Source organism: Sinohyriopsis cumingii, unplaced genomic scaffold, assembly GCF_028554795.1.
Source record: "Sinohyriopsis cumingii isolate HCF-2022 unplaced genomic scaffold, ASM2855479v2 utg000160l, whole genome shotgun sequence".
In the NCBI taxonomy this organism is placed as follows: Eukaryota; Metazoa; Mollusca; class Bivalvia; order Unionida; family Unionidae; genus Sinohyriopsis; species Sinohyriopsis cumingii.
Window position 1 is genome coordinate 11360001 of NW_028315873.1, and position 51665 is coordinate 11411665.

Sequence of the window (51665 nt, forward strand, 5' to 3'; positions counted from 1 at the left end):
GTTATGAATTACATGGATTTATATCACGTCATTTGTTATGAATTACATGGATTTATATCACGTCATTTGTTTTGAATTACATGGATTTATACCACGTAATTTGTTTTGATTTACATGCATATATTCTATATTATTTGTTGTTGATTATGATGGTATATGAACACTATCTTACTGTAAATTACATTGATATACACCACATATGTTGTATTGAACTACATGGATATATACAACTTGTTTGTTTTGAATCAAATGGGACCTGTTAACATTGAAAGACATTGCATGATTTGTCTACCATATGATTTGTATCTAGCATGTGTTATTGTATTTACCATGTGTTCATTTGCCTACCATGTGTTCGGTTATCTACCACGTGTTTATTTGTCTACCATGTGTTCATTTATATACAAAGTTTATATTTATCTACCTTGTGTTCATTGATATACCATGCGTTCATTTGTCTACTATGTGTTCATTTGTCTGCCATGTGTTTAATTATCTAAAATATGTTCTTGTCTACCGTGTGTTCATTTATCTACCATGTGTTCATTTGTCTACCATGGTTCATCTTTTTACAATGTTTTTATTTATCTACCGTGTGTTTGTTTATCTACCATGTGTTCATTTGTCTACCACGTGTTCATTCATCTACCATGTATTTATTTGTCTACCATGTATTCATTGGTTTAACATGCTATCATTTATCTACAATGTTTTTTTCTACCTTGTGTTCATTTATTTACAATGTTTTTATTTATCTACCTTGTGTTTATTTATCTACCATATGTTGAATTATCTACCGTGTGTTCATTTATCTACATTGTGGTAATTTTTCTACGATGTGTTCTTTTGTCTACCATGTGTTCATTTGTCTACCATGTGTTCATTTTCTACCATGTGTTCATTTGTCTACCATGTGTTCATTTGTCTACCATGTGTTCATTTGTCTACCATGTGTTCATTTTCTACCATGTGTTCATTTTTCTACCATCCATTCATTTGTCTACATTGTGTACATGTATATATTATCTGTTCATTTAGCCTACATGCGTTTATTTAATTACAATGTTTTTTAATCTACCTTATGCTCATTTATCTACCATGTGCTCATGTATCTGCCATGTTTTCATTTGTCTCCATGCGTTCATTTGTCTAAATGCGTTGATGTCAATTTCCTGATGAAAACAACTGTTGTACGGTAACAGCGATTCACATTTCATTGACTATAATTTGAAGGCTTCCTGTATCTTATTACCATATAGTCTTCATAGCAACTGTATAGGAATTAGCATTTCTGGAACATTTCTCCACCTCACCCACTCTCTCTTATTTCCTCAACTCTTCCAACTTCATATGGCTTTGCTGGTGAAAGGCTTGGGCTGGTCTAATGCCGCACAAATGCAAAAATTTCGTAATAGCGAAAACCCGATATCCGAAATGAAATATCAAAATGTGTGTATCTGTTTTAAAAATAATGAATGCAGCACATTGAAAAAGCGTCATTAAGCATTACATTGCAAACAAAACTATTTCATAGCTCCGAATACAAAATCTTCCAATGTGTGTAAGGGTAACATGCAATGCAAATGTTACAGAGGATAAGGTTGCAAATATGGACTTCATGAAGATAAATACAGAACAATATACAAGATGCAAACATACAAATAAATACCCAAATAAAATATGACTTCATTTGTAAGATTCATTTATATTTGACTTTCCTCAGATTTGATAAAGATATAAATTTGGACAATGCATTTTTACAACTCTTTGTCTTTTATGTCATCATCATTTGAAATTATCGGGAGAAAGCGATGTTAATTTGCATCTATTTTCTATTCATATCTGTACAAAAGTGGCAGAAAAGTAAAAGAATAGTATTAGTTTTTAAGTACATGCAACATATCATTTGACCCTGACCTAATTCTATGTTGAAACGATGAGAAACCGCTTACACATTTAATCAGTGCACAACCACAACGAGGTTTCTTTCTAAATCAAGACATTAGCAGCAGAGGGGGCGAACAGACCACTGTGGGGAATGGTCACCCTTTTTTTCACAAAAAAAAAGATTAATATATATTGACCAAAAAATGAGGTCCCAGCCCCCTCTGCTGCTATCAATTAAAAATTATTATATTAATAAATGCCACCAACCAAGGAATCACATACTACTAGATTAGCTCGAGAAAGATTAGAAGCAATAAAGAAATTTCTTCCTGTTAGAGATTCATTCAGAAAAAACCTACAAGCACAACAACAATCACAAGTTGAGTACGAAGAAGGCACTAAAATGTTATTTAAACCCATCACTACAGCTACTGAAAAAGCTGCAGCGGCTGCTGAAAAATCTATATGGGGAGATATTGAGGAGGATGATAAGGAGAGGAAAAAAGTTATTTTCCCAGTATTAAAACAAACCGCTGAGCAAACTGAAAAGATAGCGGCGAGAACCAAGAAAACAAAAAAGATTTTACAAGATCTTCCAACTGAAATAGCTGCAGCTCAACTTCAACCCGTCGGCGAAGAAATACTTGAAGGTATTGACAAAATTCATGCTGAAATAGGTGATATGAAAGATCGTGTACCAGAAACGGAGCAAAGGGCCAGGGTTGACATGATCAAAATATTTAACTACAGTAGTGTTGATCAGATAAGAGGAGCTAAAAACTTAAGTGAACTAGCTAGTTTTGCTGTGGGAAGTTATGGTAAACGAGATAGCGTTTTAAAATCCGAGTATGCCAGTGATCCGGTGAGCCGTGAGAGTTGGTACAAATGGATATATCGTCTACATTATGGAGTTGATCGAGTTAAAAGTAATGATACTAAATATACTAAATTTATTATCACAATTAATAAGTATGCTACACTAATGCGACAACGACAATTTTCACCGTGGCGACGATCTACTCAGCCACAATCTTCACCGTGGCGACGATCTACTCAGCCACAATCTCCACCACAGCAGCAAACTACTCAACCGCAATCTCCAGAAGAAGATCCTGACGATGATCCTCCCGGCGCTACTGGAAGAGGTTTGGGAAGTGGTCTTATTGCCTGTCCTAACAGTGTTCTTTCTGACGTAGAACGACTAGAAATACTGATTGGAGGAAAACGTGCAGGAAACAATTCTTCAGAAATAACCAATGAAATATCTGATATTTGTCAAAGATTATTTCAAGGCGGTATTATGGATCGCAGTATTTATCGTTCTCTAATTGATGAAATTGCCGATGATTATCATAGCGACTAAACAATTAATTAATTAGTATATAACAATGATTATACACACTGTTCAACGTAGACCGATCATGGTCAGGGTAGTAAACTCACGACTGCCAAATTACAAAATAATTTACGGAGATGGACTTGGTGATGTTGTTCAGGGTTTATTTAGAAGGATGGCTCCAAAAGCAATACCGATTGCAAAACAAAATGGGATGAAGGCTATTGAGGCTGTTCGTGATAAAATTCCTGGTGCTATTGGTAATCTTGCCAGTAAAGCGTTCTCGACTGCCAAGGACAGACTAGCTCGATTAGTACGAAAAAAACAGCAGCAACCAATAAAACTGGCCAGCACTGAAGTTATGGCAGGAAATGTCAGTAAAATAATTAATCAAGAGGCAAATCAAAAACTAGCGGAATTATCTGAAGAAGCAGAAAGAAATATAACAGCAAACTTAATAGCAGGAAGCGGTCTTTAGATCGCCATTTGGAAAATTGATAATTATAATAAAATGTTCAAGCGAATATCTGACCCAGCATTTGACATGGATGCACCGGTCCTCAAAGATGAATCAGTACGTGATTATCAATTTTATTCCTATGACGCAAGACAACCAAATCAGCGTGGGAGAATCTTTACAGGTTCAGGATACAAGTAGATATTTCTTGCCCGCTTAGGCGTTTATTGAAGTAGAAGGTGAACTTGTAAAGGCGGATGATACTAACTACGGTGCCAATTTGCGAGTTGGTTTTGTTAATAATGGGATTATGGCACTGTTTAGTAGCGCCACATACATAATTGATGTAAGAAATATTGAATCAATTCAGAATGATGTTGACGTTGCTATAACAATAATTGGTCTAGCGAGATATTCTGATGATTACACAAGATCAGCTGGTCCAACAATGATGTTTGCCAAGGATATTACAGACAAAGCTGATCATATCAGGTATGGTAAAATACTAATGCTTCAGAATACTGCAGCCGATCCACAACCGGTTGTACCCAATGATACAATATATGCGGGTAGGCCAGCTGCTGCTTTTGATATTGTGCGTGGTGATAATACTAGTTTCAACTTAGGATTTTCTGCACGTCAATCATTATTGTCAGTTGATAATAGGAATTTTCCATGTACAATTCCATTGTCTCACATCTTTGGATTTTGCAGAAATGTTAGAAGGGTCATCTTTGGAGCTAAACACACAGTTGTTCTATTTAGAAAAGGTGATGATAATGATACAATCTGGAGAGGCCTTGGCGCTAATGATGCTGGTAAAGTAAATATAACGAAGCTTTCATTGTGGATGCCAGTAATGATTCCATCCATTACTGAAGAACAAAAATTACTCTCCTTTATGGATCAAGGCGGTAAATCATTGCTATCATGGTTAACAGTAACCACAGATACTGCTCAGGGTAATGCTAATGGTTTATTTACATGGAATATAGCATCACAGCAAGGTGTTTCTGCGCCACGACACATTTTTATTGCGCTGCAAAATAATAATCGGATGAATAGCCAGATACATTCACATATGATATTTGATAAACTTGGAGTTACTGAAGTGTCGTTTCGAATAAATGGGCATCAGGAACCATCAGAAGATATTTTAATAAATTTTGAACAAAAACATGTGTCGCGCGCATATCATCGTTTGATGTAATTTATGGGACGTGATCAAAATGTGGATACTGGGCTGCAAATATCACAGTTAGATTTTACAACGTTATATCCGATTTATTATTTTTCGCTGGAGCATCTTGATTTATCCAACCAATCCGTCGTTGACATACACTTTCGAGCTCATGTTACTGGCCTGCCAGGTGGTGCCGCCTACAGAGCAATCGCGGTCATACTCAGTGACAAAGCGATGTTACTTGAAGGTGGTAGTGGACGAATGAGAGTCGTTGATGCACCAGTCGAAAATCTTTAATCACGTTATTAAACACAAGTATTATCATAAAATGCTATATCATCACGTTAGTGTCAGTCTGACTCCTGGTCGGATTAAAAACCTTCAATCAAATTCAGCAAAAAACTGCGGTATTAAATTATCACTAAAGCGAGATCAGATCACGGGTGGTCAAAATAGATTATCATTATCAGAATGTCAACTTAAGCATTTCAATGACGCTAAACAGGCGTCAAACTTAATCTCTCTGCGGGTGCGGTTAAAGATTCAATTAAAACATGCGGTATTTTTCCACTTCTCGCGGCTATTCTAGCATTAATTGCCACAGCGGCACCTGCCGTAGCAAAGGCAGCGGCGCTAGGTGCTGTTGGAACCGCTGCTGGAATGGCTCTAAAGAAAGCAACAGGGCGAGGATTAAAAAAAGAGGGACCGGATTAAGATTACCGGGATCTCGCTGGGGAACAGGTCTGAGGCTTCCAGGATCTCTTCGTTAATTCCAGCATCATATTTTGATTCACTTGATTCCGCCAAACAACTAAAAATAAAAAACTTCAGAGGTGTTTTTATGCGAGATCAATTACCAGTCCGACCAAACAGCGTTGAAACAGGTATTATTAATGTCGATGACATTCTGGACCTGGTACTCACTGGACCGTATACGCAATTGATCCAAGTGGAATTGTTTATTTTGATTCGTACGGGTTAGCTCCATCTTGTGAGTTTATCAAGTATGTCACACCACTTCACGCAGCGGTTTGGTATTCAACTCTACCAACACAAACAAGCACGGATCCGCCTATATGTGGCCGTGAAGTAATTAATGTACTCGACGCTATATCAAAGTCATCCAAACCGCCACATAAAGTCGTGCGTGATTATACAAGTAACCGCTTCGTTTTAAACAACAGGTCTCATTATAATGGTTGATATCTACGGAAGATCTTCTTCTACCAGTAAGAAAGAAAAAAATCCGACATTGATCTGTCGAAGTACGCGACTAAAGATGAACTCTCTGACATTATGAACCTGGCTGGAGTTGACCCAGATGAGGTTGTTCTTTTTCAGGACCGATACGCAAAACTAAAAACTAGCAATATCAAATGGAATGATATAATTCGACGAGTACTCGGTGCGGTCACGGATAACATTCCTGTGTTTACTGACGGTGGCAGAATCAGGGATTCAAGTATATCATTTAAAACCATCAGAGATGAAATTATAAAAAGCGTTGCTAATCGTGTAAGAAGCACCGGCGACACAATGACAGGTGAACTCAGCATGAATGGAAACAAGATAGTACTGTTAAGAGATCCAACATCCGATGGAGATGCAGCGACAAAAAATACGTTGACGTCAACTACAATACCGTTGACAGTAAATTATCCACGTTACGGGCCGAGTATGATGTGCACGTTGGCGCTTTTGGAAGATTTCGACGAAATTTTCAAAAAACCGATGAATCCATAGATAAATTCTTCGGCACTCCGCACGCCGTTGACATAAAACTCGTTGATATCAAAAGTAACCTAGACGCAAATAAAAAAAATTAGAAGATGTCGTGCGTGGAATTCCTGATATCGTTAACAAAATTAGTCTGATTAAAATTCCAGCAGGAATAACTCCCCGGCATATTACCAATATCGTATGCATGGTGTCATCTGGATTCGCAACATGGTCACAGCAAAATAAAACTATCAAATATACCGCAACGGTCACTGGCGTGTACAGGTTGTCTGTGTTTAGTGCTGCAAAATTCGAGATTTTTACAATGTACCCATGGCGTCATTCCACCAACAGGTTTTCTGGAGTTGTGTCTATAGTAATAAACAGCGGAAACGAAGAAGTATTTATCCTGGAAGCAGCTGATAAGAAATTAACCGTAGCATCTTTATGGTGGTGTCTAGAATTTGTAGCTGAAACACCTCAATTATTTACTGCATAAAATATAATGAACACTTTGGCGTGTACAGGTACAATCAAGCACGTGAATGGCAAACGAACTTAAAAAATCGATTCGAACAATATGCGATAAAAATAAAGAAATATCGACGACGACTAGTTATCGTTGACGTAATCGTTTATTCAGTATCCGCTGATGTTGTATCCACAGGCGTATTATTAACAACGATAACAATGATGGCGCCAGTAGCCGTAACAATCTCTATTTCAGCTACAACATCAATTGCAGGTGTGTTAAATATCATTACAAAAAAGATAAATACCTGCACGAATAAAAATTTATCCGATTACATAATAAAGTTGCACACGGCGACGGTAGCATACTCGAAGTTATCTTCGTTGTTATCGACGGGTCATAATGATGGAATTATATCTGATGGCGAGTTTACAGAAATGACTAACGTATACAACTATACTGATATTAAAGGTACAAGTATTAATAATGACATCACTGGATCTACTTCAGCAGATCGTGACAAACACAACTCCGCACAAGACCACGATGATCTCGGTGAGTTCAATTAATCCCGAGTTTAATGTTAATTTTCCAACTGCGATTCCAGTAAAAGAAATTGCACTAGCACAATTGCGAGTGTATTACAGTTGGCCAAATATCAGGCAGGTATCATTTAACTGAACACCGGCAAATACCTCGCTCGTATTCGCTAATAAAAGCAAGGATGATGGAACATTTGACTGGATTGTTGTTAGATTGCCTACTGGCAGTTATGAGATTGAAGAGATTAATGAAGAATTTCAACGCAGAATGAAATCAATAACAGTTAAAGAAGCAAAAATATCAATCGACGTTCATGAGCCGACGCTATCTTCTGCGATTGAAATGCATTCACCTGATTATGCCGTTGATATTTATCAATCATCGATAAGATCAGTACTAGGTTGGCCCGAAAACCCGCCAGAATATCATGGACCACCAGAACCACGTCGGGGTGATTTTATTACAGATGAAAAATCGTTTATAACAACTCCAAAATATCAAGGCAAATATCCGTGGATACAGACTTGTTTTGCCTCTTATTATACTATTACTGATGATGGTGAACGCTTTCCTCAAATAATAGATCGATTTTTTTATCACAATCTAAAAGCAGATCTTTCATTGATGATTACATTTATTCAGTCATATCTCGATCCTATTAAATTTGAAATTAAGCAACCAGTCAACAAACTAAGAAATTTCTTTTCTGATATCTACAGCGATGATATAAAACAGTAAATCGTTGAGACGATAAAACATCTAAATCAAGTTTTATCAGATCTTAGATACGCTACTAGAGCCATAATTTGGAATATTTATAAACACGGTGTTGGGGCTTATAATTATGATGATATCACCCCTAAACAGTTGTTTCTCAATCATTACAAAATAACTGAACAACAATTACCAACATTTGTAATACCAGAATTTAAAATCGATGAATCAAAAAAATCACTCAACGATCTTATCACGGAAAACTTTCCTAAATCATCGAATCATGGAGAAAAATAGCCCCGCCAGCAACTGTTTTCAGACATGACAATGATCCATACGGTGGCGGCAGACATGTGTCACCAGGAATTGTTAATATAACTTCGACGGTTGCAGTTAATCTCGTTTGTGATGTGATCGATGACACTATAGTATAGATCTTGGAAAATCAAACCAAGCTCAGCAAGGATACATTTTATACACGTTCACACCACAAGTACCCCCTGGGGATTTAATCGTGCAAGTACCAACCAATCATGTTTATCTACGGTGTCATAATAATACGTTAACATGAATAAATTTTAAACTAACTGACCACCTTGGACACTTAATTCACATTCGGGGAGAAGAATTGATAGTGAATCTAAATGTGAAATCTTAATGATTTTTTCAGAAATATTTTATTCAGAAATAATTATTATAACCTAAAATATTTTATTCAGAAATATTTTATTTATTCAGAAATTGATACTTAAAATCATGTAAATCAATCAGTTTGTTAATTCTGATGGGGTGATTGGTACTTAAAATCATGTAAATCAATCAGTTTGTTAATTCTGATGGGGTGGTTGGTACTCAAATCGATCAAATATTATATATTTCAGAATAAATATTATATATTTCAGAATAAATACTATATATTTCAGAATAAATAAAATATATATCAGAATGAATATATATTTCAGAATAAATATTATATATTTCAGAATAAACAAAAAATATTTCAGAATAAATATATATATCAGAATAAATAAAATATATCAGAGTAAATAAATTTTAACAAAAATAAACAATGATGAGCGGTTGTCATTCATGGGTTTGTTTGTAATGGGATCCTTTGTTTGAGACCTTTCTTATGGTCTTCTCGGCATCCCATAATTGTTTGTACCGATGTGACGTAGAGCTTATATATCCACGCTACTGTTTATTTTGGGGGCGTCCATAGACATATCTCCGGAGAATATTTCTATCCGAAACGAAATGATAGAGATATTCGGAAGATTGTCTATGCGCCATGTACACCCCCCCCCCCAGGAGAAAATCCCGGGGCTGCTAAAACGCAGTCACACTACGGTTTCGTAGTCTGAGATGTACATGGGCTGCTGGCGCCCCCACTTTTATATAAGAAAAACCATACTAATCGGTACCATTGACATATATGCCCGTCAGGAATTTCGAACCGCAGACCCCCAGAATGAGAGTCAGCTGCATTATTACTTGCGCCATTGCTTCTAATCTGATTATATATATATATATTGAAAGTTATCATATAGCTAACCATTAATGATGAAATCTCTATCTTTGCAAACTTAATATTAAATATAATCAATTTTTCTGATCTGCACATAAATAAAACGTATCAATCAGATTTAGAAAGTTAGTTATTTTTCGGGATAACATATGTACCGGAAGAACGTTCTGGCTAACTGCCAACTGTATACATTGTAGTGAACTGGGAAAAAGCTAGTTTCCCCATATACATTAAATACAACAGTCAGACACTGGGAAAAGCTGAAATAATATTATTAAAGGGAAAAGCTAGTTTCCTCATTTACATTAAATACAACATATGCACCGGAAGAAAGTTCTGGCTAACTGCCAACGCTGCAGACGGTCACTTGTTATTAACACGAGTGAACCAAACCGCCACACTGCAGACATCGGTAAATTATTGTTTGTGTTAAATACAGTCACTGATAGACAAATCAAAATTAAATAAGTGCGGTTTACATCCAAATAACTCTCATGTGCATTGAAATTAACATACGTGAATACATCGCAAATAGATCTATTACAGTAAACTTCTCGCTTACGATCGTAAACACGGTCAAAGGGAAGTAACTCAATCACATGAGATGCTCAACGGAGTTATTCCCCTTCTTCAGGTAAGTAGTATAATTCGAGGTAATTCAATTACAGGTATAATTTTACGATTTAAATATAAGATAATTACTTATATAAGCGAAGAAATAATCTACGCTGACTGGGCCGCAATAACACAAAAAGAAAAAGGATTTATCGTTGATTGTATTGCTGGCGAAATTAACAGATCCTCACTTCACCTGGAATACGCGAAATTAATACTGAATAAACTAACAGTGACAGAAAAATGGTTGTACCGGCAGAAGATTCTACGGTTATACCATCTACGAAAGATTGGGATTCGGAGGCTACTCATTCAACATTTACGCCAGAACCCGGTCATTACAATACATAAATTAGTTGCAATAATTTCAACTGCGCAATTTCTTCTTCCCGCCTATCACGGCGATCTCCATCATTGATATTGGAAGATAATTCTTTGATCATACTTTTTAGAAAAAGCGGATCTGGTTATATTTTCCACGACAGAATGTACTGAAAACCTTTCAATATCAAAATATTTTCCAGCTGAATATTTTCACCCGTCTCTAAATTTATAGATAAGATTGCTTTGGCAGTTTTATTATTATAACCGGTGTTTCCAAGTCTGCAATTCTGACTTTGCGTGACAACCCTCAGATTGGATAAATTGTTATTAATTTTGATTCCATTAATATGATCAATCACAAAACCATCTTTAATCACCCCAAAGAAACATTCGAATACGAAACGATGACAATAGCATTTTTTATTCCCAGCACCAAACTGGAGATAACCAGTATTATTATTAACAGTACCAACTGGTCTTTTCAGCCGACAGTTTCTGATAATACCATCACGATTTGATTCGTAATTCCCAATGACAGGATGCTTCACAAACTCGTTCATATTTTGCTCCAGTTATATATAAATCTATTTGTTCAATTCATAATTTGTCTGAAAACTTAGTTAGATAGTCCTCAACGGATTTTATAGATCTGTCACTGTCTTTATTTTTTTAATCATAATATCTTTTAAGTTCCCTGTATCGCTTACCACCACAGCGAGCACATAATTGTGTTTTTCCTCGCACTCCAGCACCACATCGCAGGCACCTTATTATGAGCGATCGTATCCTGTAACAGCAGTCATTTATGGAATGTATGTGATAAATTAAAAACCCAGCGTTGATAAACTGGCGCCAATGAAATTTTCAAAAATAAACTGTGACTGAGCGAGTAATAGAACATTTTACAAACGCGGCCCGTTGCAACGGCTTAACGGATAAAAGACGTGCAATAATAAACACATGGGGAGATACGATTAAAGATACCGGGGCGTCAATAAGCGATGTGGCCGAACTGGGGAAAAAACTAAAGTTCCCAATAACCGTAGCGACAATAACGGGAGAATCAGCATATAAATCAAAAGGTACTTCGATCGAAATTATTGATCATAACGCACACGCATGGACTAGCGCAGTAACAGTGTTTCCACGAAATCGAACTGTTAAAATTTACCCCGGAGGCATGTTTGATTTTATTAACGAAATAAGTAAAGACGATCCTGTGTCGGTATAGTTATTTCAGAGTTCATACGAGGAAGGAAAATTGGATCATTTTGTGCGACCAAATGGCGTTATTTATAGAGAAGGTTTTCTCCACGAAAAAATAACAAATCTTGCACTACGATATACTGATGATACTGACGAACTATTGAGCAACTGTTTTACTGTTCCGTCAGTTGCGGCTAATTTTGGCAGAAGGAAAAATTCGTGGAAACCAACTAGATTTGATTGTCTCGATGACATAGTATCCAGTTGTGTCAAATACGGACAGGTGGATTATGGAACACCAAGTATAATTATAAAGATGTTATTTCTGTTGATATGGTCGCGTGTTATCCCGGAAGTTTTCTCGGGTACGGAGATTGTTCTGTGTACTTTGAACGATTCGGTCATCCGACGCACGAGATGACACGAGTATCAATAAATGGACCATTACCGGATTTTGATCTGACTGGATTCGCTCGTATCGAGTCATTCGAGTTTGCTATGGGACTTCATCCAATTTGTTATGTTTGGTTTGGAAAACATTTTTCAGAAAAAATGTGGGCACCATTAGTACTGTTACGGTATATACTTGATTGTGCGATGTTACTATCGTTGACGATCGGCGAAGCAATTATATCATATCGGAAACAAACCGAAGTTTGGTTACCACAACAAAAACAGTATTCTGATGACGAAAACCCGGATAAAACAGATTACGAGAATAAAATTACGAAAGATCTTGGCAGAAAAATAATTGGCAAGTTCACTCAAGGAGGATCATACTATCATAAACGACATTGTGCAAGACTGATTATGGACTATGCTGAGTTAGATTTCATATTCTCTGATACAACGAAGAAAAACACGTTTATAAATCGAGAAATAGCTTTCTTGTCAAATGGAACTAAACTAGGCACAATCGTGAGCTACATTGACGGTGAGTCACCCCAGTATACTCATTTAAGATCATCGATGCTCGCATATGTTTCGATAAATCTATTATCGATGATGAATAAAGTTTGTACACTTGATGTTAGAGTTGCCACGGACTCGTTTTATATCAGTAAAAAACACTCAGGATTGTTAGAACAACTACATATCGATACTTATGCACAGTAGGGTTCGTGGAGAATAAAGAAAGAAAACATAATCGATTATTCCGATTCCGCTGATGTTACGATCAATGATTTTTATTATAGAAAATATCAAACACTGAAAAATTCTTCTGCACCACGATCCAATAACCAGAAATAAAACGGTTTATCTGAACGGACCGGGAAGGTCTGGTAAGACGACCCGAGCAATCGAATCATTTCAGAATTCAGATATGATCGTTTTAACTCCTACACATAGACTCGCGCGAGAGATTAAACAACGAGGGGTATAATCCTTTTCTTATCACAGCTTCTTTCGATGGAAGGATGACGCATGGACATCTTCGAGGATGGGTGAGAAATACATCCCTCGGATCATCATTTGGGATGAAATATGTACGGTGCCGTTAGAAACATTAAAAACGTTTCTTGATTGGCTATTAACAAGAAATACTGCTGTGATAATGTGTGGCGATCACGGTCAACCACCACCTTTTGTTGGACCATCTCCACATGATTGGCTGAAAGATTTTGTTGACCACGCTGAAGAAGTGACTGATGATCATAGAGCACTTGATCCAGAATTAAAGGAGTTTAAAAAATTAATCAGACGACAACCGAATAAAATTCAATGTGAAATAATGCGTAAAGTGATTTCAGAAACACCTATGAACGACTTTCTACAAACATGGCGACCAAATGATTTGATAGTTGCAAGTAGAAAGATAGTCAGAGACACACTTCAGCAGCGGTTGTTTCAGTTACATAAAGAAAATTTTCCAACGCTGCCAGTTCCGTTATGTTATCGACCAGCAGATACGCGGCGACAAAATATTGACGTTGATATACCAGGACAGACCGAGAAACAGAATTTAGTGTTGAATGATATTGTTGCAGTTGATATCAATGTTGTTGAAGATGAGCTAAAAACAAATAAATCTCCGTGGACGCTAGGATACGCGATGACGATTCATTCATCTCAGGGATTAACTATGATACAGTTGTTTGGATCGTCGATGATTGTATCGAGTGGTCAAACATAGTTTATCTCGCTGTATCTAGAGTCAGAAGAATATCTCAACTACGAAGGATTATCATGAACGAGTCAGTGATGAATGATGATGTTGACGGTGATATAATAAGAAAAAAATTAGCTGGTTATAAACAGTGTGATAAAAAAAATAAACGCGACTTTGATCTTGACGTTGAATTTATTAATATGCTGAAACAGCAGCAGAATAATCACTATGCATGTTGTAATTGTGTAATGTTATGGCGGTATCTGAAAAATGATCCAAGACAATTTACCGCAGATAGGAAAGATAACCATCTTGGCCATACACGAAAAAACACGATGTTGACCTGTCTTGAGTGTAATCGACGCAGGGGTGCTAGTTAAGTGATTTGGGTGGTAATTGAGTGTCCTCTGGAATTATTTGTAGTTGTTTTCGTACAAATCCACGCTGAGGAGCAGTTAAATCTAGTCTGTAGATTGCTGGTCTGCCAGTGGATCTTGTTACGGTGGATATCGTAATACTCCAAATAGGATCAGTCGCTCTCTTTTTACCACCTTCAAGTTCACCTCGTTCATATAAATATCTTACGGTCACATTACCTAATACTGGCTGTGTTGAAAAATCAGGTCGTTGTACAGGAATATTTTTTTTGATAATCGCATTAATAGGTTTCATGTTGGTCGTTCGAGTTATTTCATTATTTAATGCGGCTATCACACTCCGTAATCTTGCCACCCATTCGCGAGATCTTTTATCTTGAATGAATTCCTTCGCGTATTGATATCCAAATAACCGCTCAGCAAGTGTTCGATTAAATCGTTCAACAACTGCCTGATCACGGTGAATTGCAGTGTGTCCTCGTCTGATTTTGACATTATGTTGCTTTATCAACGATGATACTGGACCTTGAAATTCTTTGCCAGGATCAACTTGTAATAGATTTGGCCATCGTAATGGTCCTCGTTGATAAATTCGTTTAAACGCATCGGCTACTTCAGATGATGTTTTCGTTGATAACGGTTCTGCATCTTTGTATCTACTTGCAACATCAACTACAGTTAACGTGTACTTGTAAGTTTTTCTACGTACAGTATCATGCGGTAAAAACAGAATATCTGCTTAATGAACTTCATTAGGAACACTAACATCGAAATACGCGTGCTAAATTCGTTTCGGTGATGGTAGGTAAATTTGCCATATTGCTTGTTTGGATAACCACGCTTTAGCAGTAGATTGCTTGACTTTTGAAGCATCAGCGAGTTTACTAATTGCTGCTTTACCCCTCCAATATCCCTCTGGACTAGAATAAATTGATTCCATTTATAATTAATTACCAGCTCCTAATACGAGTTTACCTTTCATTGCAGATTTTACTAACCAATTAGTTAATGATTCTCTGATATTTCTATTTTTTACGGAATTCAACGCATGAATTAATTTCACATCTGCAATATTCCTGTCTTGTAGATCATTGCTTTTATAAGCTGCATCATGAGCGTGACAAGCTCGATCAATATCATTTATAGGATGCTCATCTGGTTTTGGTTGATCCTGATTGTCAAGCCTGATATCAAGTCGAGTACCAATAATTATATCCTGGTAGATGTTTTTCTCCAGGATATTTAGCCCATGGAGTTCCCGGGAACTTTGACATTAATTTAGCAATATCACCGCCATCTTTCAAGGGTAAAAACGAAAACTTTTTTCTGTTACATACTGCACATTTTCCACCGTATGCTATTCTCGCATTTTTTGTTGTAACCGTAGATAGATCATTAGTTGGAGTCTTAACTTTGCAGCGTAAACAATATAGATTCATATCATATATATATGGATATAATTGATTTCTCAGCGACACGAAAACAAGAGCCAGTTAAACACCATCCTGCGTTGCCAAATTCGATCAGAATGATAATAATAGGTCCATCTGGATCGGGTAAGACGCAATTATTACTTAATCTGATAATGAGATGGTTAAAGTGGGATAAATTGTATTTAGTGGCACCATCAGTTGATGATCAACGATGTTATGATGTGCTTAAATATTTCAGTGAAAACGCAAGATTGCTGGACGAAGATAAGGATGTTATAGAGTTTATAACCGATTTTGATGAAGCGCCGAGCGTTGATGTTTTGGATGGATTTATTAATAATTTAGTTGTATATGATGATGTGATGCTGGACAAACAATCAAACCCTGCCAGAATTTTTTCACGTGGCAGACATAAAAACACTGATGTGATTTATGTTACTCAGCGATATACACAAATACTAAAAGTGATCAGAGATAACTGTAATATTTTAATTATGTTTAATGGAGTTGATACGCACACGTTGCGAAATATTCATCAAACTTGGTGTAGCGGTGATATGGATATAATAAAATTCAGAAATTTCTTTTCACATGCACAATCAACCCAGTACGGGTTTATAACAATAAATTTACATGATCCTAGAACAAGATATCGTATTCGACTTGATAAAATATTTGGATAGGGGGTGATGATAAAATTAAATTGAATTAAAAAGATATCATTAATATAATGAATAACTGTTCGTGACTGCGTCAAGGAACCACTAACAAATGTGATAAATGATGCTGTGGAGAATAGTGCAAAAAGCACAATTATATTTTAAAGAAAAACCCTCATGCTGGTCCACGAAGTTGTGTTGGTTGTAACAACGACGTTAGAGGATTATATCAGATTTGTGCAAATTGCGGTGGAGATCGATATCGAAGTTTAATGATATATTATAAACACAGAAAGAACATAAATCCAAAAATAGAAAAACCACCATCACAAATGGAGTATTACTTGAAACACAGAACAAATAAAGATGAGACAGCTGAAGATCAAACAGATGAAGATAAACTTCAGGAAGATTCATAATGATTTAATTATAGCAGCAGAGGGGGCGGGGACCTCATTTTTTGGTCAATATATATTAATCTTTTTTTTGTAAAAAAAAGGGTGACCATTCCCCACAGTGGTCTGTTTGCCCCCTCTGCTGCGACATTGTTTAAATAATAAGTAAATTATATACACTGTATTATGATCTAACCTACTTTATATTCTCATCAAAGTTTTCCAGTTTTATTTACATCGACTACATGGATTGAAAGCTCTCTTTTTTGAGTCAATAATATTGCGGTGTCTGACAATATGTACATACATATGAAAAAACTTATGTAATGTAAGAGATCGAACTTATAATGCCTTCTTAGTTTCATTGCCAAATGATCATTATAAAAATCGTCTTTAAGCAGAGACTACATTTCTAAAGTCCGGCTATCTCTATTGGACATTTATCGAATCCCGTGTTCCAGCATAATGTTATGTGTGCTGTCTCAGTTGGTTTCGCCACAGGTCAACGGATAATTATGTCACGACGGCATTGTTTAAATCAATTTTTCAACATGGAAGATGTAACGCATTGGCTGAATAATACGGTAACGTGTTATTGCCATGTGTGCAAACAAACAAATATGTGAAGTGTTTCTCAAGTGCATTAGGTTAATAAAGTACAAACATCGAATAGATGTACATGTGATAGCTAGGCGTTTTGTGGAACATGTCATCGACTCTTGGAAAGCAGACGGTAACATGAAATAACACGTTCAACTTCAAAAGGCTAATATGTGTTTTAACGTTAATATCAAGAAAGATAATTGTGGACTTTGTTCGCATTGATACAAATATCCACACTATATAATTTACTTAGTTTAATTTATTAGTGGAAGATCATTCCAGCAAATCCAGTTTAGACATTTAAAACATTTGTGATTTTGAATTTCCATAGATTTCTATGTATTTGGCAGTTGATTTTTTGATCATTTTCTAACGATATTTGGACAAAAAAAACCCGAGTACTATTAAATGTATTCAGTATTTACACAGAATGTATGAAGATCTATAAAACTGACAAATTTCTGTCGAAACGCAGCTGGGAAAGACTGCATCAATCCGGCTTGTGAGTTATTGAAAATATCATTGTTTGAGACATATGCTTGCTTAATACAGGTAAATGTTAACTTATGTTTAACTGTATGTATGAGGTTCGAATGTTTAACTGTCTATATGATGTTTACCCTTTAACTGTACATATGATGTTCGCTGTTTACCTGTACATATGAGGTTTACTGTTTAACTGTACATTTGAGGTTCACTGTTTAACTGTACATTTGAGGTTCACTGTTTAACTGTACGTTTGAGGGTCACTGTTTAACTGCACCTATGAGGTTGACTGTTTAACTGTACAGTTGAGGTTCACTGGTTCACTGTACATATGAGGTTGACTGTTTAACTGTACATTCGAGATTGAATTTAATTGTACATCTGAGGTTTACTGTTTAACTGTACGCGAGGTTCAAATGTTTAACTGTACATATGATAACTGTATGTTTGTGTGTGTGATTATGATTTTTAACGTAGCTTTAACAATTGTTCAGTCATATCACTACGATGTCTGCAGTGTGGCAGTTTATAGTGATGTCTAACACTGGGGCATCATGCCGCAGACATGTAGCATGATGTCCCACCGAGTCGCATTATCCTGACTCCAGGCCGACCAGTCCTAACAATAACCTCTTAATAATGAGCGCCTAGCGAGGCAACTGTTAGTACCATTTTTGTAAGTCTTTTGTATGACTCGGCCGGGGCTTGAACCCACGATATCCAGCTCCCGAAGAGGACTCTCTAACACTAGGCCACCGGAGTGGTCAACTGTACATATCATAACTGTACATATGCGGATCACTGTTCAAATGTACATGTGAGGTTTGCTGTTTAGCTGTACTTATGAGTTTCAGTGAGATATATCTCTTTAACATATAAATATGTAACTAGAGGTTATTATTCCTCGCATCATAATAGTTTTTATCCCTAGAAGTGGGTCACTATTTTATTAAAAACTGGTGCTTGTAACCTACATATAAAACGCCACCGATGGTTTTGAAATAGATGGTGGGATTCGTATATTTACTGATTCAGTATCACACAGCCGAGTTACCGCAGTATTAGTAGCTAAACGTGCAAGCACTCTTACATTTAGGTAACAGTTATACCATAGGTTGGTTCCAATGACAGAACATTTCTTAATGTGTTTTTTCGTTTTTTCATGGCTTCTTTGCAAAATAGTGTGGAGATTGTCCGGGTAGGTTCGAGTCTCGGCTCTGCCAACATGGATATGTCAGAAAGTTTTATGTGGGTCATTAGCTCTTCCTGGAGTCTTCCTGAGTTGTTGCTCCTGTGGTGACAGCCATTGATACCGTTTCATGTGCTGATAAATGGTGTTTAACCCACAAAAGCAAACCCACAAAACCAAAAGCTATAAGTTTATTAAGATCAGAACAATACTTTACATGCCGGCAAGGAAATATTAACTATACTATCTCCCCTAACGTATACCAATACAGTAGCTGCAATAGGGACACCGCCCCATTACTACTTAGCGACACTTGTATTGATACAGTAGTATAACTATGAAAGTTCAGCTGGTGCTAACCATGAGACCCAGGCTGGTATATCCAGTAACAGTTTAACGCAATGTTTGTTAAGATAACCGACGGTCGCTCTGAATAATAGTGTGGGGCGGGAAATAAAAGAAATGAAATGAAAACGAGAAACGGAGAGGGAAGAGGAAAGGGGCGACATGTATATGTCGGTGGAAGCTGAGTCAGAAGGACTAAAGAAAATTATAAGAAATCTGCTCTGCCAACCCCAGCCAAAATCCATCCGTGTCGTTCAAAACTGCTATTACGTACTGTCAATGCTCGGTTACCGTTCTGAATCCTAAGTCAGAAGAAAGTAATTCACATAAACACCAACAGTGTTGAAAATATATTAATTAATGCTTTCTTTTTAAAGAAAGTGACTGTGTGATGGTGGCCCCGTATAGCTCTTATCCATCAGGTATGCGTGTGGTTTTTTATTTATTTATTTTAATTTTACATATATATATATATCTATATATATATATATATATATATATATATATATATATATATATTATTTTTATTGTTTTTATAACGTAGCTTGAATAATTTCAGTCTTATCATTACGATGTCTGCAGTGTGGCAGTTTATAGTGTATTGTTCACTGGGACGTCATGACACGGACATGTAGCATGATGTCCCACCAAGTCACATTATTCTGACACTATGCCAGCCAGTCCAAATACAACCTCTTAATGCTACGCACCAAGTGAAGGAACTCTTGGTGCCATTTTCTTAAGTCTTTGGTAGCACTCGATCAGGTTTCGACCTACAGCATCCGAAGCGAAAGTTCGAGCCACTTAGTGCACCGGAGCGGTCCCATCAGGGGTGATACAAGCATAACCAAACACTAATCTTCTGGTGGTGCTGCTGCTGCAGAAGATAAGATTGACGAATCAGGATACAGTAGTGATGGGTGTCAACATTAAAGGAGCCTCGTCACAAGTGAAGCGGAGGAAGAGTAGTATTGTCATCGGTCTGACTGACATTTGACTGACATTGTCAGCCACTTCCGATGATAACGATTCATCCTATATATCAGTCTTTTTTTCTCTTTGTACTTGAGAGAATTTAGTTTATTTTAAATTAAAAATATACCAGAGTATTTCTGAATATGTATGAAGATTATTGGACGTTAATAAAAAAAAATAAGTATGAGTGTAGTATGAAACAGCCGGTCACATTAAATATCAAGGTAGGCATGTATATAAAATAAGTACGAGTGTAATATGAAACAGCCGGTCACATTAAATATCAAGGTAGACCTGTATATAAAAATAAGTACGAGTGTAATATGAAACAGCCGGTCACATTAAATATCAAGGTAGACTTGTATATAACCATAAGTGTGAGTGTAGTATGATACAGCCTGTCACATTAAATAGCAATTTAGACCTGTATATAAAAAATAAGCATGAGTGTAGTATGCTGTTCTTGTTGTTGGTGTAGGGTTTAACGCCATTTTTCAGCACCAGATAGGCTCTACATGGCGGCCAGTATTAATGGTGGAGGAAGAGCCCGGGAAAACCCCGGAAAGAACTACCGACCCACGAGAAGCTAATGGCAACCTTTCTCACATTCCCACATTGGCTGAATCCGAGACTCGAACCCAAGCAGACAAAGATGAGATGGCAGTGATCCGTAACGGAGAGCGCTTTAGACCACTCGGCCACTCGGGGCCCCTGAGTGTAGTATGAAACAGCCGGTCACATCAAATATCAAAAGTTGACATTTATATGAAAATAAGTATGAGAGTAGTATGAAACAGCCGGGGAGATTAAATATCAAGGTAGAACTATATATAAAGATAAGCATGAATGTAGTTTGATGCAGTCGTTCACATTAAATATCAAGGTAGATCTGTATATTAGGTTAAGTATGAATGTAGTATGATACAGCCGGTCACATTAAATATCAAGTGTAGGCCTGTATATAAAAATAAGTATGAGTGTAGTATGATACAGCCGGTCACATTAAATAGCAAATGTAGACCTGTATATAAAAATAATTAATGACGTAGTATGAAATAACTGGTCACATTAAATACCAAGGGTAGACCTGTATATAAAAATAAGTATGAGAGTAGTATGAAACAGCCAGTCACATTAAATATCAAGGTACACTTGTATATAACCATAAGTGTGAGTGTAGTATGAAATAACTGGTCACATTAAATACCAAGGTAGACCTGTAGCGATGATATTGATAATGCATGAGACTTTTTCTCAATTTGCGTTAAGCTAGTTAAATTCACAAAAGATGACTTTATATCAGCAAAACACCATCTTCATCGTCGTAAATATCGTAATCATCAACACTGTAATTCAATAGTTGTATATCCCCGCACTTCCTTTAATTATGTTTATTTCCAAAGATTTTCACAACGTATTATACAGAATGGCAAGATTGATCAGTCCGGTTTACCGTTTTTAATATTTAGTCCACCCAGAAAATGGTTTAGTGGTATGCATGCAGTGCTCCTTCAGGACGTACAAGAGATACATTTTCAATTTTCAAGACCACGCACGCACTATTCATGCACATAACATCAATATTTATTTTGTCAGTGGACGTAATGAACATTCCATTGAAAGGTCGAACGGACAAGAAATTCCTAACTAGATTATTATTTGTATGAAATATATCCCCACTTCGTATTATAGATTGCAATAGGTTTAATACAGTCACTTAGCTCATATTTAATAATCAATAATCTTGAAGTTCAGAAAGTCTAACTTTTTCTGGGCCATCGTTATTTTCATCTTCGTTTAAGTGACCATTTAGCACATCAACTCTGGCTGTCCAACTTTATTCACTTTGGTGCTACATGAGAAATGAAAATGAGATTTGTTTCATCAGAGTGTTTCTTGCAATTCAGAAGGTCTGTCATTTTCAGGTGAATCTTTGTCATCTTCATTCATGGGACCATTTAACCTTGTTGTTGTTGTTGTTGTTATTGTTATAGGTTTGACACCATTTTTCAGCACAGGATAGGCTATACATGGCGGCCAGTATAAATGAAGAGGAAGATCCCGGGAAATCTCGGAAAGAACAACCGACCCACGAGAAGCTACTGTAACATACATCCGGGGATCCAGCCGTGTTGGTTTTGTGCAGCATTAGAGGTTTAACAAAATGTTAAAAAGCAGATTAAAAGTATGAGCTCCACAGAACACGATGCTACCGTAGACATCGAGAAGTTATACACTAATTTATACGACAAAAATTAATTATGAAACATTTTATCCTAGGAATTTTTTCTAGGCCTATATATCAGCCACATTAGCATCTTAACGATATAAATATCTATCTTGAACGGTGTAAAAAAACTGTCCGACAATACACTCTTACAATATCCATATTATCACACGATACGGCGGTATCCCATATTACAAGCAGGTTGATACAAATAATAATAATAATAATAATAATAATAATAATGATAAAATAATAATAATAAAGCATGGATAATTACTAATACTGGCCGCATAGTATAGCCTATCTTGTGCTGAAAAATGTCGTTAAACCCTATAACAATAACAACAACATCTATCAATTTTATATACCGACAACATTTAAAACATAAACACTTATTCCTGATCATGCGAGAATGTATCAGTTAATACATGTATATATACGGTAGGGAAACAAACCTATAACAATATCTGCTAACGTAGCTGTCACGTGCAAACAAGTAGATTTGACGAGCCTTGACCTAGAAGGAATGTATTTGCAAACGACGCGTGATTGCCGAAATTCAACAAACGGCTATAAATAACGAACATTAACGGAGAGCATTATTTCTGCCTCTTGAAAGGAAACGTAATATTTATCATGGCAAGTTCCAGAGAGGATTTTCATTCTGAGGAGAGACAAAACTGTCCTATTTGTCTGAGTGATTTCAAGATTCCAAGACAGTTACCGTGCATGCACTCTTTCTGCGAAAAATGTTTACAGGACTACATATCATCTCGAGATAAAACAGTAGAAAAACTAAAACAAATCGAGTGTCCGATTTGTAGACTAGCTGTTAGCCCTGGACAAAAAGGTAAATCTACTACAATAGTGGCATCTATGTTTTCCATTAACGTGATTTTGCAATCCATTCTAAGTGATGCAAAAGTGAAAGTAGACCGATCATGCGACAGTTGTCACTCTGCGGGCAAATTGAGGTCAGCTGAAGATTTTTGTGTGGAGTGCGAGGAGGCTATGTGTGAAAATTGCTCAGAAGTACATCGAAACCAGAAGATTTCTAGAAATCATGTAATATTTTCCACGGAAGAATTTACAAGCAATCCACAAATTGTAATGAAGTTTGCAAAAGGGTTCAGCTGTCCAGGACACGATGGGGAGGCGATTGATTTCTATTGCAAGGATCACAAGACTGCTTGTTGTAGTAAGTGTTGTATTGTTAGCCACAGAAACTGTGCTAATGTGTCTGAGTTAAAGATGGAATTACCAAGTCTATTGCAGGAAACGAACCCAGACAGTGTAATTGAACATATGAAGACAATAGAGACTCATCTTAAAAAAATTACTGAAGCCTATGACTCTAACATCAGTCTTCTTGAGTCTCATGTAAATGACTTGACCAGTCAAGTCAGAGACCTAAGAAAGAAAATAAATGACGTCTTTGATAAATTGGAGAGAAGAGTAAAGACGGAAGGGCATAGAATTTGCAAAGAAGAGATAATACTAAAACAGGAGGAGAACCACCGTTGTCAAAGTCTGATGAGTTCAATTAGAAATTCACATACACTCCTAGAAACAGTCAAGAAATATGGAACAGAAACGCAGGTGTTTCTTATGACAGAAAAAATGACTTCACAACTAACTTCATACTTGGATCAGATCCAAGAGAGGTACACGAAGACGGCGATCACTACAGTCCAGTTGGAAGTGGATCCCCAGTTTCAGTCAATACTATCAGCAGGCCCAGATAGTTTGGTTAAGATAATCAGCAGAAGAGATCTCGTCAAGCTGCCTGTTCCAGGCATCAAGGAGCCATCCAGAAACCGTCTGATTGAGATGGAAAGAGTTATTGAGACAAAAGATAAAGCTCCTTTACGACCTAACTATATGGGTGTGACGTATTTACACTCGGGTCATGTGATGCTAGCAGATTCTATCAACAAAGCAGTATGTCTGTTGGACTCCACGTACAACTCAATCACCAGTTGCAATATGAAAAGCGACGTATTCGACGTATGTGTTGTAGATGATAATGATGAGGTGGCCGTGCCTTTAGAATATCAGGAAAAAGTTCAGTTCCTGTCTTTCAGAGATGGGGAGATAAGACCGACAAAGAATATAGCTACGAGATATAGATGCAACGGTGTTGCTGCTGCCGGAAATGGGAAACTCATTATATCTGGTTACTGTAATTTTGAAGGTAAACACTACTGGAGCCTCATTAGCAGTGCGGGGAACGAGGAATCCTGTCATCAGTTTGAATGTCAGTGTAATGGCTCAAAGACCAGTGTCGCTCTGGATTCATCTTTCAGACGTGTCTACGTAACAGTGAGTCGAGCCCATTCCCTGTATTGTTTTGACATAAATGGCAGCCAGAAGTTCGTCTATCGTCATGACAGTCTTAAGAATCCCTGTGGTGTTGTTACTGACAGATATAATATGGTGTATGTCGTTGGATATGGTTCTAACAACATCCACCAGATAACACCAGATGGTGCTGTTCTTCAAATCATATCTAACGGAGTACCATCTGAACCTAAATGTATTTGCTTTAGTAGGGACGATGATGTGTTCCTAGTCACAAGTGAATCAGACAGTAGTAAACTTTACCAATATCGACTAAAGTAAGAAGTTCATTTTATATTGTTCTTCGCTGACATTGTGTTTGAGTGAATTGATGTCTTAAAATGTAATTTGTTACATTATTATTACTTAAATAGTTGTATTGCCTAGTATATTTTCAAATCAATGAAAATTATAAATATTCAATATTTTATAAGACTCCACATGCATTAGCTAATACGGGATGATGTTGTTTTTCAGGTCTTATCTAATTGTTTCGTAACTATGTTTCAAGTTACACAGCCTTCGACAAAGATAATGATGCTTGTTTAGGTACAAATCTCAAAGCTGGACACAAGCTGTATCTATTTCGTCACCAATGAAATATTGTTCTAATTATTAATGTTTCGTTAACGGTGATATAAAATGTCTATTTTGGCCATATGCTGTTGTTTTCACAACGATGTAAACTGACTATTTTGATCTAACAGATGAAATTTTGTGGTTTCACAGGTCTCAACATGTAAATAAATAACATGGTTCAATTCTGATATCTTTTTCACTGCTAGATATGTTAAATTGAACCACACGGCATCATATTTTCAATAATTGTTGTTGGAATGATACGTATACATGACCATTAAATTGCTGAACGAAAAGTTGAAATTACCGCCACTACTACTACTACTACACAAGCTGTGGCGGAGGCCTTATGTGTAAATATACCATATTTATAAACGGTTTTTCTATACTTGATGCATATGGCATGAAATATATCCCAGATAAACAAAGCCCTTGTGTAACAGACTTATCAGAACACTGGAGGTCAAAATGTGTCGATTTACAAACTCTCAATTCAGCTCCTTTCCTTTCTCAATATGGTTCTGAACCCTATCAAACGCCTTTTGGCCATTATCAGTATGACCCTGGATCATATCAAACGCCTGTTGTCCATTGTCGGTATGACCCTGGATCATATCAAACACCTGTTGGCCATTATCGGTATGACTCTGGATCATATCAAACAGCTTGTGGCATTTATCAGCATGACTCTGAGTTGTATAAAACGCCTTTTGGCCTTTTTTAAGCATGACATGTCCCTATCAAACGCCCCGTGGCCTTCGCTAATATAACCATGGATTTTATCCAACTTGTGGCATTTATCAGTATGACCCTGGATCATATCAAACGCCTGTTGGCCATTATCAGTATGACTCTGGATCATATCAAATGCCTGTTGGCCATTATCGGTATGACCCTGGATCATATCAAACAGCTGTGGCATTTATCAGTATGACTCTGAGTTTTATTAAACGCCTTTTGGCCTTTTTTAAGCATGACTTGTCTCTATCAAACGCCCCGTGGCCTTCACTAGTATAACCATGGATTTTATCAAATTTCCGTGTGGCCTTTATCAGTATGATCAAATGACAATGGATTGTATCAAAACTCATGTGGCCTTTATCAGTGTTACTGTGGATCATCTCAAACGCATTGAGGCCTTTATCAATATGACTGGATTGTATCAAATGTTTTGTGGCCTTTACCAGTATTACTCGAAATCATTGCCAACACGTTCAAACGCTTTCTGGCCTTTTCTAGTATGAACGTAGATCATATCAATCGCCTTCACCATTATTAATCTTTATTGTATCATACGTATTTTGGCCTCTGCAAGTAATGCTAATTATTAAATTATACGTCTTTTGACCTTTACGATTAAAGCTCATTATTAAATTATACGTGTTTTGACCTTTACAATTAATGCTCGTTATTAAATTATAAGCCTTGTGATTTTTGCCATTATTACTCTTGATTATATTAAACGTCTTGTGGTCTTTGCCAGTATTATTCTGGATCATATCAAACATTTTGGAACCTTTTATTCACTGTACTAATGTCTCTTTTGTGCATAACGTTCATCCCTTATGAGTATGCATGTATGAACTTACACAGTTGTATATATGCCTGTTTGTATGTGTGCATTTTTGTGTGCGAGATACGATGATAGATGTGTCATGTATATTTCCATTTTTAATTCTTAAATGTATATTATGCTCTTTCAATATATGCACCCAATGAAGAATAAAAATATTCATAAATTCTTTCCCTGACCTTAAGTCAGACCGTTGTTTCTTTGAATTGTGTATAATGTTATGAGTAAATACCTTAAGCAATAAATAACCCAGAATAATATAGCTATATATAGTCATCAAAATTGCAGTGTAACGGTTGCTTTGCACCACTATTCTCTGTACGTACCAGTCTCATGACCTACATAACATTTCAAATCTTATCTTTATATACATGGCTACCCGCTGCTGCTCGTCGTCCCGCCCCTAAAAGTGATATATGTTAACTGGTCTGTTTTGGTACAGTTTTGAACTCTTTTCACGAACACAGTTTGACAAAATCTTTCTTTACATGACTAGACAAAAACCAATTGAGAGAGGCAAGTTCATTTGTATTTAAATGTACATTATAATTTTGCAGTAATTTTAATTATTAGTATTATTATTATTATTAGTATTATTATTTTGTGTACACATGATTAAACAATATAAACTTGGACATTTTGAGAAAAACTATGCTAGTACGATTAAACAAAAACATTTTTGACGTACACATTACAGCTAATAGAATTATTTTGCATTCATGTGTATATGACCTGATTACCGTTTAAGGTGTAACATAATTTAAACACTTTCAATAATTTTGGACATACGTTATTCTGCATGCAATAGGGCTGTCGGGGATAAATGTGTTATAAACATCTATTTATTTATCTATCTATCTATCCCGAGAGTGACTGGCATTGAGTTGGTCAAATGCAGAAGAAAAAGAGATAAACCTTGGTTAATGGTTAAGTATGTAAATGCTATTAATCATGCTGAATGCGGAACAATTATTTGATATCTGTATGACCCTAAATAAATCCGGTAGTCAATACGAAACCTGGTTCTCAACAACATCAAGGGAGATTAATCCATCTGACTAAGCTAAACGTTCAGAACTAGCGATGTCTGAGGATAAATGCTCATCGTGAAAAGTGAGATATGAAAATTACATCAAAACAGAATTTTAAACGTCGAAAAGAAATAACTAGGATTTCATACGTTACCAAGATTTTCAAAGTAACACCGAATGAAGTTTACGAACAATAACCCATCATCGCCGGATATTAACAGTTAATTCTCATTTAGGTTATGTAACAGTAAGCAATGGCTAAAATATGTTACACGAAAACATGACTAATGACTTTCTAAAGTAAGGTTATTTGACATTGCTACAAATTCCGTTAGTGTTTTCATCTGACTGCGAGTTACAGAGGCTCTGAATACGCCCATTAATCGTATGAATCCACGTTCTTCATACGGTCGTATATTATACAGAGGCTGAAAGGTACGGGTCAGATTAAGGTTAGTCCTTGACAGCCCATCGTGTTTACAATGTATTGCATCAAGGAATACACATTCACGCAACCTGAAGTTTTATCGGAAAGGATCACATTATAACAAACACAGACACAATGAAGTGCATTCAAACACCTAAAACCTGGGTTTAACCTTTGACGCGTGTTGTAAATGAGAGACAGAGGGGTGGTGGTGCAGATTTGAAGATAAACTGCAAGAAATGGCGAAAATGCGAAGGGTATCCGATTATAAATCTCTTGTCTGCAAAGCATCGTTCTAACTTGTCTTTACCCAAATTTGAAATAGCGAACAAACGGTAGGTTCAAGGGATTAGTCACGAATTTCAAGCATTAACATATGACTACGCCTATGCAGGCGGATTACCGCCATAATTCTATGCTTGTATTTTCTATTTTTCCTTGATGCATTATTGTAAATGACTGCTTGTAAGTGCTACTTTCTTAATTCTATCCATGCATATTGTATTCTTCATTGGTGCAAACTATACATGGATGGAATTATGAATGTAGCACTTGCAAGCAACCATTTACAATAATGCAGAAGGAAAGTAGCATTTACAAACTGCCACATACAGTTTGCACCAATGAAGAATACAATATGCATGGATAGAATTAAGAAAGTAGCACTTGCAAGCAGTCATTTACAATAATGCATCAAGGAAAAATAGAAAATACAAGCATAGAATTATGGCGGTAATCCCCGTCCATATAAGATATTTATTTTTATTGACATTAACTGAAAGATGAATGAATCCGACACCGTACTTGTGCGCATAAAGTCCAATAATGGATTGAACAGAATAATCCAAGCTGAGTTAAACAACGGATATAAAGAATGATATCAATCTTATTTGGAACTAATCAGAACATGTAACTTCAGTTAGTAATAAGAAAAAGAAGCAACATATTGAGCCTAAAAGAAAATATGTCTGATGTATGGATCAATCACCATGGATGATCAACACAAATATGAACACTGATTCTTTAATTGAGGGTTGTCAGAGTATAGGATTTATTCACTAATATGAATAATGTTTGTTTCATCTGCAAGCAGGATGCAAGCATTACTGATTTTCACGCATATAGCGGGATTGAATTCTTGATATCCTTCATATAATGATAGTGATTAATACTGATTTAATAATGGGACAGTGAATCTCGTGTCGTCCAGTGGACGATCACGACGTATTTCCGGTTCCACATCTCTTGTCTAATGACCAAGGTGCTACTACGCATGACAAGTCCCTCTCAGTCTACTGAAGGATCTCCTGGGAGCCTCCTTTTTCCAAACCGACACGTTGGTCACAAAGCTCCGACACCTCACTGCGAGCAAATCCATAACGTCATTTAAGACAACATCACCAAGGACTTCAGCATACGGCTTAATCACAACTCCACAGAGTTCTACGAATCCCGGTATCAAAACCGCATCGGTCTATAGTTGAGGATTGGACCTCATTATCGGTCTACAGTTGAGGATTGGACCTCATCATCGGTCTACAGTTGAGGATTGGACCTCATTAACGGTCTACAGTTGAGGATTGGACTTCACTGTGATACAACAAGGAAAAATTAATATATACGTACACTGGTTGTGGTGAAAGTCAACAGCCCCAGAACACGAGGCAATCGGGTTTCTCATTGTAGGTACTTTGCGTGTGCAGCAATGACAAAACGAACTTTGTATTTTTTAGTCTTCCTCAGGACACGTTGCACGCATTAAAGAAGCCTAGTACATTAATTCGCTACACACAATTCCGTGACAATATGATCATCACAAATATACAATAGAATCAAATCGAACCGCATCCATGTTAACACTGAGATGATATTAACTTCTACTTTTTATCGAATACATTTCGATTCCAATAATAGCAATTTGATGGTCTTATAAAGAAGAAGAAAAAAAATTTAAAACTTTTTGATACAAAGATAGCCCGAGAAATGAGCAATAACAATAAGTCTGCTTAGTCCAATGAACTAGAAAATATGTCATTGCATCGATTCACTTGCTGTTCACTAAAAGAAAAGATATATTTTCCTTGCACATCAGTTAAGATTGCTTTTACAATGTCATATCTTTACCCTCAGATTATGTTTCTATTGCTGACAATTGTCCTTCCTTTTAAACACCGACTTTTGTAATTCAGCATTGATCCAAAAGTTAAAATAATGAAGATTTCTAGTACACTTAAATGTTTTATGAGTTTTGTTCTTGAAAAATATGTTGTGATTGTTGTTTTGTCTTCTGTACTTGTAGTCACAAAGCTATATGACTAGTTTCATACTATATCTATTGCATTTTGTCAGTTTCTTCAACAAATCTTTCCACTGACAATCATGTTCTCTGTGGATCCATCAATATGGAAAGATAGATAGTTTCCAATTAATATTTAAAACTCTATGAAATAGGCTTCTTTTAAAATCTGTGTCCGCATATCTAACCCATTTGTGTACATGATAATATATTAGATGTACCTAAATTGCTACAAAAGCGTCGCTCTTGTATTGAAATTATGTGCCGACGACCTACCTAGCACCCTAGCATCCATAGGTGCTTATTTTGAGATTAGATGTTGCTGTCGATGTATGTATGTATGTATGCATGTATGTATGTATGTATGTATGTATGTATGCATGCATGCATGGATGGATGGATGGATGGAAGGACGGATGAATGGATGGATGGATGGATGGATGGATGGATCAATGTATGTATGTATGTATGTATGTATGTATGTATGTATGTATGTATGTATGTATGTATGTATGTATGTCACATACATTAAAAATAACATAGCTTTTAAATTGTTGAGATAAAACAATTAAATATGCCAATACCGTCGATTTATCAAATTGTGACCCGCATGGCGTATCAATAGGCATATAAATATGGTTTCAACAGTAGACAATTGTTCGATACTCTCTAGATCAGTGATGAATTTCCAACGAGGAGAAAAATCAATACTCCCTGTTTTTAAATGTGTTAAATATAGTACACAATTGTATCGAAAATTCCTGTTTTCCTTCTCTCTCTCTCTCTCTCACACACACACACACACACACACACACACACACAAACACACACACACTTTAAAGAGAGCAATACATGTGAATCAAAATTATTTACCTTCGTAATTTCACAGCTCAATGGATGTTGCTAATCTATCCCACAACTTAGTATCGACATTTGATTCTATTACCTTGATGAATTTACCAATATATCAAAAGCAATTTAAATATCTTCTGAAACAAACATTTATGTGTGTAATATTTTAAATAATAAAATCATTTATGTACAGGTAGTCGTTGCTGACCATAAATAGCTAACAAATAAAGGGATTACAATTGGTACAGAATATTATAGGCTTCTTCTGAACGCAGCAGGAAAATGTTATATAAACCAGATGATACAAAAACAAGTGTAACCTAGGCTAATTACTGGCCTTTTATGAGGTTACACCTGTCAAGGGAAGTAAATACTATCGTCATTGAGTAATATCTATCACTGATTACCTACCGTTGATATCTGATCACTGATTACCTACCGTAACCTAACTACTCTCTCTCTCTCTCTCTCTCTCTCTCTCTCTCTCTGTATTTTACCAGAAAGTTTCTTAACCTATGTATTATTTTAAAATTTAAATGCAAACCGACCGCAGTAATGGGGAAAGAGAGATATTGGATACAAGCAATCTTATAGTAAGTAGCAATGTTAATTAAAACATAATAATGGTTGAGACAAATTCGTTCGTCATTTCGCATAGTCTACATGTTCCATTTGTTTCAAAGTTATCGACGTTGGCTATGCTATCGATGATGAAGTATGTAATCACACAGTGTGCGGTGAACTTTACTTTCTTCATTTAAATAAGTTTTCATCCTTAATCCATTAGAAGATTTTTATCATAACATTAATAAAATGTTTTTTGCCGGTAATTTCAGCTCGGTAATTTTGGCCGGTATTTGCAGCTCCGTAATTTTGGCCGCTAATTGCAGTTTAGTAATTTTGGCAGGTAATTGCAGCTCGATAATTTTAGCCGGTAATTTCAGCCCAGTTATTTTGGCCGGTAATTGCAGCTCGGTAATTTTGGCCGGTAATTTCAGCCCAGTAATTTTGGCCGGTAATTGCAACTCGGTAAGTTTGGCCGGTAATTGCAGCCCGGTAATTTTGGCCGGTAATTTCAACTCGGTAAATTTGGCAATTAATTTCAGCTCATTATTATGATGTGTTGATGATTGATGGTAAGAGTTATCTTCCTGATGCCCAATTTATTCGCTGGCACACTCAGATCAATAGCCGGATGACATATAGTTGGATGCTCCTTTACGGAGGTTTCATTAATCATATGGTTTCAGCGCAAGAGGTATTGGGCTCGAATTGAATAGAAAAGGCGAACTTTTCAACTTGAAGTAAAATCATGTTCCTGATTTAGAAATTCTTATACAAGGACAGTATTTGCTAGTATTATCTATTATAGGGATATATACACTATTATTTGTGTGAATTACAGGGATATATACCACGCTATTTGGTGTGAAGTACGTTGATATATACCTGAGTATTTTCTTGTGATTGATATGGTGATATACTCCACTATCTGTTGTGAATTACACGAGTTTCTAATGGGCAATAATTTGTTTATTGCATGGATATATACCACATTATTATAATTATGATTTGCATGTGTAACTGCCACATTCTTTTTTGTAAATTATATAGATATATACGATAGTACATGTTGTGGGTTCAGTTGATTAATACGGCACTCCTTATTGTGAATTACATTGATATACACCACACTGTTGTGAATTACACCGATAAATATAACGCTATTTGCTATGAATTACATGAATATATATCACGTCATTTGTTTTGATTTACAAGCATATATTCTATATTATTTGTTGTTGATTATGATGATGTATGAACACCATCTTGCTGTAAATTATATTGATATACACCACATTGTATTGAATTACATAGATATATACAACTTGTTTGTCTTGAATCAAATGGGACCTGTTCGCATTGAAAGACTTTGCATGATTTGTCTACCATATGATTTGTATCTAGCATGTGTTATTTTATTTTCCATGTGTTCATTTGCCTACCATGTGTTCAGTTATCTGCCTTGTGTTCATTTATCTACCATGTGTTCATTTATCTACCATGTATTCATTTGTCTACCATGTGTTCAGTTATATACAATATGTTCTTGTATCTACCGTGTGTTCATTTATCTACCATACGTTTATTTCTGTACCATGTGTTCATTTATATACCATGTGTTCATTTGTCTAACATGTGTTCATTTATCTACAATGTTTTATCTACCTTGTGTTATTTTATCTACCATGTGTTCTTTTGTCTGCCGTGATTTCATTTATTTACAATGTTTTTATTTATCTACCTTGTGTTTATTTATCTACCATATGTTGAATTATCTACCATGTGTTCATTTCTCTATGTGCTCATGTATCTGCCATGTTTTCATTTGTCTCCATGCGCTCATTTGTCTAAATGTGTTGATGTCATTTTCCTGAGGAAAACAACTGTTGTACCGTAACAGCCATACTCATTTCATTGACCATAATTTGACGGTTTCCTGTATGTTATTACCATATTGTCTTGATAGCAACTGTATAGGAATTAACATTTCTGGAACCTCTCTCCAGCTTAACCATTCTCTCGTATTTCCGTTAAGTCTTCTAACTTCATATGACTTTGCTGGTGAAAGGCTTGGGCTGGTCTAATGCCGTACAAAAGCAAAAATTTCGTAATAGCGAAAACCCGATATGCGAAACCAAATAAATCAAAATGTGTGTATCAGTTTTAAAAATAAAGAATGCAGCACATTGAAAAAGCGTCATTAAGCATTACATTGCAAACAAAACTATTTCATAGCTCCGAATACAAAATCTCCCAATGTGTGTAAGGGTAACATGCAATGCAAATGTTATAGAGGATAAGGTTGCAAATATGGACTTCATGAAGATAAATATAGAACAATATACAAGATGCAAACATACAAATAAATACCCAAATAAAATAGGACTTCATTTGTAAGATTTCATTTATATTTGACTTTCCTAAAATTTGATAAAGATATAAATTTGGACAATGCATTTTTACAATTTTCTGTCTTTTATGTTATCATCATTTGAAATTATCGGGAGAAAGCGATGTTAATTTGCATCTATTTTCTATTTATATCTGTACAAAAGTGGCAGAAAAGTAAAAGAATAGTATTAGTTTTTAAGTATATGCAACATATCATTTGACCCTGACCTAATTCTATGTTGAAACGATGAGAAACCGCGTATACATTTAATCAGTGCACAACCACAAAGAGGTTTCTTTCTAAATCAAGATATCGTTTAAATAATAAGTATATTATATACACTGTATTATGATCTAACCTACTTGATGTTCTCATCAAAGTTTTCCAGTTTAATTTACATCGATTGAAAGCTCTCTCTTTTTTGAGTCAATACTATTGCGGTGTCTGACAATATGTACATACATATGAAAAACTTATGTAATGTAAGAGATCGAATTTATAATGCCTTCTTAGTTACATTGCCAAATGATCATTATAAAATCGTCTTTAAGAGGAGACTAAATTTGTAAAATCCGGCTAGCTCTATTGGACATTTATCGAATCCTGTATTCCAGCATAATGCTATGTGTGCTGTCTCAGTTGGTTTCGCCACAGTTCAATGGATAATTATGTCACGATGGCATTGTTTAAATCAATTTTTCCACATGGAAGATGTAACGCATTGGCTGAATAATACGGTAACGTGTTATTGCCATGTGTGCAAACAAACAAATATGTGAATTGTTTTTCAAGTTCATTAGGTTAATAAAGTACAAACATCAAATATATGTACAGGTGATATCTAGGCGTTTTGTGGAACATGTCATCGACTCTTGGAAAGCAGACGGTAACATGAAAAAACACGTTCAGCTTCAAAAGGCTAATATATGTTTTCACGTTAATATCAAGAAAGGTAATTGTGGATTTTGTCCGCATTAATACAAATATCCACACTATGTCATTTATGTTATTTAAATAATTAGTGGAAGGTCATTCTAGAAAATCCAGTTTCGACATTAAATACATCTGTGATTTTGAATTTCCATAGATTCCTATGTATTTGGCGGTTGATTTTTGAGCATTTTGTGACGACACTTGAACAAGAAAGCACGAGAACGTTTCAATGTATTCAATATTTACACAGAATGTATGAAGATGTATAAAATGACAAAACGGACAAATTTCTGTGGAAACGCAGCTGGGAAAGACTGCAATAATCCGGCTGGTGAGTTAATGAAAATATCATTATCTGAGACATATGCTTGCTTAATACAGGTAAACGTTAACGAATGTTTAACTGTATGTATGAAGTTCGAATGTTTAACTGTCTATATGATGTTTACTGTTTAACTGTACACATGATGTTCGCTGTTTGCCTGTACATGTGAGGTTCACTGTTTAACTGTACATTTGAGATTCCCTGTTTAACTGTACATTTGAGGTTCGCTGTTTAACTGTACAGTTGAGGTTCACTGTACATATGAGGTTGACAGTTTAACTGTACATTCGAGATTGACTTTAAATGTACATATGAGGTTTACTGTTTAACTGTACGCGAGGTTCAAATGTTTAACTGCACAAGCAGCAGAGAGGGTGAACAGACCATAGAATTCCGACAAAACAAATAAAACAAACAAATAAAATCATCTCGTAGAAAGGTCAAGATTTTTACAAATGAACTTTTCCTTGAGATGTTTTATTTCTGTAATGGACGATTGTACTAATAAAACCTCAGTTCGAAATAGTAGCTGAAAAAATAAAGTACTCTACGTGTTTATTTATTCTTGTTTATTTTTTTGACGACCAACGTTGGTAGGTACCCTCTCTGCTGCTCCCCTTCTGCTGATATTAATTAAATTATTATGTTATAATAAAATGATACATCCAGAATCTCATACTGCAAGAACAGCTCGAGAACGATTAGAAGCAATTAAAAAATTTCTTCCTGTCAAAGACTCATTTAGAAAAAATCTACAAGCGCAGCAAGAAGCACGAGTTGAGTATGAAGAAGAAACTAAAAAACTATTTAAACCCGTCACTGGAGCTACTGAGAAAGTTACAACTGTCATCAAAGAAGATCTTCTTCCGGTATCAGAAAAAATAGCAAGAAGAACTAAACAGGCAAAGAAGATTTTACGAGACCTTCCAACTGACATAGCTGCAGCTCAACCTCCACCTGTTGGTGAGGAAATACTTGAAGGTATTGGAGAACTTCGTACTGAAGTCGCCGATGTGAGAGAAAAACTTGCATCTAAATCCAAATCAGCAGGAGAGAGCTTAAAATTAATTGCAAGATTTAAAGAAGGAATTGTTAAGAAAATTAGAAATACTGAAAGAGAGAAATTACCTGAGATGATATTAAATAATATATCTGATAAATCTAATTTTTTAAAACCCTTTTATGGAAAAACAAATGATGATGATTTCATTAAATGGATATATCGCGTATATTACAATAAAAAACAAGCTAGAGGTTCAGAGTTCAACAGACTTAATGAAGAAGTAAAAAGACTTTACAGAGGGAGACGGGAACAACTAGGACAAGAACAATCCTCCCAGCGGAAACTTCCTTCACCTTTACAACAAATAGAACAACAGCAATTGATGTTGAAACCATCTAGAGAGAAAAGGAGGCAGATGGCAAAGGAAATGAAGCAAAAAGCAGAAGAAAAATGGAAACAAGAAGAAGAAATATTTAGAGATATAGAAACTAAACAACAGGAGAAATTACGTTCACTGGGTAAAGAAAGAGATCCTGATGATGATCCTCCGAGCGCTGTTGGAAGTGGTTTTCTGACTACATCGGAAGAAAACAATTTTGTTTGTCCTGATAATATCATCAATGACGTGTCACGGTTAGAAGTTCTCATAGGAGGAAAACGTGCCGGAAATAATTCACCAGAAATAACCAATGAAGCAGCTGATATTTGTCGGCGACTATTTCAAGGTGGTATCATGGATATCGGCGTTTACCGAGAACTTATTGATGAGCTCGTTGATGATTAGTCACCGCGATTAGATAAATGGTAAATAAAATAAGATGATTGTGCATGATAATCATCGCAAACCCGCACAGGTCAGAGCGGTAAACTCACGATTACCAATCTATAGTGTTATTTACGGAAATGGACTTGGTGATGTTATTCAGGGATTATTTACAAGGATAGCTCCAAAAGTAGCACCTGTTGCAAAACAATTATTGATGAAGGCTATTAATATTGTTCGTGATAAAGCTCCTGGTGCAATTGTCAATGTTGCTGGTAAGGCGTTCTCGGCGATCAAAGAAAGACTAGCACGATTATTGCGACGAAAACAACAACCACCGGTGAAACTGGCAAGTACTGAGGTGATGCCCGCAGACGTAAGTAAAATAATAAATCAAGCTGCAAATCAAAAACTAGCGGCGATATCTGAAGAAGCAGAAAAAAATATAACAGCAAATTTAATAGCAGGAAGCGGTCTTCGTCGACGATGATCATCATTTGAAAAATGGTAACTATAATAAAAATGTTCAGGCACGAATCAGACCCAGCATTTGATATGGAGGCACCTGTCCTTAAGTATGAATCTATACGTGATTATCAATTTTATTCTTATGACGCAAGACTACCAAATCAGCGGGGGAGAATCGAATTACAGGTTCATGATACAAGTAGCTATTTCTTGCCCGCTGAAGCGTTTATTGAAGTAGAAGGTAGACTTGTGACGAATGTTGTAGCTGATACGGCATATGGTGCCAATTTGCGTGTTGGTTTTGTCAACAACGGGATTATGGCGTTGTTTGATAGCGCCACATACATGATTGATAGAAAAAATATTGAATCAATTCAGAAGGATGTTGATGTTGCTACAACAATAATTGGTCTGGCGAGATATTCTGACGACTTTACAAGATCAGCTGGTCCAACAATGATGTTTGCCAAGGATATCACCGACAACGCCAACCATAATCAGTATATCAAGTTACTTTCACCACAAAATATTTCTGTTGCTAATCAGGCAGAAGCTGCCAACCCCGATCGTGAAACTAGGCCAGCAGGTGATTTTGAAATCATGAAAGATATTGCCCCGACTTACAACCTGGGATTTGCAACACGCCGAGCAACCCTGTCAGGAAATGATAGAAATTTTTCGTGTGCAATTCCATTATCTCACATCTTTGGATTTTGCAGAAATGTTAGAAAAGTCATCTTTGGAGCTAAACACACAATTGTGCTCGTAAGAAAAGGTGATGATAATGATGCAATCTGGCGAGGTGCTGGCGTTGCTGATGCTGGTAAAGTAAATATATCAAAACTTTCACTATGGATGCAAGTAATAACTCCATCTATTACTGAGGAACAAAAATTACTATCTTTTATGAATCAAGGCGGTAAATCATTGCTATCATGGTTAACAGTAACCACAGATGCTGCTCAAAGCAATATTAATGGTTTATTTACATGGCATATAGCATCACAACAGGGTGTTTCTGCACCACGACATATTTTTATTGCGCTGCAAGATATTGACCGGATAAATAATCAAGAACATTCACATATGATACTTGATAACCTTGGAGTTAATGAAGTTTCCTTACGGATAAATGGACATCAAGAACCAACAGAAAATATACAACTAAATTATGCACAAAATCATGTAGCGCGCGCATATCATCGTTTAATGTCATTCATGGGACGTGATCAAAATATAGATACCGGTTTGCAAATATCACAATTAGATTTTACAGGTCTATATTCGATTTATTATTTTTCACTAGAACATCTTGATTTATCCAAACAATCTGTTGTTGATATACACTTTCGAGCTCATGTTACTAACCCACCAGGTGCTGGTGCCTTTTACAGAGCGATCGCGGTCATACTTAGTGACAAAGCCATGTTACTTGAAGGTGGTAGTGGTCGAATGAGAGTTGTTGATGCACCGGTGGAAAATCTTTAATTATTCAGAAAAAATATTATTTATATAAAAAATGTCGTACAGTCATGTTAATGTTACTCTCACTCCCGGTCAGGTAAAAAAGCTTCAATCAAAAACCGCCAACAAATGCGGAACTAAAATATCACTAAAACGAGATCAGATTAGTGGTGGTCCAAACAAATTATCGCTGACAAATAATCAGATTAAACATTTCAATAAAGCCCTGGAATCAAAAACTGGAGTTCAATTCCATCTCTCCCCGAGCACCATCAAAGACATGGTTAAAACGGGTGGTATATTCCCACTTCTCGCGGCCATTCCGGCATTAATAGCTGCAGCTGCTCCAGCCGTAGCAAAAGCAGCCGCGTTAGGTGCTGTTGGAACAGCTGCTGGAATGGCACTAAAGAAAGCAACAGGGCAAGGATACAAAAAAAAGGGACGCGGCTTAAGATTGCCAGGATTTTGATTTACTTGATGCTGCTAAAAAATTAAAAATATCTGCCTTTAGAGGTGTTTTTATGCGAGATCAATTACCGAAACAACCAAACAAACTAGAAACAGGTATTATTAATTTCGATGAACGTTCTGGACCTGGTACTCATTGGGTATCATACGCGGTTGATCCACGTGGAATTGTTTATTTTGATTCGTGCGGGTTAGCTCCACCTGTTGAATTTATCAAGTATGTCGCACCACTTCACGCAGGAACCTCTGGTTCCAAAGTTTGGTATTCAACGCTACCCACACAAACAATGACAGATCCGCCAATATGCGGCCGTGAAGTAATTAATGTACTCGACGCTATATCAAAATCATCCAGGCCGCCACATAAAGTCGTGCACGATTATACAAGCAACCGATTTGTTGCGCGTAAGGCGTTTTAAGCAACGGGTCTTATTATAATGGTTGATATTTACGGAAGATCTTCACGCGTTAAGAAAAAGCCCGGCGACGTTGATCTGTCGAAGTATGTGACTAAGGATGACCTCGCTGATATCATGAACCTGGCTGGAGTTGACCCAGATGAAGTTGTTATTTTTCAGGATCGATATGGTAAACTAAAAGCCAGCAATATCAAATGGAATGATATAGTCCGGCGAGTACTCGGTGCAATTACGGATAATATTCCCGTGTTTACTGACGGTGGTAGAATCAGAGATTCAAGTATGTCACTTAAAACCATCAGAGATGAAATTGCAAAAAGTGTCGCTAATCGCGTGAGAAACACCGGTGACACAATGATGGGTGAACTCAGCATGAACGGGAACAAAATAGTAGTTTTAAGAGATCCAACATCTGACGAAGACGCAGCAACAAAAAAATACGTCGACGTCAACTATGGCACCGTAGACGGTAAATTATCCACGTTACGGGCCGAATATGATGTTCACGTAACCGGTTTTTTGAGGCTTCGAAGAAATTTTCAAAAAACCGATGATTCCATTGATAAGTTCTTTGGCACTCCTCCAGTCATCAACATGAAACTTTCTGATATCAAAACTGACCTAGACACGATCAAACAAACACAGCAAGACATCGTAGCGGGAATTCCTGAGATTATCAATAAAACCAATTTGATTAAAATTCCAGCCGGAATAATTCCCATGCATATCACAAACATCGTATGCACGGTATCATCGGGATTTGCAACATGGTCGCAGCAAAATAATACTATCAAATATACCGCAACAGTCACTGGTGTGTACAGGCTGTCTGTGTTTAGTGCTGCAAAATTTGAAATATTTACAACGTTTCCATGGCGTCATTCCACCGACAGGTTTTCCGGGGTTGTATCTGTTGTATTAAATAACGGAACCGAAGAAATATTTATTTTGGAAGCAGCCGATAAGAAATTAACCGCAACATCCTTCTGGTGGTGTTTGGAATTTGTAGCTGAAACACCTCAATTGGTTACTGCATAAAAATATATATGGACGGTGCACAATACAGGTACAATCAAGCACGTGAATGGCAGGCGGCGCTAAAAGATCAAGTTGATCAATATACAGTAAAAGTAAAAAAATATCGACGACGATTGGTTATCGTCGACGTGATTGTTTATTCAGTATCCGCTGTTGTTGCTGGAACCGGTGTCATATTATCAGCGTTGACAACGATGGCACCAGTAGCTGTAACTATTTGTATTTCAGCAGCAACAACTATTGCAGGTGTGCTTAATATCATCACAAAAAAAATATGTACTTGCACGAACGAAAAATTATCCGATTACACAATAAAATTACATACAGCGACGGTAGCATACTCGAAATTATCCTCGTTGTTATCAGCGAGTCTCAGTGATGGAATTATATCTGATTTCGAATTTTCAATGATAACCAAAATATACGACGAAGGTATCGGTATTAAAGATACAAGTATCAATAATGACAGAATTACTCCAGCAGATCGTGACCAACACAACTCCGCCAAAGATAACGATGATCTCGGTAAGTTCAATTAATCCTGAATTTAGTGTTAATTTTCCTACTGCAATTCCAGTAAAAGAAATAGCACTAGCGCAATTACGAGTATATTACAGCTGGCCAAATATCAGATCAAAATCATTTAATGGTACACCAGCAAATAATTCGCTTATATTTGCTAACAACAACAAACCCGATGGAACACCTGACTGGGTTGTTGTTGGAATACCAACTGGCAGTTACGAGATTGAAGAGATCAGTGAGGAATTTGCGCGTAGAATAAAATCAATAACGGGAAAAGAATCAAAAATATCAATTAATGTTCATGAACCCACCCTGTCCTCGACGATTGAAATAAACTCGCCTGATTATGCCGTTGATATTTATCAATCCACGATAAGATCCGTACTAGGTTGGCCTGAAATATCACCACCGATAACACCGATACCACCAGAACCGAAAAAGTCTGATTATGTCACGGATAGGCAATCATATCATGAAATTAATCCATCATACGGGGAAAAACTACGTATTTTTAAAAATAAATCAATGCTCAGCAAGGTTTTAATTCACGATTTTGATGAGTTATGGGCTTTTAAAAATTCCGGGGAAAGATCAAATAGTTTTGCTATTTATCGGAGTGATATTATTGAATATTTTCAGGAAATCAATCAAGAATGTAAAAAACAACTAGATCAACTAAATCAATATTTTAACGAACATATTTTTGACATATCAGCGTCATCGCGTGAAAAAATCATCACGCGTGTGGAAATATTAAATCAGCTTATATCAGATATGGAATATATTAATAACCGAATAGTTCAAGCGATGCTTAGTTTAGAACCATCTGAAAAATTTTTTGGAGATAAATGGTTAGAAAAATATAAATTAACAGAAGCCGATGTACCAAATTTTAAATTTCCCGGGTATAGTGTAACCGAGTTAAGAAAATCTGTCAGTGATGTCATTGATGAGTTTTTTCCTAAAATACTCGATGCATGGAGAAAATTAATTCCACCAGCAGTTGTTCTTAGATATGATAATGATCCACATGGCGGCGGAAGACACATATCTCCGGGAATCGTTAATATAACACCGACGGTCGCGGTCAATCTGGTTTGTGACGTAATCGATGGCAGCTATCAAATAGATCTCGGAAGATCAAATCAGGCTCAACAAGAATACATCCTGTACACGTTCACACCACAAGTTCCCCCTGGAAGTTTAATCGTGCAAGAACCAACTAATCCTGTGTATTTGCGGTGTCACAATAATATGTTAACACGAATAAATTTTAAGCTCACAGACCACCTTAATCGCTTAATTGACATACGTGGAGAAGAACTTGTGATAAATCTGTATGTAAAGTCGTAAGACTTTATCGTAGATCTTTATGTAATGGAGGGTTTTTACACACGAGGATTTCTTAACAGTTAGAAGAACATTTGTAACAGAGATCAGACTCAAATTCGATCAACTTAAAAAAAATAAATAAAAAAATATTTTATTATTACTGGCACAAATTTGTGTTTGGTACAAATTAATCGGCCTAGGCAACTAAAAAAGCTGGTCGATGAAAGTAAAAATTAAAATTTCTATCACAAAAAAAAAATAAGATTTATTAATTTTCCTGATTTTTATTATTTTTTTACTGAAATTGTACGAATTACTTGATTTTGACTACCAACTACCCCGTCAGAAACATAAAAATGCACGAATTACTTGATTTTGACTACCAACTACCCCCTCAGAAACATAAAAATGTACGAATTACTTGATTTTGACTACCAACTACCCCGTCAGAAATAAGAAATTTTATTTATTATAAATTAATTTTATTTATTAATAATATTATTTTTACTGAGATTTTTATTTTTTTTACTAAAATACAACGAAATTGCTCAATTTTCCTGATTTTGACTACCAACTACCCCATCAGAAATCAAGTAATTCGTACATTTTTCTTTGATTTTGACTACCAACTACCCCGTCAGAATCAAGTAATTCGTGCATTTTTCTTGATTTTAGTAAAAAAAAAATAAATCTTCAGTAAAAATAATATTGTTAATAAATAAAATTAATTTATAATAAATAAAATTTATTAGGAACAATTTGACAAAGTTAGAATTTTCTTGATTTTGACTACCAACTACCCCGTCAGGATCAAGTAATTCGTGCATTTTTCTTGTATTTTGTAAAATAAATATCAATTTTTTCTTATTTCTGACGGGGTAGTTGGTAGTCAAAATCGCGTATTTGTGAAAAAATATTATTTTTCCCTGATTTTTATTTATTTTTTTTTCTGAAAATTTGATCATTTTACACCACACGTGGTCAGCGTTGACATGGACCCCAGTTACCAAAACTTTCATTTTCATTATCACCAGTAACGAAGTTACTTTGGATCGTTTCACCAGTAAAGAAGTTATTCTGGATCGTTTCACCAGTAACGAAGTTACTCTCTGACATAATTTTTCTTAATAGTCTTATGCGAGTACTAATCGTTTTCTTTGCCTCATACTCGTGGGATAATAACGATTTAATTCTTTCTACGGCGGCAGAGAGAGGAACGAACTCCTTCACATGATCATCTTCTACGGTAGCTAGCGACTGAAACATTGCCGCCTGAATCCGCTTCATGAGCCTGTATTCAGATGATAGTGTGTGTGTCCCCTGGGTTTTACGTTCTTGTAAAATCTCAAAGTCAGAAACTATTTTTTCAGGATTAAGTTCATCAGATATATTAATTCCATCTTTTTTCAATTTTTTAATAGCAACAATTACATCATTGATATTTTCATGGTTCATTATATAATATATAAATCTTTAAAATAAAAAAAAATATCCCTAGAACCCCTATCGAGTGTTTAGCGAGTTCGTCGGGATGTTTCAAGGACAGCACAACCAAGAACTCGTAGCTTGCCACCGCAATCTACCAAGTTCATTAGGCAAATATTCCCTCTACGAGAGCCCCTAACCCGCCAAACAACGGTCTAGAAGGCCCAAGAGAGAGGACGGCACAATCCTCATTAAACTCGTAGCTTGCCACCGCAATCTACCAAGTTTAGAGGATATACACATAACATATAACTAACTAAGGACGGTACAAGGACAGCACAATCCTCATTAAACTCGTAGCTTGCCACCGCAATCTACCAAGTTTAGAGGATATACACATAACATATAACTAACTAAGGACAGCACAATCCTCATTAAACTCGTAGCTTGCCACCGCAATCTACCAAGTTTAGAGGATATACACATAACATATATACAATGAAATGGATATATACAATGAATGAAGAGCTCCTATCGTGTGTATTAGCGAGCTCAGATTATGAATGAAGAGCCCCTATCGAGTGTATTAGCGAGCTCAGATTATGCATGGACGGCACAAACATATAACCTAACTAAGGACAGTACAAACATATACGCTCAGCAAAATCCCACCCACAATAATTAATCCAGTGGGTGATACGAAAATATGTATCAACCACAAGTCAATATTGTGGTTGAATTTTGCTGAGCAAGGGGGTTTTTGCGGTTCCCCCACTATTATAAAAATCGCAATTATGCGCACACCACCGACAAATTGTCAGCCATGGGGGTTCGATCCTGGACCGCGAGCGTCACAGTCCAATACCATACTGATTGAGCTATCAAACCTTGTTACGAACATATGTTTCGGAAGTTAATATATAGTTAAGCTATATAGCTAAGGAACCAATATTTACACTAAAACAGCGGTTTCTGAATAATAACAGTTTCTGAATAATAACAGTTTCTGAATATAAAACAGTTTCTGAATAATAACAGTTTCTGAATATAAAACAGCGGTTTCTGAATAACAACCGTTTCTGAATATAAAACAGCGTTTTTCCTAAGCAGACTGCGAATCAATAATAACAGTGGCATGAACACACACCTGCAGATCGATTACCATGACAACGGTTTCTGTTCTGTACCTACACAGCTTCCTTGCGGATCAATAACATTATCATGATTTCTCGTAATGTTGTATGATGGGAAATATTTAAAAACCATAAATAATACTTCTACGAGTAATTAATTACGATGTAATTAGTTAAACTGACTAATTACGATCATAAAAAATAAAAAATCTACGAAGAAAACTATATATTACAAAGTAATCTCCCTTTTATATAATCAAAAATTCAGTAGTGTATGGAGGACATACTGTGACATAAATTAAAAAATTTAATTCAATGTGGTGATGATAGTTATTGATACTGAAAGGTAATTTTCTGTTTATATTTTTTCGAGAAAGTGGTTTTATATATATTTTCTGCCACTCTTTGTACTGATTGTGGGTGAATATCAAAATATTTCGCAGCAGAAGATATTGAACGAAATATAACTTTTTCGCCAGTTTCTATGTTTGTGGAAATTACCGCCCTCTTTCCGATTGTCTTACATCTTCCTGTATTACCACATGCAGAGTTCACGCTTTGTGTGACAACACGAAGGTTGGATAAATTATTGTTTTGAGGATTTCCATCAATATGATCAATAACAAGACCGTCATTGATCATCCCATTATGACATTCATACGTAAATCTATGACACAGATAATGTTTCTTCCCAACAGTAAATATGAGATAACCAAAATTATTAATATAACCAACTTGTCTCTTCAACTTGCAGTGTCTGATGATACCATTAATATTTGATTCATAGTTTGTTATGACAGGATGTGGGACAAATATATTTTGCTCCATTATAATAATATTATTCGTTTAAATCATTGTTTGTCTGAAATCTTGATATATAATCCTCCACGGATTTTATAGCGTTTTCACCGCTACTATTTTTTTTGTCATAATATCTTTTAAGTTCTCTGAAACGTTTTCCGCCGCACTTTCCACATAATTCTGTTTTTCCTCGCACTCCAATACCACACCGCAGACACGGTATTGGTCCTAGACTTCCTCGTCGTATGTTTTGTAAGTGCATCCAACAAAATTCCTTTCTGCAGGATTTGTTGCATCGATTTACTGAGCCGATCATCAACCATCTGCATTGAGACATTGTATATATATATATATATATATATATATATATATATATATATATATATATATATATATATATATATATATAATTTTCTTTATTTAAATATTTGTTTTAATTATATGAACGAGTTTGAGAGATTATCCCAAACTAGGCCTGTTAAATATAAATTCAACCTTGACAGATTATCTTCTGACTTGCCAGTACGAGATTTGGTTGATCCGAAAAATAAAAGTCTGATCTCGAAAATTCACGACGCCAAGAAAGAATTTTACACGGATGGTGCATCTCATACATGGTCAACGTTCAAGATCATACGCCTTGACGGAGTCAAGAAAGCTGACAAAGTCAGTGTCGACAAAGTCACGGACGCCACAATGAACGACAAGCGAGCGGCAACTATCATTAACTACATCGCTGAATACGAGGGCAATCAAAAATATTTCTTCAGAGTAAAATTTATTGTATTAACAGAAACAGGTAGTTGGATTATCCGTGACAAATATGATCCTGTCCTTGGCAATAATAAAACTGTCATATTAAGTAAAAATTCCAGACCGGGTCTACTGACGGGTATTGACAAATCGTATTATGAGCGAGCATATCCTGTAACGGCGGTTATTTATGGAATCTATGAGATAAATAAAAAACCCAACGTTGATAAACTAGCGCCGATGAAATTTTCAAGGTTAAATTGTGTAGCCGAACGAGTAATAGAACACTTTACAAACGCGATGCGTGGAAATGGATTAACTGATTTAAGGCGTGAAAAAATAAACTCGTGGGCTGATTCGGTTAAGGATACCGGTGCTACAATAAAAGATGTTGCTGAGTTAGGAAAAATATTAAAATTTCCAATAACCGTAGCGACAATAACGGGAGAAGTACTGTACCAATCGAAATATAAATCGAAAGGAGCTCCAATAAATATTATCGATCATAACGCGCACGCATGGACTAACGCAGTAACAATATTTCCACGTGATCGAACTGTTAGATTTTACTCCCCAGATAATTCTGGGGCAGATAATTCTGGGGCAGATAATTCTGATGGAGGCATGTTTGATTTTATCAACGAAATAAGTAAAACCGATCCTGTATCGGTATGGTTATTTAAAAGTAATGAAGAAGGTGAATTTGATCAGTTTGTCAAACCAAACGGTGAAATATATCGCACAGAATCCCTCCATGACGAGATGAAAAATCTCGCGACGTTTTTACAGTGCAAGCACGCGGAAAATACTGACAAATTACTAACTAATTGTTTTACCGTTCCATCTGTTGCGGCTCATTTCGCCAGAGAACGAAATTCATGGAAACCAACACGATTTGATTTACTCGAGGACGTACGCGCAAGTTGCGTCGAATACGGACATGGCGGATTATGGAATACCAAATACAATTACAATGATGTTATTTCGGTTGATATGGTTGCATGTTATCCGGGAAGTTTTCTGGGATACGGAGATTGTTCTGTGTACTTTGAAAGATTTGGTCACCCTACAAACGAGATGACGCGAGTGGCAATTAATGGACCATTACCTGATTTTGATCTGACTGGATTCGCCTGTATTGAATCATTCGAGTTTAACGAAAATCTTCACAAGATTTGTTATGTTTGGTTTGGTAGACATTTTTGTGAAAAACGTTGGGCACCTATAGTTTTGTTACGATATATGCTAGATTGTGCGATACTGACATCGTTGGTGGTCAGTGAGGCAATTATATCATATCATGCACAGACCAAAGTTTGGTTGCCCATGTCAGATTCTGAAGTTATCAGCGAGTTTAAGGAAAAATGTCCTGATGTTTCCGAAGATGATATTCCTAATAAACTCAAAACCGCAAAAGATCTCGGTAGAAAAATTATAGGTAAATTTACTCAAGGTGGTGCATATGATCATAAAAGACATCACGCACGATTAATTTTAGATGATGCCGAGTACGATTTTATAATCGCTGACACAACGGCGAAAAATATATTTGTAAATCGAGAAAGTGTTTATTTATCCGACAAAACAAAATTAGGTACGATCGTTAGTTACATAAATGATGTATCCCCGCAATATACTCATCTAAGATCTTCCATGTTGGCTTATATTTCTATAAATTTATTATCGATGATTAATAGATTTCCTGAGACCGCAGTCAGAGTCGCAACCGATTCGTTTTATATTTCAAGTAAATATTTAGAACCTGTTATGAAATTTACAAGTAATGATGAACGATGGGGTTCGTGGAGAATAAAAAAGGAACTATTACACAATTACACAGAATCAGCAGATGTTCCAATGAGAGATTTTTATCGTGAGGGTAATAAAATATCAGAAATGTCGAAGGCACCATCGTTGAGTGATCCAATAACCAGATATAAGACAGTATATCTCAATGGACCTGGTGGATGCGGCAAAACAACTCGAACGATTAATGTTTTTAGAAATTCAGATATAATCGTGCTGACACCCACACATAGACTTGCACGTGAGATGAAACAGCGGCAAGTACAATCGTGTACGTATCGTAGTTTCTTTCGGTGGCGCGGAGATACATGGACTCCTGAACGGATGGGAGAAAAATATATACCTAAAATAATTATTTGGGATGAGATATGCACGGTGTCATTGGATACATTAAAAACGTTTCTTGATTGGTTGTTGACGAAAAATACCGCTATAATAATGTGTGGCGATCATGGTCAACCGCCGCCTTTTGTTGGACCATCTCCACATGATTGGCTAAAAAATTTCGTTGATTATTACGAAGAAATAGATGATGATCATAGAGCTCTTGATGCAAATTTGAGGGAGTTTAAAAAATTAATCAGATTACAATCAAACAAAATTCAGTGTGAAATAATACGTGGAGTGATCTCAGAGACATCAATGAGTGATTTTTTGAATTTATGGCGACCCACTGATTTGATCGTAGCAAGTAGAAAAATAATCAGAGACGCTTTACAACAACAGTTATTTCAGCTGCATAAAGAAAAATACTCAGAATTACCCGTACCGTTGTGTTATAGACCATCAGATACACGAAAACAGAATATTAATGTTGACATTCCAGGACCCTTGACAGAGTCAAGGAAACAGAATCTCGTATTAAATGATATTGTCGCCGTTGATATCAGTGTGGTCGAAGATGCAATACACGCTGACAAATCTCCATGGGTGTTGGGATACGCTATGACAATCCACTCGTCTCAGGGATTAACTATTTCTGATACACGAGTCTGGATTGTAGACGATCGCATCGAGTGGTCAAATTTAGTTTATTTAGCGGTATCGAGGGTCAGAAATATATCTCAATTACGTAGAATTATAATTCCTGAAATCGTTGATAAATTTAACATCATCGATGATGATATAATAAGAAAAAAATTAATCGGATACAAACAATCAGATAAAAAAAATAAACGTGACTTTGATCTTGATGTTGAATTTATTATTGAGTTAAAACAGCAACAGAATAATCATTGCACCAGTTGTAATTGTATAATGTTATGGCGATATTCGAGTAATGATTCAAGACAATTTACCGTAGATAGAAAAGATAATAGTCGCGGTCATACACGAGAAAATACCATGTTAACCTGTCTTGAGTGTAATCGACGTAGAGGCACTAGCGCCTTGAGTGCAGGCACCCTTGGCGCTAGTGCTAGTTAAGTGATCGAAATCACTGAAGTGATCGCGGTGGTAGTTGTGTATCCGCGGAAATTATTTGTAGTTGTTCACGTGTAAATCCACGTTGAGGAGCGGCCGAATCTAATCTGTAGATTGCAGGTCTGGAAACGCCTGCGTTTCTCCCAGTGGATCTTGTCACGGTAGATATTTTGTGTGTGGTAACACTCCAAATAGGATCAGTCGCTCTCGCTTTACCACCTTCAAGTTCACCAGGCTCATATAAATATCTAACTGTGACATCACCTAATATTTTTTGTTTTCCAACATCTTTTCGTTGTGTTGGTATATTTTTTTTTTGTGACCGCGCTAATGGGTTTCATGTTGGTTGTTCGTGTGATCTCATTATTTAATGCAGCTATCACGCCTGGTAATCTTGCCACCCATTCGCGAGATCTTTTATCCTGAATAAATTCCCTCGCGTATTGATATCCAAATAACCGCTCAGCAAGTGTTCGATTAAATCGCTCAACAATTGCTTGATCACGATGAATTGCAGTATGACCTCGTCGTATTTTGGTATTATGTCGTTTCATCAGCGATGATACTGGACCAAGAAATTCCTTACCAGGATCAACCTGTAGTAGCTGTGGCCATCGCAGACCACCTCGTGGTCCACCACCTCGTTGATAAATTCGTTCAAACGCATCGGCTACTTCAGATGATGTTTTCGCTGATAGCGGCTCTGCTTCTTTATATCTACTTGCAACATCAACTACGGTTAACGCGTAT

The 51665-nt window shown here is 36.2% G+C and overlaps 1 protein-coding gene across 1 annotated transcript; it reads left to right on the forward strand.

Moving 5' to 3' along the window:
- Positions 1–23291: 23291 nt before the first annotated feature.
- On the forward strand, positions 23292–27446 carry LOC149774777 (uncharacterized). Its single transcript, XM_089944800.1, has one exon. The coding sequence runs from the start codon at positions 23420–23422 to the stop codon at positions 25403–25405; it is 1986 nt and encodes a 661-aa protein (XP_089800926.1). The 5' UTR covers positions 23292–23419; the 3' UTR covers positions 25406–27446.
- The last annotated feature ends 24219 nt before the right edge of the window (positions 27447–51665 follow it).

Bases quoted from the DNA above. Each gene is read 5' to 3' on its own strand.
- LOC149774777 (XM_089944800.1), top strand. From the start codon at position 23,420: ATGGCAAGTTCCAGAGAGGATTTTCATTCTGAGGAGAGACAAAACTGT.